Below are 72,089 nucleotides of genomic sequence, written 5' to 3' on the forward strand. Positions count from 1 at the left end.
CAACACATGTATAATGCTGGACCTTATGTGTATATCCTAATTCATGAAGAAGCTTTAAATAAAACCTATGAATCTAACACACTGTTTGATTATCTTTTAAGAAAGCTTTATTTGAATAAAACCTATGTTTCTGACCCCTTAATTAATAAATATTTTTAAGAAATCTTTATTTGAATAAAGCCTATGTTTCTGACAAACTGTTTGACCAACTTGTAAACTGGACACAATATATTTTATTACTTAAGCTAAGAATGAAATCTCTATTTCCCAACATCCTGTCAATTTAATACATCATTAAAGTTTAAGCTGATGTTTTACAATACAACATCCTGTATAATTTTACCAATGTTATGACTAAATATATTAAGGTGTCTGATGAGACAACTCATTTCAACCAACTTGTTATGTCCTACATATATTAAGGTGTCTGATGAGACAACTCATTTCAACCAACATGTTATGTCCTAAATATATTAAGGTGTCTGATGAGACAACTCATTTCAACCAACTTGTTATGTCCCACATATATTAAGGTATCTGATGAGACAACTCATTTCAACCAACATGTTAAGTCCTAAATATATTAAGGTGTCTGATGAGACAACTCATTTCAACCAACTTGTTATGTCCCACATATATTAAGGTGTCTGATGAGACAACTCATTTCAACCAACATGTTATGTCCTAAATATATTAAGGTGTCTGATGAGACAACTCATTTCAACCAACATGTTATGTCCTAAATATATTAAGGTGTCTGATGAGACAACTCATTTCAACCTATATAATATTGGGTTCCACATTGAGAAGTTGGATTATACAAGTTAGCAACCAATGTATTGTGTTCCGAATTACATGTCAAAATAGACATGTTTACCAGTCTAACATATTTGTTGTTTCAGTGTAGTGATTTGTCATTCTTATTTTCACCAGGTTTTACTAGTGACAACTTCACACAATTGATGCGGAGATGCAACTGAATAGGAAAGTCTGAGCAAGTATTGTGTTGTTGTAAGTTATATTTACATTTTTTTTAAATTGGATGTGAAAATAAGACCATTTGATATTGAATAGCACAGTGTGAAATTGTCTGCCAATTTAAGCTTGACATTAACTCTCACATTTAGTTCCAATGACATAAAATGTCAGTTCCCACCATCCAGTGATTAGGAAACAGACATGTCAGATTCACCTAAAAATTCAGATTTAATTGACCACAAGAAATGAAAATAAAGTAAATCTACATATAAATCTATAATGTACATGTATACTGTATTTCAAATGACCAGAAGGTGGAGCATCAACATCTGGATTTCATGGTTTTATTATTAGTTCACATATATCTGATAGCTAGGCTAGCCATCATCAGAATGAACAACTATAGAGTTATTTACATAGCAAAGGTTAAAATTACGCCTCAGTTGTGACCTAATTACAATAACATTAACTGTATAGATGCTTCTAATATGTTATAAAATCTTACTTTACACTCATGATCATAAAATATGACAGCTCATTTTATACCACATACTATAACATGACAATGATATGATTTACAACCAGATGTATACAGCCAAACACAATTTTTATAAGTGTTTTTTGTTTTCGTTTTGTTTTTATTGTTTAATAACTAATTATTGAAATCTTAAAAAATGGCATCTTGTTTCTATGTTTTTGTCTATACATCGTCAAATTGATCCATGTATCAAGAATTTTATTAAATCATCTTGTCTATATATTCTGAAGCTTGCTTTAAAATTGGGCTAATATTTCACTGTTTATTCCACATCTTAGTTTAACACATTTAAGATATTTTACAGTCAGACAGTAAAATCTTGATCAGCTTTACACAGCGTAAACAATCATGTACTAGTAAACTTGTATACAATTAAGACTTCAATTACCTCCTTTTTAAGTCATTAGACAATTCAATACAAGTATATGTTCAACCGGAACAAAGCACATGTAGGTTTACATGTCTATAACATATACATTGGTGCATTAATTATGATATGTGTCAAGCAACTGCCAACAAACATTTGACCTTGTCATGAAAATGACCCTCATGGAGTGTTTCATGATAAAAACATCTATGTGTCATGCATTAAAATGTTGACAGTGAATTATCTGATTTTGACATTCTGGTCAACACCTTGATTCAATATAAACAAAAGAAATTCCTTTCACATGCTGATCAAAATTAATCCTGTAACTGGCACTACCATTATTAGAATACAGTATATAGATTGTCACTTTGTTAACTCCCTTGACTACAGTCAATTACTTATCAAAAATGGGCACAAACACCAGTGAGCTGCCACATCAGATTTGTATAATTATATAATTTCAATTATATACTTACAAGTCACACTGTTCAAACCATTCAGGGTTCAGAGCATTTTTGATGGTTGATGTCTGAAACTTTTCCTTGCCCAGTAAGATTGACACAAAGACATCTGTCAACTTCATCCCTAAAATCAATGAATCAATGGTATGTGTTAAGTCAGATTATGTCTGACTGATGACTTTATAGGTCCATGAACAGCCAGAGTCATATTCAGGCAGAGTAAGATGGTGACTACCTCACTAAACAAGATATAGGTAGCCTAATGAATGCCATCAAGGGCATTACAATTAGTGTCAAGGTTCAGTGACAAAGACCATTCCATCTGATAGCTTCCTATAAGATACAAACCACTATGGGTAGGCAGCATCATACTATACATCTCAAGATCTTCACCCCAGGTTACTAGGCAAATGTTCGAACTGACTAACTTTTTTACAATCCCTTTACGTCACCAGCTATTTCGTCCTAAATACTCGAGGATTTACACTCATAGTCGCTCTCTGTACCTTTGGCACATTTCCTGGCAAAATTGAAGACAAAAGCAAAGTAATATGATTGGTCTAGAGCAGCATCCAAATGAAAAAACTTACCAATCATGGACAGATAATCTTTCATGAAGATTACAATGGAGTGACATCCAGCTTCAAAGCCAGTACAACATACCATTCTGCTACCTTAAGATTTGTTTGTGTACATAAGTGGATCAGACTAGCCTTCTCGTCATCTCCACAAGGTGTCGCAACTGGAACCTCCAATTTTACCATGATATGTATACATTCCAGGGGTGCAGAGAGCAAATATTATCTTAAAACCTGGACTGCTGGAGTATTAATGATGCAATAATCTACCAATATAACAGACCTTTTTGATGTATCAGTTTACTAAAAAATTCATAGCACCAATTATCTTTGACGACAAAGCCCATGCAAGTTGAAAACCACTAGTCTAATTTAATCGTTCCTTTTAATTTTTTGCGTTTTTCTATCCATGAAAGTCTAGATAACAGCTTTAAGCAACATACATGTATGCTACGCTGGACAAGTGGACTTGTAATAAATTGCCATTATATTACAGGTTCTGCTGACCAAGTACAAGAATAACAGTCCTCTAGACAATGACAAAGCATTTTCAGGAATGATGAATTTGATTTATTTTTTTCAATTTATAAATATAATCCATTGTAAATCATTCTACAAACTTTGTACTGAACAGCAAAACAGCCTGCCATAATGATATGTTTTAATCAAATATGACAAGTTATCAAAGAATTCAAAATTGTACTAAATGTAGATTTTCAAATCTGTTTTTTTTTTTGTCTTTCTCTCCTGAAATATTGTGCTTACCTCCCTTGCCTTTTGTTAACAAATTCCGTCCGCGCAAAACTATAACAAATAAAATAATTGAACAAAAAACATTAATATAATAAACATACAAATGAATGATGTAGATAGTTACAGTACATCTCCCCCAGTCTTTATCATGCTATATATTCATCACACACACATAAATACTTCGTACATGTACATGTCTAATGCTACAGGTGGTTACCATCTGTTTCTATTGCAAGAGTCAAGGTGACTATATAAACACGGGATGTTCTTTATGATTTCTCTCTTTGCTAAAGAATTTTCTCTTGCTTATGTCTCCTTTTTCATTGCCTTGCATTTGAGTTCCAAACAATCACAAGGAGGGTTTCAGGAACATATCACAGTCTCCCATAAAAAGCATTTCATCCCACATACTCTGGGAGGTCATTCTTAAATTACACCAGCTGTTGATAATATGTTTAACAAAATACCAAATTTAAACCTTAAACATACAATATTGTGCATTTGATTATATTTAATACATTTTTTTCTTAAAACGTTATATTAAACAGAATTAAAAGGAGCAACTTTAAGCTGTAACAAATAATCCTTAACCATTGATCTTATTCTTTCCAAAATTGATCAAATAAAAAACAGTCTGCAAACACAAGAAACTCTTTTTTTTTCTATGTATGAAATATCACGTTGTGAAAAAATTATGAGAATTTTCTTTAAATTTTGGTGACATATGACATTTTACAAAAATCTTGTATAGATGCATAACCATTACATGTATAAATTAGTATCAGTGAACATACACTAACACCAGCTACTCATCAGAATTCATTCCTAAAACCTGTAAAGGTTACACATTGTGAACATACACTAACACCAGCTACTCATCAGAATTCATTCCTAAAACCTGTAAAGGTTACACATTGTGAACATACACTAACACCAGTTACTCATCAGAATTCATTCCTAAAACCTGTAAAGGTTACACATTGTATATAGTTACTGTCATTATTATTCTGCTTTAATTCAATTAAATCATCACAGTCCTTCAAGCCATAAGTTTCAATACTAGCATTAATTAATATCTAATGTAATTATAAGCAAGATTATGACTCTAGACCCATTAATCATCAATGTAACCTTACACTCTCGGCCGTGATAACCTCATTCCGCGCAACTCATTCGGACACACCCCCTTCATCTGCTCAATGTTATGTGTACATGACATTGTACAGTTATACACAATGCATATGTCAAAGAGTACTTACACTGTTTCATAAAACCTTATTAGAGTATAATGATGTGTCTCTTTATACCAGATAAATACTTCTACACACAGTCATGTCAATATCAGACATTCGAGGTGTGAAAGACGGATAAGGTCATTCATCAACAAATAACCTAACACGCACACAATACACAGCTACACACACGTAAATTTACCTGTAAATTGAACATGTGTCGGATTCCAAGACATCTTGTAAATATTTCCGAAGAAACTCCCTCAAACAAGTGCCACTGACACAGGACTTGTACTGCGACAGTAAGAAATTCTAACTTTGTGCAATGGTCTTAAACAAAACAGCTGATCACAAAATCTCCCCTGGCCATTCTCGGGCAGGAGCGAAATGATATCATTTCAGAAATATTTCATCCGCTTCGAAGGTCTTCTGTCGGGCGATCAACTATATTGAAGACAAAACTTAATTCCGATATGTTTATCTGTTGGTCACGGTGTCCACCAAGCAGAAGAATATATCTTAACACACCTGTGATTACTACGTTTGGTTGTTGATTTGCACCTGTCCAATATGAAAACAAACAGCATGCGACTTCCTGCTTTCACTGTGCGACATCTATCGGTGACAGTCATGAGAAAATATCATAGTTATCGCCCGTGGCGAAATGACTTCATGATCTGGCCGGTTAACAGGTGTCAGTATAATCATAGAAACAGGGTCAAAAAAGCATTCTAACATAAAAAAAAAACACAAATCGTACAGAAAATTTATCCAGGATTGATTCATTTTGAAGCAGTGATTTAAAGGTCAAATATTCTGCAAAATATTTAGACATATGTGAATATTGCTCTGGAATTAATAAAAAAAAATGTCGTAAACCAAGACGTATATAATATATTGCGTTCTAAACTAATTGTTATGTAACGCATTTCTTCATTGGGTATTTTTTATGATCAATTAGGGGAGGGTATGCTTGTTTTTATGCATACACTAGAGATTAGAGGTTGAATTTTGGTTTTAACAGGAAGTTTTGTGTTGAAACTAAAAGTCATTATCTAATTATTTACAGTAACCGACAGATTATATAATACATGTACATCGTATTCGAAACAATGTTAAGCTGGCAATATTGAAAAATATACCCTCCATTATTATTATTTCTTTTATTTCCTCCAAATGTGAAGAGTTATACAAAAAGAACATATATACATTGACATTGCAGAAAATGATTGTGCGTTTGTACACACGTATACACATAAGAAACATTTAAATTACTACAATGTAAACAATAGACACAGAGTTTACGTATGCAAAATATATATATACAACAACTCCTAAAGTTAAGAAAATAAAATTATTTAAGCTAATCCTTACAGTTAAATCCAATACTTATTACAACCATAGGATTTAAGACACGAATATTTCATTTTGAAGTCGAAATGACCAAACATTACAATTAAATAGCATGATAATGTTGTAGGATTCTGATGATGAAAATTATTGAGTTTATTCTAAAATCCTCTAGTTCAAATGGGGATATATCGCAGTTGATAATACCCCCGAGAAGAACATGTATTAATTGATAGTTAGACAATTCATTAAGGTAACCTACCAAATTTATGTCTTTCACTGTGCTGAGTAAGCACCAGAGCTGGTCTCGTAAACTCTCAGTGTGAGCACATTCGAGCACGCTATGAATAATGACATCTTTATACATGAAGCCACAGTAGTGACACAGGTAAGTATTTTCATTTTCGCACATTTCAATGTTTAGTTTAACAATTCGTTTGATATAAACACCATGTTGTGGAAAACGTAGAGCAAGTTTCCAAACCGGGGAAGGATGTATAGTGTAACGTAAGAGAATAAATCGAGAAAAATCACGATCTACGTACATTCTTCCACATAATCTAGTTTCTTCATATTTTCTAACATGACCATTAATTAAAATCTTCCGTTGTGATTTGTTAGGAAATAAACCAGTTTTCATTAATTCACTAAGAACATCGTACAAATTGTATTTTTTTAGAATATAAACAATATCAGGCACAATTTCCTCTACTAAAATGGATCAGACTGAATTCAAATAACCGTTTAATAAAAAATCTCGCGTGTTAAATAACCTACATTCATTAAACAAATTCTACCAAGAAATTGCATTTTCTTTATACTGATATATACTTCAATCGAAAACCACCCAAGCAAAGATGTACACATGTCCGTTCTAGTTCTTAAATTGAAACCTTGAATTGATTTAACAATGAAATTCTGTGCCTTTTCTAACATATAAATTTCTCTTTGCTTTAATTGCCACAATTCACAACCATACAATGCTGAAGGGTAAACTTTAGACTTTACTATTTTTGCAGTAGTAAGAGGATTGAGCGTATATGGATGTGCCCCAGAACGAATCAAAGACATTACTCCACACTTCAACTTAGAACAAGCGCGTTCTGTGCGTTCGATATTATTATTTTTGCTGTTCAACAAAACACCAACATGTGTAATACTGTCAACAATTGATAATTTCGAACCATACAGAGTCACATCACACGATGCACTTGACTGATTTTTTTAAGTGAAAACAAGGATCTTAGATTTAGCGGAAGAAAAAGTAAGTCTCCACTTTCGGCTCTATGACTCACAAACTGAGAGTAAATGCTGAAAATTGTAAACGTTGTTACTAAAAAGACATATATCATCGGCTTGTGTGGGTATATTGACACGTGAGGAAAACACTACTGACCCTTTTCCGCTAGATTCGACATTATTTAGCAGATCATTTATAAAAACCAAAATACAATATCGCAGATAACGACCCACCTTGTAAAATCCCTCGCTTCATAGTTATATAATTAAAACCGTTGAAAACGCCTCGACTGGTAAAATGAAAGTACATCTGGTACATAATATTCCACGTTCTCCTTTTAATACCCAAGTTGTAAAGCTTATAGAATAGCCCGTCTTGCCAGACACAATCGAAGGCTTTATTACTATCTTAAAAGGCAACGAACACTTCGGCTGCATAGTCTAGATTATAATTGATGCTTTCCTATAAATTAAAGGACGTACACAAACAACATAATTTTTTGCGATAGGCTGACTGGTGCCGGTTTGGAAATGAGTTTGACTATAGGACTGCACCTAAACGGGTAGACAACAATGACTCAAATATTTTGAAAAATGCAGGAATTAATGTTATGCCCCTGTAGCTGTTTGGATCGTCCTTCGGTTTCCGATTACCTTTGTACAGTGTAATTATCGTGCCCAATTTTTTGGAATATATTCATACTTAACAATAAGATTAAAAAGATATGTTATATGTGTGACAAGTGAACTGTTACAGTATTTAACATGCTCCTACACAAGACCGTCTGGACCACCTGACATTTTTGTTTTAAGACCTTTACATATCGAATAAACCTCTTCAAATGTAAACTCATTTTCTAGAAGGGTATCTTAGTCAGTTTTGATGTTTTCCTTAATTGTCAATATATCATTTTGAACATGATTGAAAGTATTATCATCAAACATTTCGTTACTTTCACTTTCAAAAAGCTTGCCAAAATGTTTATCCCATGCATTTACGATTTACTTTTATATCACTGCCAGAATAGCGTTTGATCAACTTCACCGGACTGATCAATTTCATCAAATTGCCGACTCATATACTCGTTGAAAGCACTCCTAAGTTTAGTTCTAAAAATACTTTTGCATACTTTTCAATCTAGAAAGTAAACGTCATTACCCCTACATTAACCGTTATCTTTCCACAATTTCCTTTAAAACAATATTTTGCTGTGAATCTGTTTGTTCCAATATTAATAAAACATTTTTCAAACTTTCATATTTGGGTCAATCTCGTCATTCGATTTGATTTTTTTGGAACAGTAATTTAACTGAGCTCAGACTCTACAATAAACTTGTAATTGTTAATTTGACCATAATTCAATGCTTTCCGCCAGTTATATTTGGCATTACTGTGGGAATGTCGATAATACAATAGACTGGGAGGTGATCTGATGAGTTTCCACCATCATCTAAGACTTCAGATTTTCTTACCAAATCTAACATACCACCTTCAACAACAATATGGTCTATCTTTGTACAGTTGCCAGAGACAGGACAGAAAGTGTATTCAGGCCCACAGCAATCATCTTGTCAGGCCCACAGCAATCATCTTGTCAGGCCCACAGCAATCATCTTGGACATTAACAGATACTAAATTATTTCTACTAAGAAAAGTTTCAAAATCACCTGATCTCGCGTTACTGGGAAAATGATAACGTGGGCCATTAATTTTCACGTTAAAGTCTCCAATAATAATAACCCTCCTTTTCCTGAATATACGGATACAAGAGATTCTAATCTATCTATAGTCTCCTTGAAAACATCTAAGTGTCTTAATGATGCAGGCATGTATACCGAAAAAAACATGGATGTAATTACGTTCAGATTCCTGAATCTCCATGCCAACCATTCAAGGGCAATCTATAGTAATTTCCTGAACCCTTAAACTAGATTTGTACAGGATGCAAACGCCAGCTCTAATATTGCATTTATACCGAAACGGGTGTACCTCTTGGACTGGTTTTTATAATGCATAAATAACCGGATTGGATGAAGGTATAAAAAAGGACAAATGATATTCCCTTATCCAATGTTCTGAGAGACTGCAAACATCAATTTTACGGTCTTCCAAACACTTTAACAAATATGGTGTACCTGACATTATCCCTTTAATGTTCCAGCACATTATGGTGAGGTTATTACACATTTTGTTCATGATCGTTTGTAAAGACATTTCTGGGTAGCCATGGACGAACACTAACACCGTCAGGCCAGAAGGATTGATCGTGCAGCTTGTTGTGTTCATCGTCAAAAACGTTCACTTGTGCTGATGCAGTTCTTTTCCAGCTTCTCTCGAAGTATTGCAAGAATGTCACAGTGACGTTTTTTTCATAAAGGTAATCGCGCATGCCACTTTCAGATGACTGTTGTTTGTTAATGTCATGTACGTGGTACCTACGTGTTCTTCTGTTGTAGTTCTTTTGCTGTTTTGGGTGCTGGTTGCACACCGACGACGGAAAGTGTACAGGCATAGATGACGTTCCCTGGCGTTTGGACGGCGTGTTGTCAATTTCCGCTTGCTCTTTAACAATTGTAGAATAGGTCCTTTGCTGAACAGGCGTTCTACGTGCCTCTGTATTACCGGCGGCTGCCGGTACATTGTTAGGAAGTTGCTGAACATCATTAGCAGCTGCTTTGGAAGAGTTCTCTCCTGTTTGAGGGTGCGGATCAGACAACGGACTCTATCTGTTGCTCACCTCGATTTGGTAAACGTCACGTGGAGGTTTTGTTATTTGTGCTGCCGTTCGTTCCTTGTTTTTCATGAGGCGTTTTACTTCGTTCAACTGTTTTGTGTGTATCTGATGTTTTCAGTAAGAATTTCATCACATGAATGTCGTCTTCACATTGCTTTGCCGTTTGTCCAACGTGTGACAGTCTGATGTATGTCTTTCATTGATGTTTTTATGTAATTGACACTTCCGTCAAGCTCTGAGATATGTTTCCCCATTCCTAACTTTTCTTCTCTCATATACTGGATTCCACACGACATGACATTGACGCTTTTTCTGAGTTTTTCATTTTCTGGTATGTTTTGCTGAAGTGTTTTATGAATGTCATTATTTTCTTCTGTTAAAGTGTCGATTTGTATTCTCATTGTTCTTAGTTCCTCGATGTAATGTTTGTTTTTATCTTTTGGCTTTTTTCTTTCACTTTTTAAATCAAAGATTTCTTTTCTCAGGTTGCCCATTTTTGTTGAAAAAGTAGTGTTTTTGGTTTGTATGTCTAACAAGTCCGATTAAGTGTCACAATAATCTCTTTCAGTAGTTTCGTGCCTCCTTCGTCGGTCACTTGTTGAGTTTTGGATGGTTGATCATGAGTTTTTCTTGTTTTAGGAACTATCGCACACAGATCTTCCGTGTACTCACCTATGATGGCAAGCCCTATGTAGGCTGAAACATATACCTTTATAACTACGACTGCACGGGTGTCCGAGTCCAAGCCTGACAAAATCACTCATCCATGACGACCCCATTCTACCTGTGCGCCCACGTGCTTACGACTAGACTAGCTTTAAGGGGACGGGTTTTTTTTGTTATTATAAGTATTTTTTTTTTATTTTGTTTAGAAAGGAAACATTTAAATACGAAATGAAGTGTAATTATCAAATTATCCAGCAATTAAAGAGGCGTGTATATATAAATATAAACTTTATTAATTTTACAACAATTGCGAAACAAGTTATGTCAACTTATACTAATCACTCTTGTTGGCCCGGATGTAAGCGCGCGAGGGGTCTTATTGTGGGAGGAAATCGGAGTACCCGGGGAAAACCCACGTGATCGGGTAGGTGACCCCTTACCTTTTCACGCCCGTTCCGGGAATCGACCCCCGGTCGGCTAGGTGAAAGACGAGTGCGTTACCACTGCGCCACCCGACCACCCTAAATAAGATAAGAGGTGTGTATAGTTCACACTTGTCCTGGTAAACTACAGGGGTTCTCAAATGGTGTTTTACTGGCGTGTCCTTTGAAATAAATGACCATATGCAATCATATAATAAAATTTGATGTTCTTATTCAATAGATATTGTTGAACTGAATCGTAACACTAATTTTTATAATAATAATTGATGATTGTTATTTTTTGTTTGTGATTATGAACATGGACATCTATGCTATGATGGATTTAAATTCAAAATGAGTCCGATGTGTACTGTACTATTACGGACTAGCAGATGTGTAACCTCGATGTAGGCTACGACAGATACCTATATAACCATGACTGTACGGCTCTCCCGAGTACCTACTTAGTCCGTATTAGGACAGAATGTAATTTGATAAAAAAAAATCACTCATCCATGACTGGCCCTATTCTACACGTGGGCTCTCGCGCCTACGACTCGAAAAGCGCTAAGGGGACGTAATCCATGGTATCCCGTATTAATAGCTGCAAATGAAAGAGAGGCAGACACGAGGAACTCTATGCTACTGATGTCAGTGAACAGTCCCTCAGGTCAACCATGTACTCAGTTCCTTGTAAGGACAGATTGGACTCTGATAAATCGCTGATCAAACAACATCCTATTGGTGGGAAAGCTATTGGGCTTTTGGTAGGAAATGGTAAGTTGTCGCCCTTGATGATGACCATTTTTGAAAACGGGAATTTATTTGATCCAAATATTTGATACTCGAACAAACCATATTTTCTGTGATTGGAATAATATGAAACGAAAAGAAAAAGTTACATTGGAGAATTAGAAAGACGCCATTTGAAATGATTAAGTGACGTAAAAGATCTCCATTTCCTCTGATGAAACACACGTATTCACCAGTTACAACAACAAAATCCCATCCCAAAATAATCCTGGCTGTTCACGGTAGAATAAGCACAGCAAACAAGCATACAAATCATGTGAAATATACAGAATTATTTTACTTTGATAGGAGAAATACCAACATGAAAAAAGTTGGTTTAGTTTAGTTCAAACATATCGTTTCCAAATCAACATAAGAAATTTTAGCTTTCCAACCACCTTTTATTTTTAGTTGTAAACGTATTTATAAAGGGTAAACGTTTGAAATAAAATAAAAGTATCTTTAAACTAAAATATTACCGTGTCAATACATTTATATATATATTATTGAAATATAATAGATAAAGTATGCGATGAGTCAAAATATCTGCGACTGTTTTGATCAATTTTGTTATATACTGCAGAAGGAAAAGTGACAGAAAAGAAATGCAAAGAAGTGAAAAACATTATAGAAGAATTTCAAACTCAATATTTCAACATGATGTAATTGATAAAATGTAAATGTCAAACACGTTGGTACACACACCGGTGGCACTATCTGCTCATTCTATTAATGTATTCTGAACTACCAGAGTGACTTCCCTTCGTTCACACATCATATTTAGATCGTTTATCTGAACGAATAAAAGTTTAAACAACTTTTTTGTTGTTTGCTTTTTTTTGTCCACCATCATCAGATGGTGAGCTATTCAAATCGCTTTGTGTCCATGGTTCGTCCGTCCGTCCGTAAACAAGTTTTGTTATTGCTATCCCTTGAGAAGCACTGGATGGATCTTTCTCAAATTGCATATGTAGGTTCCCCTGGACTCCAAGTTGTGCCTGTTTGATTTTGGGACTGATAAAAAAAGCAGTTATCTTGGATTTTGATATCGCTAAATCGTGAAAAGTATGGGATAGATCACTCTCAAATTTCATATGTAGGTTCCCCTTGGACTCTAGTTGTGCCCATGCCATGTATTTTTGGACTGATCAGAAAAATAACATGGCCGAAGGGCGGCCATCTTGGAATTGGACTTTGAAAGTTTGTTATCGTTATTTTTGAGAAGTACGGGATGGATCTTCCGTAAATTTCATATGTATGTTCCCCATGGTCCTTAGTTGTGTCTGTTTGATTTTGGGTATGGTTGAAAAAACAAAATGGCTGGCAGGCGGCCATCTTGTATTTTAACCTTTATAAGTTTGTTATCGCTATTTCTTAAGAAGCACTGGATGGATCTCTTTCAAATTTCACATGTAAGTTCTATTTTGTCCCTAGTTGTGCTCATTTAATTGTGGGACTGATCAGAAAAACAAAATGGACGGCAGACGGTCATTTTGGATTTTGACATTGCAAGTTTGTTATTGCTGTTTCTTGAGAACTACTGTATAGATCTTTCTCAAATTTCACATTTAGGTTACTTTTGGTCCCTAGTTGTTTCTATCTAATTTTGGGTCTGATGAGTAAACAAAATGACCGCAAGGCTGCCATCTTGGATTTTGGACCTTGCAAGTTTGTTATATCTATTTCTTGAAATACTCTATAGACCTTTCTCACATTTCATGTATATGTTCCTTTAGGTCCCTCGTTTTGCTTGTGTGTGTTAGGGACGGAGCAAAACTAAAAACAAAATGGCCGACAGGCAGCCATCTTGGATTTTGCCTGATAAAGATTGTTATTGTTATTTATTAAGAAGTTCTGAATAGATGTCTCTCAAATTTTCATACGTATGATCCCTTTGGTCTCTCCTTGTACTCGTTTGATTTTGGGACTGATCAGAAGAAATAAAATGGCTTCCAGGCGGCCATTTTGAATTTGGCAGGTAAAGATGTTCGAATGTATCATCATTAAGAGTAAAAACAGAGAAGGGAAAAGATCGAACTTTCAAAGAGCGTACAAAGATCAAAGAAAGGTGGGTACTAAGATCTCTCTGGGATCTCTTGTTAAGCTATAGAACGATCTGTTAAGAAAACACTTAACCTAAATTTTTCGCTAAAAATCTACTTCATGTTTCTGTTGTTTCTCATTTAGATCCCATTATTTCGTTTTGTCACTGCGGAAAAGATTATGTAACCGGAAAAAGGGAGAATTATCGCTGTATGGCAGCGATCTGACGAAATGACATACATCCCCCGATTTCATCTGATATACTTCCTTAGTACTTAATATCACTATCAACGATGTCCACAAAAGGGATCATGTTAAGTTGTTGAAATCAAATAAGACTTCCGTTTAGATTTAACCAGTTTAGTATTTCAAGTCAGCGAGTTTAGGAAGGTATACGTGAGTAAATTGTATTTAGGAGGGAAGCTGTTATAACTCTCCCCACAGATACTGTAGCTAACAAACACTGTCAATGTATATATAACACCATCCGCGATATTGCTGAGCTGATATGACAGCTGCTGACGTCATAATGTCTATATCTGTCAATCAAACAGCAGTCTCAGGATACCGGTAACAAGAGAGAAAAGGAAAAGACACGGACACAAGATAGCCTCGCCTTTGCACATAAATGAATAAATGAATAGACACCGGCTATTTTCTGTTCTAGTAAAACAAACCATACTTTATAGACAGAATGTATCTGGATTTTGAAACATTGAATATATTGCCATGTTTAAAGATTGCTGTTAATAAAACTATTTTTATAAACCTAGAGACTATATATCTTATATAACTAGCTCGTTTCTTCTTACAGACATACATGTAATACTTCGTGGACGGAGTTATATGATAGTACTGGTCTACCATATAGAATAGTAAATGTGCTGATCTAGCAAATCCATTGAAATACAGAAAATCTATTAAAAGAATCAATAAGCGATCCCCAGATAACTAGCTTGGATCCTAAAGTATACTTAAGTCAATAAAGAGGGTCACAATATCATGTGGTTCGAAATTTCGAACGATCGATATCTTACTTGCCATTGCGACCCCGTTAAATAAATATTTGCAAAATGACCCACTTGCCAGATATCATATAGGGATAGTGTCCATTTTTACAGTGAAACACGAACACGGGGCTTATACCACACAAAGATTGACGAGTTTTCTTTGTAAAACTGATGGTAAGTGAATGTTTTGCCAAAGTATATACTTGCACGTGTGTACAGTATCAGTTCTATAGTATAGTTAGCTTAATAATGAATACCATCACGTGGGCACTTTTCATTGGTTGATTCGTTGATATCAATTAATAAGTGTACATGAACTAGCAGTGGTGATCGTATCCGTTCTATAACACGGAATGCTGATGTCAGTTTAGTTAAATTAGTATTTATATATATATATTGCATGCAGATCGACAAGATCGAATATTTAGTGTCATCAGGTGTCATATCGTAAGCAAACAGTAAAATTGTATTTATTGTTGCGAAAGTCATAGGGATGTGATGATAAGTTGTAGGAACCACACCTGTTCACCTGTATTACATAATTCAAAGACACAGATTTCGAATAACATCATTTATTTTTAGGGGTAAAGATCGTTAACATGAGTTTATTCAGAAATTTCCCTGACCCACCCCTCGTCCCAAAAAGGTGGCATATCATTAACACAAGTTTAGATATCACATTTCAATAACAACATGTCTCTCAGTAATTACAAACTTGTCTGCATTCCGGCGCTACTTAGGGTGACAGACCGAGTTTATCATCATATGATGGTTATTTTGTAAAACTACATAACATGAATATGAAGTATAATCCAAAACATGATATTCGAATTTAGTTGAACTTTTTTTTGCTGATCTGATAACAGCAGATAATCATCGAACCACTTTGCACCTTACTGATAGTTGACCCCTGGGATTTACTTCCGGTACACATGTAAACTAACAACACCACTTTAAATTTAACTCATGTCCGCGTTGTTATGTCAGGATCAAGAATTATTGAGGTAAGTCATGGATTAAATTTATCAGATATTCAAATTTAATATATCAACCTCTAACACATTGTTTCAATACTTTAAGTAAGATTTCGTCATTGTCAACTTCCTATCACACGCAATCGACACATGCGGGCTATTATCGACTGTGAGCTAGTGTATATATACAGTCCCCTGCCATTAATATCATGCTACATTATATGCACAGTTAATGGCATGAGAGAAAACATACGTGTACATCGACACGCACATTCAGGTAAGGTACACTTAATATATCTACTGTTTAAAACAGTCCTTAAAGACTATTTTTTACACGAGTTTGAAGTATTGAACTTTGGATTGTCTCATGATCAGGACCACGTGCAGTTAACTGTCATGTTGTGGTATTGTTTTAATCATAAAATGCCATATCTTCTATGTTACAAAGTAGTTTTTTCTCCTTTTTTTAATACTTATTGCTTAATTGAATTTATTACACATTGATTAACGGTGATTTTTTTTAATAAATCGCAGTTATTTTGATAATAATAAAAATCCTTGTTTCTAAATATGTAAAATATTTTTAAATGAAAAAAAAAATCATTTCAAAGGGATACTGTTTGATAGAAAGTGTTCTGTATTACAACGTGTACATTAAACTCATACACTGTTCAGACAATTTTGAAAATATGAGTCATTTGTCGTATATTTTTTGACAAATTGTCTTGAATGTACAAGTAAACATTTTGTGATGAGTCATTGACATATTTGGGTTGCCATTTCAATGTTTCCTGTATGAAGTTACGACACATTTTTGTGAAAGACTTCCATTTAAGCTAAAATAGGAGTGTATTGATTATTTTTACGCAATATGATTATGTTTATAGTTTGCAGCATTTGTGGTGATGATAAATCTCAATTTTGTAAAACGGTAGCTTGAATACTTCAACTATATTCTGCATCCTCGAGACTCCTGGGGTTACGATCACTTTCGCTCTCTGCACTCCTGGAATATGTCATGGCACAATTGAAGGCACAAGCGAAGTAATTTGATTGGTTTGTGGAGAAAACACTGACCAATCACAGGCTGATACGCTCCTTTTGAAGATTACAAAGGAGCGACACCCAAATTAAGGCCATAACAATATATCTTTATTTCACCTCGAGATTAGTTTGATGTACATCAAAGGATCAAACTAATCTTTTCGTCTTGTCCACAAGGTGTCGCACATGGAACTTTCAAAGGTTGTGTCCACATTTCTATTTCTATTATTTTTTCTATATATATTATTTATGTAGATATATGAAAATAACCTACAACCGCATGAATGATTAGTCATTATAACTACTTATAGTCATACTGGACCTCCTTGTATAACACCAGGCGGAGTCATTATAACTACTTATAGTCATACTGGACCTCCTTGTATAACACCAGGTGGAGTCATTATAGCTACTTATAGTCATACTGGACCTCCTTGTATAACACCAGGTGAAGTCATTATAACTACTTATAGTCATACTGGACCTTCTTGTATAACAACAGGTTGAGTGACAAAGGTACCCTAACACAATGACAAATACTTGCTACATGAGAATTTTAAATGAAAATATGTATATACCAGCCTAAAGTACATAAAATATCCGTTATTGTGATACCACATATGTCATATTAGCTTAAAAATATAAGCATATTGATAACGTTGATTTTTTAAAAAGAAATGCAAAATTTTCACAGAATAAAGAATATATCAAAGTTTGTCGAGTTCATTTGTATAGTTGCAATCTCTGTCTATATTCCATACTTCTTTAAAAACTTCATACGTATATATGCTGTCTATTTCTGCTGGTACTCTAACCAACACAGGTATAGAGGTAGACCATCTCAGAAATGAAGAATTCCAAGCGTGGACTGGTTACACACCTAAACAAATGCTTTGTTTCTTTTCTGGGTTAAACTGGAGACCAATATTGCATGGTCTTAACTTGGTGTCTTGTTCGGTCAGACAAAAAACAATGTGTCTCACATATTTCATAGTGTCTTAAAAACCTCAAGCCAGACCATTGTGCCCCGTTTCCTTGGTCCAAGACATTACCCGCGAGGACGCTAAGTGCCACAGCATTGCCTTTACAAGATGTTTCTTTGGGGACAAAGTAACTGTAATCCTTGATGGTACCTATATTTATGTCCAAAAAAGTGTTGATCATCCCCTTTAAAGATCCTCATACTGTGGGCAAAAGAAGCTTAACTATGTTAAATTTATGGGCATTGTCTTTCCAGATGGTTATGTATTAGACATTATTGGACCCTTTTTATGGCAATGAAAATGATGCAAATATCATGACAAAAATTCTTGTAACAGTTGAGAACCTGACCTTGTGGTTCATTGAAGATGACAATGTGATTGTTGACCGGGGGTTTAGGGATGTGTTGGAGCTGCTGCGAGGTTCAGGGTTTTCTGTGTACATGCCTTCCTATCTTCTGTCAGGTCAGACACAGAATGATACACTTACTTCCAACAAGGACTGTCAGTGTACTAAGTCAAGATGGGTTGTGGAGAGCTACCATGGTCGACTGGAAACACTGGAAACTGTTCAGAGAACAACTCAGCTCAAACTACTTCCTTAGTGTCATAGAGGAACTGGTTAAAGTAGCTACTGCTTTCTTGAATGTGTCCACGCCAGAGAGGGACTTGAGGGACCGTCGCCTTGTTGAGCGAATGCAATCCCGTTTGGCTCTGCCCAACACCTTGGCCTCAAGGGTTGCAGATGGACCTGACCGTTCCAGGCGCAACAAGACCTACTGGGTGAAACTTGATGCCTGTTCAATAGAGTTTCCAGTACTGGATGTGGAATATTTAGAAACAGTAACCTGCGGATCATACCAGTTGAAAGTAGCACCCAGAAATATTGCTGAGCATCTGATTCCTGCTGGAGACTTTTGAAGTTTGGGTCTATCAGCATGATGAAAATCTTCTCCGAGGCCAAATCCATTCAAGGCACAAATCACAGTCAAAATACAATGTTTGGATTGCGTTTGACAGAAATGATCAAAATGACCCTGTCAAAGATTACTACTGTGTCTGTCCAGCGGGCAAGCGAACCATTGGAATGTATGCACATGTTGCGTGCATTTTGTATTTCTTGAGCCATGTTCTGCATCAACATCAAACTAACCCAGTTCATGCAACTCAGTTCAAACAAGCAATCACTTGAGCAGTTCTGCTATACTAAAACGCAATGTAATGTGCTGCAGACTGCAAATGTTCTATCTCTTATTAGCTTCTCAAAGTACCACAAATTATGGATCGGAACTGACAAAGGCAAAATCCGTCACTATTACTGTACATAATCTCTCTAATAAGGTCACTTTATTGACCTTCATAAGATTTGTATAAAGCTGCTAACTGAATATTCGAATTGTTAAACTTGCACAAACATGTCTTTATTTTAACAAATTTCATTTGTATGACCTTGAACAGAGGTCAAGTTCAGCAATGTTAACCAAACTGATACAAATTGACATGAACAACCACTTTGTCAAATAGCAAGACCTACATACTTTTGGTTATTAAGCGGTCATTATTTAACGAAAATGAAAAAAACAGTGTTTCTTGTTTTTTTGAGCAAATATGTAAAATGATAAATTTACCGGCTTTCATTTTTTCCAAGAATCCTCCTTTCGAAAGATATCTGTGGCCAACTTTTAAACAAGTATGAAAAATCGACTGGTTTTGGAAGTATGAAAATTGAAGTGTCTAAAACAGTACTTTTCTCAAAAGTAATGGCTTTTCATATGGATGTTGGCTGCATTTTTCAAGATGAAAGAAACGTTTCTCCTGAAATAGTATGATATGTGTGGTATCAAAATAATGTGCACACATCAATGGCATAATTTTATTGGAATTGCCTCATAATAATGCACCAGAAGTGGGGACGGTGTTAATGTTACATTCCCATATATGTTGATCCCCACCTTTGTCATCACATATTGTAGGGGTGCTGAGAGCGAAAGTGATCGTTACCCCTGGAGTCTCGAGGATGCAGTGTTCGTAACCACTGGATTCTCGAGGATGTAGTGATCGTTACCCCTGGAGTATCGAGGATGTAGTGATCGTTACCCCTGGAGTATCGAGGATGTAGTGACCGTTACCCCTGGAGTATCGAGGATGTAGTGATCGTAACCCCTGTAGTACCGAGGATGTAGTGATCATAACCCCTGTAGTACCGAGGATGTAGTGATCGTAACCCCTGGAGTATCGAGGATGTAGTGATCGTTACCCCTGGAGTATCGAGGATGTAGTGATCGTTACCCCTGGAGTATCGAGGATGTAGTGATCGTTACCCCTTGAATCTCGATGATGAAGTGATCGTTACCCCAGGAGTATCGATGATGAAGTGATCGTTATCCCCGGAGTCTCGAGGATGTAGTGATCGTTACCACTGGAATCTAGAGGATGTAGTGATCGTTACCGCTGGAGTCTCGAGGATGTAGTGATCGTTTTATCTTGAGTCTGGAGGATGTAGTGACCGTTACCCCTGGAATATCGGAGATGTAGTGATCATAACCCCTTGAGTCTCGAGGATGTAGTGATCGTAGCCCCTGGAGTATTGAGGATGTAGTGATCGTTACCCCTGGAGTCTCGAGGATGCAGTGTTCGTAACCACTGGATTCTCGAGGATGTAGTGATCGTTACCCCTGGAATATCGAGGATTTAGTGATCATAACCCCTTGAGTCTCGAGGATGTAGTGATCGTAGCCCCTGGAGTCTCGAGGATGTAATTATCGTTACCGCTGGAGTCTCGAGGATGTAGTGATCGTAGCCCCTGGAGTATTGAGGATGTAGTGATCGTTACCGCTGGAATATCAAGGATGTAATGTTCGTTACCGCTTGAGTCTCGAGGATGTAGTGATCATAACCCCTGGAGGAAGGGCATGTCATTATTGTAGGGGTGTTAATTACCGTGCGTACATTGTACTTGTCGTCAATTGTATCAGCACTAGCGGCTACATTTCTTTATGTTCACACATACACTAAAGATCATATGTTCGCGGCAGACCTTGAGTTTCGGGGTAGCGGGGTCTAGGTTAAGGTAACCGTCCGTTACTATTCTTGAGAAAATAATTGTCAGCACTCTAACGGCTTCACAGCTTTAATTCTTTCTCCCGAACTTCACACTCGTATACAAGATTTACTATCTCAGCAGAGCTTCAGTTTTTCGTGGTTGCAAGGTCAAGGTCTTCAACCTCTACGAGTTTTTATTTTAGGAAAACATTGTCAGAATTCTGGCGACTTCATTCAAAGGGATATTTTAAGTTAAAATAACATCTGGCTGTTCTGTATCATTCAAGCATCAAAACACTTCTGATATGGACATTTTGGTTGGGAGAAATTAGTGCGAATACTCCCAGCCAAACCGTCTAAATATAGCACTCCGGGAAATCCGGAACTGAAAAGTATTGCAGAGTATTGGGTAAATACACAGGTGTGTATGTTGTGCGCTAAATTTTTATTGCTGTGGTTAAAGTTTCATTACTTCATTAGTCTTACTTTGTGTTGAATTTGTAATTTACACAAAAAAATCATTCTGTTCGGCTTGTAATAACGCAAATCTGCTATGACGCAACCAAGGCCGCGCGATCGTTGTGAATTAAATGTTTGATTTGATAGTAAATTGAGGTGTACGATGAACACAAGAACATAATTTTATAAAATTTTCTTCAAAGCATCCCTTGAAATCGTAGCTTGCCTTTAAGATATTTTGATCAGGCATCACACACTTATAAAGGACCATTATTTCTCAGCAACGGTGAGTTTCAGCTTTATAGAGTCAGTACTAAAGTCAAGGTCACCGTCATTATATTTAGCCCATCCATGTTAGCACTCTACTGACTTGAATAAGGAAATTTGATCAAACTTTACAAGCTCATAAACGCTCATAACAACTACAACATAAACTTTATTTAACAACTTTTCTGATACAATTTATTGAAACTTAAACTAATCGATTTTACTGGCAATGTTGTAAGGGCGCGTGGGGTCTTACTTGGGAGGAAACCGGAGTGAAGGAGAGTGCGTTACCACTGCGCCACAAGAACTACCCATAACTACTTGTTTAATTATAGGATTATAGGGTCAGGTCAAGGTCACTCTACTATTTTAAGACAATCTTTGTCACCTGTTTAATGGCTTCATTACTTGAAGAATCTGTATCAATAATCGTGCGCTAGGTGATATTTCATTGTGCACCAGTTTAGGTTGAATCACAAACGGGGTTGTATCGTTTGCTATGTCTTGTTTGATATCCGACAATACTTGAAGTAATTAAATGTTTTGTATTGATGACAATACTGTTATTCAATCTTAAAAAATTGTAGAAGGTACACATAAAGTATAACTTAGATGTAGATATTAATGTTTTACTAGTTATAGTGGTAGGTAATAATTATTTATCATAATGTACTACAACCATGCTGGTACTGTATATAGACACAGTAATGCTGTTACATCGACATCAACCTATAGAGTATCCAAAAATAGTAACAGCATCAACATGAAGTATGAAGGTGATTCATGAAATTATCAAGGCACAAAAAAAACTTTATACGTTTGGATCAATCATTAAAAACTGCACCATGTCAACTTGATTGTTCTGTGTAATTCATTCATAAATGGTTTTTATAAGTATTTTAAAAATATAAATAAGGTTTCCACATTAAAAGTTTTATACTCAATATTTATGGATGTGTATGTGACCATAGTGAATTTTAAACGTTAAATCGTTTTAATGGACATTGTGTAACTCATAATGGAGGTGAATGAATGGATTTATTGGAGAATGGACAGAAATTTCTACCGAATCCACAATTTCTTAACTAAACAATGCATATACGGTAAACTCAATGTTGCTTGGAAAAGCAACATGCAGAATGTTACATACTTGCTAATGGATTCCCAATGTTGATCATGAAAAAATATTGATACATTTCAAGACTCAGATATTTTGTTTGTTTTATGAAAGAAAAAATAGCTGAAGATTGCGGGTTTTTATGCAAAGATTCGTTCAAACATAAAGTCAGATGATTTCCTTAAAACTGCACGTGTAAGATAAAAGAAGAACGACACAGTATACTTGTGCTTGATGTAACAAAAAGCATGTGGCCTAACGTACATTGTACACTGGCTGCAGTGAATATATCTAAGGTACCTGTATGATCAGAAGTTGATAAAATATTTACATGAAAAACTCTCGGAATAAACATGAACTCCGATATAAAGCCTAAGGAGAGATGGGCTTATTACAGGACACTTAACGTTTGGCTAACATAATATGTCGTATCTGTGGGTGGGCTTATTACAGGACAATCATCGTTTGACTAGCGTAATATGTAGTATCTGTGGGTAGGCTTATAATCAGATATCGGTTTATTGTCAGGTAAACACAGATACATTGCAATTAAATTATATATAAACCAATCATTCTTGTTGCAACGATTTGTTTTTTCTTTCTAGGCACATCAGACGACCTTGAATGAAACCTGTTATTACAGGTCGGTTGAAAGTTGAAAAGTCACCCAAAGTCGCGCGTGTTCCTAAAGGTCATAGCTATGGCATCGGCCCAGAATGAGGCCAAGACTGATGTGTTGAAGTTACACATGGCCACCGCACATGACTGGGAAACTGACAAAAACAGAAAGAAGGATATCTTTGATGATGGAACAATGTCCTTTTTCTGGTATGATTTACGCTGCAAACGAGAATAAGGTTACAATTACCATGAAGCAGAAAGTTCAAAATCCTACATTCTTTCCGAAATCTTAGGTTTCAGATGTTTATTACCTTACTAATTCTAGGTGATTTGCTGTTATTGTTGTCAGACATTTATTTTCCAAATTCTAAGTATAATGAAATATGATTATTATGCCTCGTGTAGTAACGTGTCAACATGCGTATGGCTACTGCACCTGCAACACACCTGTGCCACAAGTGTAGAATTCTCCTTATGTATAAACTCAACCCGATTTTCTAAGTGTATTGGAAAAGATATGTGTGTACACGTAATGATTACACAGACTATACGCCACGTAAATTTCATGATATATTATCCAAATAACAAATAAAAAATGGGGAAACAGGCCTATGTTTTCAAAGTAAATATTCCAATGTTTACTAAACTTGACGTATAATTTATTTACCCTGGGTGTATTTCAATGAAACTATACACCTCTAACTGGTATCATAATAACAAGACGTTCTCGATTTGCACTGTGTATGATGAAAAACACTAACCTTGAAATTTTGAGAGCGGGTAGAGTGTTAACCTTGTGTCTCGTAAACCGTCCTTTGCGTTGTCTGTAATTTTCTTTATGCAGCGATACTTTAAGATATTTAGACCGTAGCATGCACCAGCAAACGCCAAAATTGTTTTTATAGATAAACTAAAGTTATTTCTAATGCGACAAAACAGCTAGGCGTCAGTGAAAAAGGCATATTGAAGCATAGTTTGAGAAAATATCCCATAGCTTATCGACCTTATTTAAAGGTTGAGTATACAGGTACATATTGGTCACTAATAAAAGTATTAGAGTTATGAAACAGTGATCACTGTTTGAACTTTGACTTTCACCGCATTATTGAACTTTAGTGAAATACAGATTTTCTGAGAATATTGGACCCAACTTAAATTGGTGTTGCCAATATGTCATCTGTACGACACTTATATAAATACTATGTACCGAATTAATAAAAATTGACATATCATGACCTTTAACTCAGTGAATGAAATTAATGCTTGTTTTTTTTATAAGGACGACATCAATTAAAAACTGAAGTACAAATTTTCAGAACATGTCAAATTTACACTATTGGATATGAAGATATTATTGTGCCAAATAACACCAGAATTGGACTGCTCTATTGTGACCTCTATTTGACCTTTTGATATTATATTAGTATGACCAAATGCACGTTTCAGACCGCCTGTATATTAGTAATCATGCAATATGTATTACGAAGAGTTGGTATGTACATGAAATAAAGTTCATGTACTTAATTGAAAATACAGGTATGTGTATCTGTATGTGTTGAGCATACTATTACAATATTCATTACAAATACATCGACCTATATTGGACATTTGACCTTGACCTGGATTGTAGAAATGCATGTTTACGCTTGATATCACAACCATTTTAATGTGTTTGATCATTTTATGCATTTTACATATATATGCACCAAAAGACTTTGGCATTTACCGCCAATACCAAACATTCCTTTAGGAAAATTGTGCAAGTGATATATGCTATCATAGTATCATATATTCTCTAACTGATAATGGCGGTATGTAATACGCTGATGAACTCTGGGATAACTGCTGACTATATTATCTTCCCTTTCTTCTTCAGGCGTGCCCATACTGTGACGGTGCTGGTGTTGTTTGCTTGCTGTCTTCTATACATTGCACTGTTTGAGGAACAAGTGAACGACTCGGATTACAATAGTAAAAGGTAAGTGTTTATAACCTTTGTCTTTAGAAACTCGAAATACTTCAACATTAAGTTAGGAATATTTCTTTATTAAGTAAAAACAGAACTTTAGAAGAAATACACTGAGGATTATGGTATCCCTTCTTTCTGAATGAGGGATGCATGTAGTCATTTTCAGTTACATACAGTGACACATTCATGGGAAGATCTTCCCCTCAACACTAAGAAAGGACATTGTTCTAAAAGTGGTTAGTGTTTGACGAAATTTTCTTTTGGAACAAATATTCGCTCTGCTTTCTGCAAGATTTCTGGTATTTTGGGCATCCTCTAAATAAAGAAAGCAAAGCACCACGCAGCTGGTACTTTTGATGTAGGTGTAGACTTGTACGTAGTGCCATATGAATGGAGGACAAAATGAGTTTGTCTCCAGTAATGTCTTCGTCTCCAGTTATCTAAGGATATTTAGACACGTCCTGTAGACCTTTCATGAGATGTTGCTGGGTTCTGGAGCTGAGTATCTTTCCCTTGCATTTTCGTCACGTCTGTAATCTCCATATCTTTTCCTCTGTATCTGATGGATAGGTCCTGATACTGATAGTATCCTAGTGCACTTTCCATGTGGTGTGTTTCTTGCTACAGCAAAATGCGTCCCCTTCCGGTAGTTCAATATAGGTGTTTTCGTTGCCTCCATGTTTTCTTATTTTTCTACTCCAGGAAGATGTGATGACGAACAAGAGTTGTCTATTACAGCCGTCTTTGTCCTTGAATGTCGCCCGTGGTCTTGTAGTTTCTCGTTTTTCCTTCTTGCTTTCAAAGGCGCCTTAGGTGCTCCTTGAGATCACCTCACTGTTAAACTGTTCTCTGGTACGATAGTCACCATGCGTTTGTTGTCTCTGTTTTGGCAACGTTTACTTTCCTCCTTCATTTTGCTGTAGGTCCCTCTCCTAGTCTGTCTTGCTTTGTCTCATTGCGATGGCAGAACAGCCGAGACATTCCTAGTACTGTATATCCTGACTGGGAACCTCATCCTCATACGCTGCTCTGATATTCTTCTAAAGTTGGCACTTTGCTTTCGTTTACTGGATACGCAAATCTTGACATGTATTTCCTGGATATTTTAAGAATTTCTGCTTCTGGATCTTCTTCTTTGGATCAGGTACTTTAAAGATATAGGAGAAGAAAGCTTTTCTTAGATAGAACCAGGGAAACAAAGTATAATCCCTAACCCAAAATGGGTCAGTGGTCTCATTGAATAAAATAATATTATTAATAAAGTATTTGTTGTAATAATAGTAAAACTGAAATGGGTGATATAGGCCTACCTATGTATAAACCGGATTATGTAAAAATACTATACTCATCATCATTTTGCAAATAAGCGCAATGATGAATGTGTACATACACAATAATTCCAAAACATATATTTTAATAATCACTGCAAAAATATAAAAAAAAAATTATATTATCATACTTATATTAGATTATAATTTAGGTTGATCCAGTATTTTATTGGTTTGTTGCTACAGAGGAGTGGTTGCTATGGTGTTGGCATTCCTCCTTTTTGGGGTAACACAGACACCAGACGGACCATTCAGGAGGCCACATCCAGGTATGCTTTTATTTACACACATACAAAGCCTTATATGATCATCAAATGAAAGTTTTTCACTTCAAAGAATATATTGTACAATTTTAATATTTTTTTGTCTGCATTTAATAGTTAATATGAAATACGATTAATCTGAAACAGATATTCACTGTTGAGTAAAGTAATACGCTTGAAGCGTGTTTTCGTGTAGAAATATGAAACTGTTTCTTTTTTAAATTAAGGACGATTTTCATACAAAAGTACAAATAGCCGTCAGTAAATTGTAAAATTCCGTCTGTTTTGTCACGAAAATATCTTTCATAATCCAAGCAAAGGAATATGAAATATTTCATACACGCCTTTGATATTTTTTAAATCTGTATTGTTCTAGAAATGTGGCTTTAATTTTGTCAAGATATGTGATATGAGTTGTCATTTTTACAACAGCTGTTGTTGTAACCAACATAATAAATCCCTTTAAACATATATAAGTATGAATTTTTAATTGAAAATTCTTTCTAGCTCACTGGTAATAGATAACCATGAGTTAGGTTTATTTCTCCAGTGTCGGCGTCTCATCTGCAAAACTTTTAAAGGTTTTCGTGTAAGTTTTATAAAACACATCCTACTTCATTGCTTGTATGTCCCTAACTCACTTCCTGTTTGGTAAATGCATCCATTTGATGTTTAAATTTTGAAGGTGTTTGTATTTGTTTGCAATTCAACATTTTATAACAAAATTTGGTTTGTCATTCTTAATGGTCAGGTTTGGTGTGTTTATTTACAGTTCTTCGAAAAACCTCAACATTTCTGTTCCATCAATTCTTATAATGTGCAGGTCTAATTTAATATCCTCTCACAAAGTTGGAACTGCAAAATAATACCTTTTCGCGGCGCTGAAATTTCAAATATATTTTTCCGATGACTTGATTTGAAAGCCAGTCAATAGTTAGAAAATCCACCAGTACTAAACATTCATATAAATGTTAATCTGTTTATCATTTCGTGGAAACATGGATTTGTATATTTGTTTTCGTATCACTTGTTTCATCCGGGTTCCGTGTCGGATGTTTATTTCCGCCCTATCAAGTAGAACGAAATTTTTGCGCCTTTGTATGTTGATGGCGTGATAACACTACTCATTGTCATTGTCCTTTCAAGTCGGAAGATAATCTCAATCTTTATACCTCATCAGATACCTTCATATTGTAAAGCAGTGTGACATCTAATTTTGTGTCGATGTGGAAAATTAACTGAAATTTATCGTTCTGACATACAAGAAACAAATTTTTTCTCATGCTATTATTACGTGCTAGTAAACCATACAGACACAGATATATCTAGAACGTATTGAATAACAGCTGCAACTTTTTTAATAAAATATACACCTGACCCCAATTGCTCGAAGCTTGGTTAGGTTTAGCCAATGGCTAGTGAAAAACTTAATCGTTGCCACTGAAAAAACAATAACTTTAAAAATAAATAATCTCATTTGTCTCAACAAATTTGCAGCTGTGAAGATATAAAAAATATTCACAATTTACTAAAATTCATATTTGCATTTGTTTCACTACTACGATATACTCCTATATAAAATGCCTACATATGAAATATGCAACAACTACCGAGGAAGGGCTTTAATGTGCAAGGGAAACTGTCATTCTGTCAAATGTGGTCGGCGATTGAAAGGTTACGTACATGTATGTGAGCGTTTATCAAAGTACTGTCAATGGTAGTGCTACGCCGTACACACTGCAGAGGATGAATACCAGAAAGGAAAATGAGGGGAAACAGGATTTAGCAATATATGGAGATTGGAAGCTTGTAATCGATCGAGAAAGCATCAAAAGAGGAACAACGAACTTAAATGAGGAAACATCCACCACGGCTAGTCAAACTTGGTTGTAAAATTCAAAAGGAAGAACTTCAAAATACTAGATCCTTTTTTAACTTGTACTACTGAAAGACCTGACGAAGGACCAAAGGATAGGAGTGCAAGGGAAGAGTAAAACACGAATCAAAACTAAACCTTAAACTCTGTAAACGTACAGTACTTCAGCAGGTCACCAAATTCCGAAACTTAAACATAGATGTCTTATTTTACCAACAAATATTTACATTTTTTAGCTGCCACCTATTTTAATTACTTTAACAAAAGCTACTTTAGTTAGGCTATGAAATCGACATATGGTACGCTACTTTATGTGTATTAATTCAAACAAAGGAGAGGAACCCTGAAAGAGGAATTGCCGTCAACACTTAAAACAATATTGAGTGTGTCGTTTTCCCTATTATTAGTCAAAAAGCAACATATGGGCTTTAAAACTATAAATAAAATCCAGTTACGACATTTCCTGGTATTTTTGGAATTTTGGCTATTTTTCTCTTATATCGGAGATGTCAAGATCAGTACTAGTTAAATGTAAATTATTCACAATCGCGATATATTCAACGCCATCATTTACATTACACGTTTTCTAGGGCTATCGTTGTTCTCAAAAATGGAATTAGTCCATGGAAACCTTTTCAAAGTAGCAGCTTAATGGAGATTCTGCTGTCTTGTAGAAGAGGGTCAACAGGAAGGAGAACACTGCTGATAAAAATACAGTCTCTAGAAAATTAATGATTGAAACTGTACGATACTTCCTACTAGCCTCATGAGGTAGTGCTCCGTGGGTTATTTTTAGTTCTGTCAATTATTTTATACCACCTACAAAAACCCCTGTCATAACATCACCATATTTCAGCACATCCTTTTTCCGACTAATATAAAACACGAATTTTACTTTGTGGGACTTCATTTAATCAAACCTCTGTTTTATTACTCTTTGACGTGAGGTCATAAATTCATACTAGATCAACTGAAATACCTCAATTGTACAAAAAACGGCGAGTAATTTTGCATCTTTTTTAAAAGTGATTTAGAATTTAGAATTGTGTTATAGTGATATGTGAAAATATTACCACTTTGTTGCAGAATAGCAATCATGCATGTATGTTTGAGCTAATTGATTGCACAATATCTGTCGACCAATTTGTAATGTGTACACGTTAAAATAAATCACTGACACTCAAGGTTACCCTTTTGTGGCTGATGATGGTTACTAGTTTCTGTAGAATAAATATTCTATGGGTCCATTTTTTCAAAATCTTAATGGATTATCCAGATTGGTAACTTGAATATTTCATCTTCTGAGTTTAATTACTATATCTAAAAAGAAGTGAAAAGGATATGTTTATATATACAGGGATTCAAAATTATCGTTTAAAATGGAAAGAAATCTGATTGCTAGTGTTTTCTGTATAGCACTTTTAAAGTGGCGGTATTGCATTTGTATGCTAACCATTCTTTTAACAAATGGACTCTGGTGTTGGTTTTGACAAGGAGGAAAGGTGATCAATTAGTTTCTGTCTGTTAAACTTCGACAATGAACATATGTGATAATAAATAAATGAATATATTTAAATAGTGTTGTTAACACAGTGTTATTTGTTTACGTTGACACTCAAGCATGTATTTTATGTCATGTAAATATTGTTGTATTGGTAAAGATATCTTATATCAAAACTCGCGATGTTTATTTAAGAATTGTGAGTGGAACTCTTGTGTAAGAAAAACAAAGATAAATGAAATATTTTTAGCATTTAACAAGGGTGCCTACAAAGATTATATTACGTGTGCAGTAGTTTGTATGTACAAGAAAAGAATAGGTAGAGCTGGTTTAAAACAATATATGTTTAATTCGTAGAAATATCTGTAGCTTTTTCTGAGTGGTATTAATTTTCGCATTTTTAACGAAAGTTTGATGCAAAATAGGTATATTACTTTGAGAAAATCACGCAATTTCTAATTTTCCATGTTAATTCTATTTTCAGATGTTCAGATATTTATTTATTAATTTACATAGTATTTTTTGTTGTTGTTTGATTCCATCGATGAACAAAGTAAAACAAAACAACCTGTCCAGTGTATTGATGGTTTTATTGATGAGTAATGATTTATGTGTTCGCTTTGACAGCGTTTTGGAGATTGGTGCTCTGTGTCAGCATTGTTTACGAACTATTTCTAGTCTACCTTCTATTTCAGGTAAGTTATCAACTCTTAGACGATCATAAGGTCATCCATACGGTAGGTCAGTTTTCAGGGTGGCTTTATATTGTTTGTGAGGTCTTGGTTCACTTATTTTTAAAGTTATCATTTGTGCTTAAGTTTATTTGCTGTTGAATTACTCTTGGTGGCAGTTATACGGTTGTATGGTGATATCTGCTTCATACACAATTAATTTTCTACAGATTGCTTTAAGGCTATGGAATGTATTATCGGACGGATTAATTACCATGAATATTTACCTAGATATTCAAAACGCCAGTTGTAATATCTTTCATTTTCCTTTATTTGAAGCCAGCTTCTCATTCAACTACTTGTGATTCTAAACGCATTTCATGCCAAGTGTAAATAATTATGCGTTTAAAAACAATTTAAACTGTTGAAATATCCGTGAATAATTAGAGTCGACTGCGTCGGCTAGTTCGGTATCATTCTCTTTGCAGATTAAAGTTACACGCCTCTAATATTTAAACATGTAAAATTTTTGCGATTACATAAATGCGCAGCGAAATAGAGAACATATTGTCAACTGTCAGTGTGTCCCAGTCTTTGGGATCATATGCCCCTAGGGTAATGTAGTCATCGGGACGGTTAAACTTTATTTTTTTTCTACCTCTGGAGATATTGCAAGGTCATGAATTTGGCATTGCGGTTCACATACAACAGTGTTCCTGTTCAGTCACTAATGGAGTATGTTAATGGTTTCATACTGTTGATTAGAATATAATTATATTGTGATGAAGCGGAACCTAAATAACTATAATGCTTGGAAATGTTTTTTTTTTAATTTATAATATTTGTATTACATGGTGTGCATGGGGATATAGACCAATACATCTTTGTTAATGAAATTCATGTCAAGATGATTTTGAAGCCTCAATTTTTGTTTGTTTTAGTCAACTTATGAAGCTCGGCAATTGCTTACTCACTTTGATGACAGACTCGGAAGACAGATGCCTGAAAAAGCTTATGGAGGAAATTGTTACATTTATGATCCGGATCATTCTGATCCCTTTCATAATTTATGGGTAATTAAGTATGGACCTATCATAATAAAAGACAATACGTTGTAACCTTAACATTATTTTGGATCTAAAACTGAGTCGGATCTTTGACCCCCAAAAAATTATAATATATTTAATATTCATTACTCTGAGAAATTAATCCTTCCTATGTACAATCCTGAAATTGTGGTCACATTTGAGTAGATTAAACACTCCTGTTGTTTTAGCTCTGCAACACACTGCTTACTGATTTATATATAATATATATATAACCAGATGTCTTATATGACTGCTGGATGTGTAATGTTCTTTACGTTCTTCAATGAACGAGAAAAAAAATCACAAAGACTAATGAGACTTATACAAATAACAACAGATACGGACTAGGAAAGTTTGGATTCGCTAGAAATTTTCGCCTTGTTTAACTATCGCCCTTTCCATCCATGAACAGAGGTGAAGGGTGACGAATCTATGATGAAGGTGAAAAGTTGTTTCACTTATATAACCCTTTTATGTAATCATCAGCGGGTGAAAGTAAGTATTTCTCACAAATGATATTAATGGTTGTCATTAATTATATGACACTGTTGATTACTATCATAAAACATGTTTTTATCGTACATTTTCAGGACAAATTAGATGGATTTGTTCCTACTCACTTCTTTGGTTGGTGGGCAAAGGTAAGGTTTCTACTGTCTTCTCGAATTAAGTTGGTTTTCACAACTTCGCTTTATAATAGATGACTTTAATTTTGGTAATTTTCTGTAGATTCATGTTCAATAGAAATCAGGACACTCAGACTAGATAGAATTTGTATCAAACACTGAAATATATTTTGTCTGTCAATAAACTGTAAGCAAATATACTTTTACGAGCGAATTACTTTCACGAATTTCGCGAGTGAAGAAAAAACCTGAAAAATAATTGCTGCAAATTTTAAACATGGACAGTAAAAGGCATTTTTTTTCATAGTTGAATTTTTTCGATCAGTGATATATGTATTATACCTTACATACAGTTAATTCTGAATCCACATTGTGTACAATAAATCTATAGTCATAGCGTGTTTTGTGAATTTTATTAATTTCAGCTTTAGTGCGTTTCATAAACCTGTCGTTAATTTCTGCTATGGTGTGTTTCACAAATAATCTGTAATTTCATTGTTGAGTACAGGGCAATTATTAGTTTAAGTGTTTAGATTCAGTTGGAGGTCACTAAAGTGTTTGATGTATATATTAATTTCAGCTTTAGTGCGTTTCATAAACCTGTCGTTAATTTCTGCTATGGTGTGTTTCACAAATAATCTGTAATTTCATTGTTGAGTACAGGGCAATTATTAGTTTAAGTGTTTAGATTCAGTTGGAGGTCACTAAAGTGTTTGATGTATATATTGATTTGGTCATCTACAAATAAGTTTTTAAAAGTGACCGACCTCCACATTGCTATCAAAATAAAAACACGGTTTAATTTGGAAGATAATTGGACGGATTTATGTGTTGCGGTGTTTAAACAGAGATTCACTGTTAATGAAGCGTCAAACGTTTATGACATTTCACTGGGGATTTCTCAATGCCGCGAGTTATCAATATGATGTAGATAAAACATTATTAAAACTGATTCTAAAAGAACGTAAACTCCCAAGGGATAAAGCTGAATTTGGTGTGTCTATTAACAGAACATATCATTACTGTGCGTACATGTTAGAGGCAAGTCATTGCCTAATTTCCTTTCGAATCTCTACAAAGTTTCATCTACTTGCAACACATGACCGAAACAAAAAACACATTTTGTTCCATTAATCCGTTTATCTATCTGAAACGAATAAATCGATGACGTCATAATCATAGTAACGTCATACAATGAACATTAGCGCCTTATGGAAAATGCGACTCACAAAACGTTAATAAGTATTTACAGCAGTTTGCAGTAGTTCCTTTTATATGAAGGTCGAATATTGAATCTTCCAAATGTTTACTACGCTGTCAATATTTACTTGAATGCCAAGTCTGAACAGAAATGAAAACGCTTTGATCTGCACATCAAACTTCTTTTTTTCCTTTTAATGCTTTTGTCGATTATATTTTTAATATCTGTAACGTAATATAGAAGTATTCATTTTTTCAACCATTCAAAAGAATGAATAGGTAATGCATTGAATTTACCTCTCATTAAGTTACCTGCTTTAGTTCTGGGGTGTGTCTTCCGAGTTCTTAAATGCCCTCTAATGTAATTGTATGTCTATAAAACCAGCGAAGTTTAAAACGAATTATGTAAAGAACAAACAGACGTGATTATGTTTTCCTTCACTTCAGCTGATATGCTATCCACGGGCATTTAATCTTATCTATTAATACACAAATTGTAAAATCAAGGTTGAATACTTAATCGGCCTTGTGATGTTTAGGGAAATTATGTAATACTTATTTGTTATATCACTGTTACGGAAATGACTCGTTGAACCTGCCCCGATTCAATTATTTTAAACAATTAGAATGGGACTGATTAGGTAAGCATGCATAAGCATAATTATTTTAGTCGGTTTGATAAGTTTCAACATCGTCAAACAGACAACACTTGATTTTTTTTCCATAGACTCTGATACTGAGGGATTGGTGGCTTTGTACTGTATTGAGTATCATGTTTGAGATACTCGAGTATACCCTGGAACACCAGCTGCCAAACTTTAGTGAGTGCTGGTGGGATCACGTAAGTCAAAGCATCTATTTTGTAATGTGGATGTGCATCATACAATGAATCAATGACCTGTAGTAAGCACATTTATGATGATTGACATTCAAATAGAAACAAAAAATGCATTACCTGTAATAAGACTGGTCTATTTTTAAGTCAAATATAGTGCCTTTTTGGCTTATTGCAGGAAGCAAGAATAAGTCTAGATATTTAGGGCTTTGTATACTTGCTTAGTAAGAGCTATTATGATGTTAGAATTCAGAGATAATTGCTGATGTTGTCAAAAAACTGAAATATATATACTGTATTTTCGATTCAAAATCTAGTTTGGTTTTATATAACGAAAGATATATCGTTGATGGTTTGTTGTAGAGTTCGGGTTAATCAATTCTCACCCATTTGCCCGCTTTCAATGTACTCACCATTGACCACTTATATCAAATGTAATATGGTAAGAGTTTGTATGTTACAAGTATGTTATTATATACCAAAATTACTATTATACTTTTCTCTTGTAGTGGATCATGGATGCTTTAGTATGTAATGGTCTAGGGATCTATCTTGGTATGAAAACACTCAACTACCTATCTATGAAACCATATCATTGGAGAGGCATGTGGAATATACCTACATACAGGTAATTAACAAACAGTAATTAGGGCCCCGCACGGAGTACGAGTGCCCTATATTAATCACGGTGTCTGTCCATTTGTCCGTCCTTCCGTCCTTCAACACTCTTGTTTCCGTGAATGAATTGAGTTTCCTTGGGACGATCAATCTTAAACATCCTACAGTGCTTCCTTTTCGAAAGTGCTTGCATGGAATCGTTTTTTATCTTCAAGGATCAAAGGTTAAGTTTACTATTACTATGAATAGAAAAATCAGTTTCCCTGCTTTGGCCAATCAAAGTCAAACCTCATACAATGCTTTCTTACAAAATGACTTGCTTTGGACTGCTTTTCAGGTCCGAGAGTCATTAGTCCAGAATATGTCACTCTACGTAGAAAAATTGTTTTCGTGATATAACTTGAATTCCCTTGAACCCACAAAACTGAAACTTCATACCTTATTTCGTACTGAAAGTGTTTTCTGTAGATTACTTTTTATACCCAGAAGTCAAAGATTGAGGTTATTTTTACTTATAATGGAAAATTGATTTTGTGGAATAATTCGTTTGCTGTCGCCAATCTAATTCAACCTTGATGCAATGCTTCTTAACCGAACGTGTAACTGTAAGTTAAAGTAAGTTTCTGTGTGATAACTTTAGTTATATATCCAAAGTTCTAAGGTCAAGGTCACAATTATAAATAAGAAACTAGATTGTTGAATGTATTTGTCAGCACGGTTTCTTTTCGTAACAACCTTTCTTGACTTTTGTGGCAGTGTAGTAAAGGTCTTGCTAGTAATCTGTCAGTGTGTGTCTAAGGATGGGGTGTTGGGTTTGTCGGTAGGAGAGAGGGATTTTCAGCCACACAACGGGGTCCTTGCTGTCAGTGCTCTAGTTATGACACAAAGTACCTGTACATGCTTGTAATTACATATACGTTATCATGGTACATTATGATGTATATGGTAGAGTTTTAACATATATACCTACTTGTAATTAAAATTCACATACGGCTTATTTCTTCTCACATATAAAAATTGTGTTGCGTTGGGGCTGATTGATAAGTTGTGAACTTCATATTTAAGGATTTGGCAGAAATATTACATCATTTTACATCCCTTCAGTATATACACACATTTGCCAGCGATGTTTACGGGTTTCAATGTCACTTTTAAAAAAGTCCCTTTCTTGACCGTTCAGAAAGTCCTCCACTGCAGGTATGACGTCATCATATTACCAAACGTGGGTACAGGAAATGGCCTTTTTCAATTTTGGAAATAGATGAAAGTCTGATGGAGAAAGATTAGGAGAATAAGACGAATGCTCAAACAATTCAATGCCATGGCAATTACAGACTTGTGAACAGGGACATTGTCCTGGTGGAACAACACATTTTATTGTGTTTTCCGCGGTGCTTGAGATTTACATTTTCTCTTAATTGCCTAATAAGTGACGCATGATATGTGCCATTGATTGTTTGTCCATATTCTACCATCAGAATACCATCAGCATCTAAGAAAACCGAGGATGTAAACTTTCCAGCTGATGGAACAGTCTTTGCCGTTTTTGACAAGGTTAAACCAGGGTGTTGCCACTCTGTAGACTGTTCTTTAGCCTCTAATTTGAAATGATGGACCCACGTTTGTATGATTGGCCTATGTAGGGTTACGATTACCACACGCAAAAGTCCGCCTGGTGTGCTTCTGATCTTTTTTCTGTGCAAGATCTTCCGTGAGATCGAAATTGTAACTGTAACTCGCCTGTAAGCCATAACAGTATGATAGGCTGTATTGAACATTTCTGAGGTTGTAACGGTGACAGGCCTTCCACGACGGGCGTCATACCACAGGCTCTGCCTGCAACGGTTAAATTCCACCACCCAAAGTGAAGATTATGAAGGGATTTCATTCCCTTGTGTTGCTACCATATGACTATGGATATTCTTAGGTGCTAGATCTTTCTTATGCAAATAATGAATCATGCTCTTTCAGCGATTTTGCCTATTTTAGAAAAGTAATTGCCTCGTTTAGAGTCCTACCTCTTCGACATGAATTGTCCAAATGACACCAGTCTGCGGGTACACAGCCTTAAATAGTCAATGAATGGTAGAGCTAAAAAAGAACTCCCCTGCTTACCTTCTTCAATACAAGGCTCACAACTTATCAATCAGCCCTCGTGGTTATTTATTTCTATTGTATAATACAGGTGAATACTATGTACCTGAGACTATTCAAGTATTGTAGGTAAATTAAGTACCCGTACACTGACAATTAGTTAGACTGCCTATGTCAGCTATGGGGGTACCACGGCGTCCGTCGTCCACCAATCAAAAGTTTCTGCAGATCGCTACTAGTCAGGAACTGAGCGGAATTTCCTCAAATTTGGTTTGAAGTATTTTTTCTGTAGGAATGGTTGAGGTTTGCCCAAATTCTGCTGAAGCATTCGTTAGTGAAGGGAAATCAGTTTTGTATAAACTTTGAGTTACAACCCACTAGGAATGGTGAGTTCCAATTCTTTAAAATCCTATTCGTTCTGTAGAAATGATTTAATTGTGCCCAATTTGGTCTAACGCATCCATGAGAAAATTGAAATCAGTTTTGTATAAATATCGACTCTAAGGCCCGTGGGGATGGGTGAGGCAGGACCCATTTGAGGAGCAAAAGTTTTAAATCTGTCCAAACTTTGTATAAAAGATTACATTTTTGGCTGCCCTTTAGGACTAACTGGTGGACCCAATAGATAAATAGTTGCGTGCTTTGAAATTTCAAATTCCTTTTCCTTTAGTTTGAAGCAATTTCGGACAACAAAAAGGCAGGTGAGCGATACAATCTCTATCGGTCTCTTGTTCATAGACACAGATTAATTACCGTTCTGTCAGTGGTATATACTCTTCATATGCAGGCACATCTTAATGCATACATATAGAAGTAATTTCCCTACATGTACACGTGCGAAAACAATATAATCAGATCCAAGAAGATCAAATTTAATGTGATTGTAAGAGTAATATACGGTCTCATTTGTTCTGTTTAGTGGAAAGATCAAGCGATTTGCTCTCCAATTTACACCATACAGTTGGACAGATTTCGACTGGAAACCACTGTCCAGTCTCAAACGCTGGTTTGCCATGCTAGGTGTGATAGCTTTTGTAAGTATGAAGGATTGTACATTTGAACAAAAAGCAAACAAATAAAAAATCCCATTTTGATACAATTTTGGTCATAGATACTATGTAGCTATAATTAACTCTATCATATAACTGTTTCGTCAATTGGCATAGGGCTTAAGGATGCATGCATTGGACAATTTTCTAGAATAACCAGAGATACGACAATTACTAAATGTATTGGATGATAGGCTTGGGCACCTTCCCATTGATTTTTCACAGTCGCCTCTTAGTCTTCAATATATATTCCCGTAGCATCACTGGCGAGTCTTTAAAGAACGAAATATCTAGATCAGACGTTTTAATCACCGGATACTACATGCCTGTGGTAATGTTTAGGTTGTCTAAACAGACGCTTCTTGTTAACAATTTAACACTAAAGTGTCATGATTTTTTTTAAATTCTATATTTGTAAAGATAAAGATAACAAATGTGTTCATGCTTATAAACATATTTGCTTGTTTGTTTACAGTTCCTACTGGCAGAACTAAACACTTTCTACCTCAAGTTTGTATTATGGATTCCTCCAGAACATTACCTCAATCTTACTCGCCTTGTCCTCTTTTTGTTCATGGGTGCAGCTGCACTGCGGGAAACCTTCCAGTATCTTGATGACCCGTAAGTATGATAAAACGATGACAGTATAGAAATCAAACCAAAATGAAAATATATGAAAGAAAAACAGAAACGATTTTAACAAAAGTAATATTTTATTTCATCAATCAATAGAGAGGAAAGAAATTAGTTTTTCGCAATTTCATCACGCTCGTACTCAATGGAAAGGTTTTGCCCTCTGTAAGACTACTACATCACTGAATTTAAAACCAAGATCTTCTACACTCGTATCCTCACATTGGCAGCAAAGTCTATATAGGAGGAGTCAGCATTTAATAACTTTGGCAACAAAGTCTGCGTAAGACGAGCCAGCATTTAATCACTTTGGCCACAAAGTCTATGTAAGACAAGTCGGTATTTCCCAGGAATTACATTATAATTATATTTCTGCAAGATTTCAAACAATTCAATGTAACATATGATGCATGAAACTAGTTCTATGCTCCAGATAAGAAATTTGTCTCCTTGCTGAGTCACGGTAACAAATAGCTTGATAGTTGACTAATAAAAGAATTTTTAAAAGAGCAAAAATAATTAGGGAAACAATATAGAATTGTCACCATGCTTTGCTAAATATTTCTAAAATAATAGAAACTTTAAAAGTGAAGAATTAACTAATTCTTATAAAATGATGAAAATTAGATAAAAAAAATATTTTTCATTATATAGAATACATATCCATTTTTAAATAGACTGATGACCGAGAATCGTGGATAACTTTTTTGTGTTTGGTTTAGGACCTGCAAAACGTTTGGTCGCCAGTCTTGGCTAATATCAGCCATTATTATCACAGAAGTACTGATCAGTCTCAAGTTTGGTTGGCAGACGATCAGTAAGCCCCTTCCTACCCATGTGACTCTCTTCTGGATACTTGGTCTGCTAGGCCTGGTCCTTCTGACAGTGTGGAAGTTTTACATCTACCGTGATGTTAAAAGTGATGTACCGTTATCAGACCACCCATTGGATGGACTAAATAACGGTCATAAAGGTGGCTATACTAGGATGTCAAAAGAACAAAATGGTCACTCAAAAGTGAGACAGCGTTTTCAATATTCCTGATATTTGAATGTTTAACATTGCCATTGATTGGGATTGCAGAGACATGACATCTCATTGGTTTGTTATGGAGGACACATCAAGTGGATATTTGACAATAAGATATGGTTACAACAGTTTCATTTTCAACATTGACTCATTGTACAATATACTTAGTTGACTTTGTAGTTCATTTCGTTAACATCCAATCTTAAAATAAATCCTATTCAGTCCAATTACAATCATAATCATATTTCTTTTCAGTTATATTTTGTTTTTTATTATGTTATTAACATTTTAAAATAAATATCAATATGACAATCCTGAGAACGCTGTTTACATAACCAATATCCAAAATGACAATGTCTATATTTAAGCTATACTTTTACAAGCTCAATACGTATTTGAATGGTTCATTGTGCGAGATGTTTGTCCTGGTATCCGCATGAAGCAAGTCTAGAATTGTGTCTTGTTCAATTTATTTTGATAACTGTGTATATCTACGAAAAGTATTAACATATTTAAACTTTCGTTTTATCACACTTCGTACCTGTATTTTATTTTTCCCGTTGTTAGTTAAGGAGAAGAATGGCCAACATCTTATCACAAAATGGGTCTGGTAGAATAGTCAATGTATAAGTCCATTTTATAACTTTATGTATGAGTCAAATGCTATCTAAATGTCTTGTCGTGAACTTCGCCAGCCTCAAATATTGTAACTAATATTTCACACGCACATCCACATCTGCACATATATAAACCCCGTTCATCTCTCTCACACACCGATCCACTCACCCTCATAGACATATATACACTCTCCTCACCTCTCTCTCACACCGATCCACCCACTCTCATAGACATATATACACCCTCCTCACCTCTCTCTCACACCCATCAACCCGCCCTCATAGACATACATACACCTCCTCACCTCTTCTCTCACACCGATCCATCCACCCTCATAGACAAATATACACCCTCTTCCCCTCTCTCTCACATCGATCCACCCACCCTCATAGACATATATACATTTCTCCATCTCTCTCTCACACCGATCCACCCACTCTCATAGACATATATACCCTCTTCACCTGTTTCACACACCGATCCACCCACCCTCATAGACATATATACACTCTTCACCTGTCTCACACACCGATCCACCCACCCTCATAGACATATATACCCTCTTCACCTGTTTCACACACCGATCCACCCACCCTCATAGACATATATACACTCTTCACCTGTCTCACACACCGATCCAACAAACCCACATAGACATATATACACCTCTCCATCTCTCTCTCACACCGATCCACCCACCCTCATAGACATATATACATTTCTCCATCTCTCTCTCACACCGATCCACCCACTCTCATAGACATATATACCCTCTTCACCTGTTTCACACACCGATCCACCCACCCTCATAGACATATATACACTCTTCACCTGTCTCACACACCGATCCACCCACCCTCATAGACATATATACCCTCTTCACCTGTTTCACACACCGATCCACCCACCCTCATAGACATATATACACTCTTCACCTGTCTCACACACCGATCCACCCACCCTCATAGACATATATACACTCTTCACCTGTCTCACACACCGATCCAACAAACCCACATAGACATATATACACCTCTCCATCTCTCTCTCACACCGATCCACCCACCCTCATAGACAAATATACACCCTCTTCTTCTCTCTCACACCGATACATCAACACTCATATACACATACCACAGTCACTTATCATATTTTCTGCTGGTGCTAATATAATGAACATGTTTTACAGATTTATGTCCGACATATCTTTTATATTTTACTTCTCTTGTAAAAAAGATTGATATATCTATTTTACCGAGTCCAATGATACTGATGCCTAATATGGATACATGTTAAATTGTCGTCACTTTTCCAGGTGCTATTAAGAATACATTTTAAAGACCTGATGGTTTATTTTAAATGAAACAAGTCGACTTTTTATACAATCATATTTTTATTAACATTAAGTAAGTATATGATTAATTTATAAATTGTTAGTTGTAAAATTAAACAGATTTTTTCATATTTATTTTCCTCGTTAGTTAAAGTATGACAACGAAATCCTATTTCTATGTAATTCTTTAACACATGTGTATGTTGATACATATTTCCAGGCATGACCTTATTGCTGAATAAATACGAAATGATTGGAATACACATTATTTTAAAAAAAGAAGATCGCTTAACTATTATTTAAAACATGAGAAATGTTACTGGTTGAATGTATTTGCCTATTGTCAGTGTTTTTCGGTATCCTGAAATCCTGATTTTACTACAAAGTGTTTGGATTTGATTTTGTGTTCTAGCCTCCCGGTCTGATGCTATTTCAAACCTGTATCGCCAAATAAGTGACAAAACGGTCGCTTAAGAAGAGAATTCACGAAATATACACAGAGAATTTCAGATTAGCCTTCTATTTGTATTCAAAACTTTTATCAACGCTATTGTTAGTTGATATGTTGGTGTATTGTTGTCTTCCAATAAAAGAAGTTGATATTTTTAAGGCATAAATCGCTTGATATACTGAAGGTAGTTTAGTAAATGGATTTTTTTACGACAAATATATACAATTTTAAATAGAATAAGTAGTGAAAACCAGTTTCCGTTTGATATCTTCCGTGATGTATACATGCATTTTATTTTCTATTATCTTTTATCAAAACCACGAAAATTTGCACCATCGAAAATAAGAAATTTTACAGTATCATTTTACATCACTTTTTTTCTTTTCCCGGTGAAAGACATAATGATGTAAGATCTGTCAATGCTTTCTTTTTTAATTGTGAAAACGTTGTAAAAATACTGTAATCACTGCTGGATTAGCTCAATGATTTTCATTCATTTATTTCTACATCATTTTAAGTATAGGAGTGAAATTTTTCATTTTTTGTAGCTATTAAAGAAATTTCATTCGTAATTTTGAAAACAAAATGCAGCTTTTTAATTCATCTGACCCGAAGGGACATGATGATCTACAGCCATTGTGCGTCGTCGTCCGCCGTGCGCTGTCCGCCGTGCGCCATCCGTCGTGGGCAAACTTTTAATAGTTTAACTTCATCTAAAGTTTCACCAGTGGTAGTGAGATCCAACTTGTCTGAAACGATCCTGAGATGGTCCTGACCACGTGTTGTTATTTTTAAGGTCGGTCTGAAATCGAAGATGGCTGCCATGGCCGCCATTTTGAAAAACATATTTTAAACTTTCTCTACAGTTTCACTGGTGCGATTGACCTAAAAATTGGTGGGAATGTTAAGGAAAGGTAACCACAAAGTGTTGTCAACTTTGAAACTTTGACATGGCAGCCAGGGAGGGAGAGAGTCAAACTTCGTTTCAAGTTTCACCAGTTGGATTGAGCTCTAACTTTACTGTTAAAAATAGGTAACACTTGGTCATCACCTACTGCTCACCAAAACTACCACCTGCATCATGGAAAACAGCTTCTTAGTAAGATTTCATTAAAAGTAGAAAAAATAACCTTTTTTTCTGCTTAAAGTTTTTGTAGTCTGATGACCGTTAAGGACCGGGGCCTCTTGTTTACTTTCATTGAATCGCGACTTATGACGAAACTGATAGTGTTCCATTTTATTTCAGATCAATATATCAAAAGATAACACCCATTTTTGTATAAACCATTCGTTGTGGAGTGTATATGAAAAATGTGATAAGATTAAAACCATCCATGACCTACTTTTACATTTATATACCCTTATAAACCACATTTTATATTTTGCATGACATGTAAGACAGCTCCACGTCTGTTTAAGAAATGCGCTCATTAAAACATTTATGTACCATATAATCATTACTATCACATCCGTCTATGTCTTTTCCTCCAGTTCATCATCTGTTTCAGGAATTTAATATCGGTTATGAAATTGACATAAAACCGTCAAACAAAATGTTCTATAGTACATTTGAACTGTTTATATATTTGTATTTGTATTGGACTAAACAAACGTTTAAAAAGAATATGTTGATATTATTAATGACGCTCAATTTTGTTTCATGCTTCGTTGGTTGAATCATCGCCATTGTTATTGATAACTGTGGTATACATATAATAAATTAGAATGTTAACAAAGTACATTTAATTATCTTATCTAGTTAGTCTGTATGTCACCGAGACGATGACAAACATACTTATAGGGTTTTGTAATTTTTACTTTTTGTTTGAATTAGATTACATGTGTTGATATCTGTAATGCTTCTCCTTATATCACAGGGTTGTACTGTATTCACCTTGGGCAACACCGTCCAGATATGTACGTACTGGCCATCTATAAGACATTTGTATGTCTACGATAATACACATACACTTAACGTTATTCTAAATTAGCAGATATTTGAAAATCACGAAATTTACTGAGTTATTGGACAAGTGCACCTCCCCATCTAGATTTTGACTTTTCTTTCAATCACTTGGGGTTTTCATCAGTCACCTCAAAGGCTTCAGAATCTAGGCCCTCAGAATCACTGACGAGTCTTAGAAGGACGAAACAGCTGTATGATATAGCATCATGACGAGTCCTAGAAGGACGATACAGCTGTATGATGTAGCATCACTGACGAGTCCTAGAAGGACGATACAGCTGTATGATGTAGCATCACTGACGAGTCCTAGAAGGACGAAACAGCTGTATGATATAGCATCACTGACGAGTCCTAGAAGGACGATACAGCTGTATGATGTAGCATCACTGACGAGTCCTAAAATGACGAAACAGCTGTATGATGCAGGTTAATTACTCGTTTTGCTCTATTGTATCTAAATTACTTTCTAAAGTTGCTATTCACTGGTGTGTCGTTTGAACAATAGTAGATAAACCTGGGTGATAAATCAGATATAATTGTCATCACATATCTTCAGTGAGATTACAGGTCCTGTCGTTTATACGTGTAGAGAAAATGCAGAATTGTTTTTGTTTTGGGATTATTTGTTTTTTTTTTTTTTTTTTTTATTTATTTTTAAATGTTTATATATTCTAAAATAGATAACCCGTTCGCAACATACCTTGCTGATATGAATGAATTAGTAAATAGGATGTCTTCTCGGCATCTTCTGTAGGGTTCAATAAATATACACTGACAACACTTATTTTATTACTCTGAATCAAAGTCATAGTTGTTTAATTTGATTTTGACATCCTGTGATTTGCTCACGGTACTTAAATCGGATATGTCGTTAAGGAACATATTTTTTTCTTCTTTGACTTTTCTCTTTACTTCTGGTTTCTTCAGTCGGTGTAGGCGTTACTCAATTCGAGAGCATGCATGATTCCAGAAGGTAGGACTAGTGCTTTTTCTTCTTTTTTTTTGATAGGTTACCATGGAAACGTAATGGTGCTATTTGATTGGTTAAAAGTCAAATAATGTGCGATTTCAATTTAAATTGGTATCTCCGCCTGTACAATGTTAGTGTCTCGTGATGCGATAACAGTAATGGATCCCACGGCGATTAGTGGTTCCTTAACGTGATGACAGTGAGAAGACGCATTATATTGTTTGGTGAAGTATATAACATACACTGATACTGTAGGATAATAACTTTAGTGTACGGTTTGTTTCCATTGGTTTTGTGGATGGTGTTCATCTTCTTGAATTCATATGTCCACGGAATGCAAAATAATGATGTACAATTATACACACCATCGCCAAAATTTTCCATTAACAAGAAATTGGCAAAAATCGAGCAAATTTTCAATTTAATATGATAATAGGATTAATTACGAAGATAACATGTAAAAATCAAGACCTCACTTTTACGTAGTTTATTTGTAAAAGAATTAGCTTTTTAGCATAATAACCTAATGACGTGTATTTATCCATTAGATATATTAAGAAAACTCAGACACGATTGCGATAATTTGTATGCGTGGAACGTTCAAAATCTGGAAGCGGTGAGTATCATAATGATGTCACATTGCCGTCTATGGTGTCCACAGCCTAATGTTGATGGTTACAATGTGCCTTAAACTAGACTACTGGAGGTAAAGATTTTTTTATTCGGCAAAAAAATCATTTATATCAAAAATATGATATCTTATAATGTTTTTAATTTATCAACGAGATAATATTCAATAAAATCCTATTTGATAGTAGTAATAGGGGATGCCATAATATCAATATGTAGCAGGATATGTCCGTAATGTAAGTGTGATATCTTTTATGGTACAGAACTTATATTAAAGTATGCTCGTTGTCTGTGTTTATGCAAAACACTACTGTATATATGTCAAGTATTTATATAAATAACCAAAGAGATATTTTCTGCGTTGAGGATTTTACACAACAAATACAACTAATGTAACAAATCTTATAGAGATTGCCTTAATATCAATAGTCGTGTATTGTATGCATGTTATTTATGCAAAAACATTTAAGAACTTAATTTTGACAATGTGTTGAATCTATATGGCACTTGAAGTGACAATGTAACAAGGTAAAGTTTTAGTTACCCAGGATAACATTATACCAAGGAAAAGTGCAGTATAACAGATGTTATTGATTTAGGGAAAGGGGGTTAGGATGGCAGGCGAGGGTGCGAAGGTAGGGATGGAGAGGGTGAACATTCGGCTGAGATAGCAAAGGTAGGGATGGAGAGGGTGAACATTCGGCTGAGATAGCAAAGGTAGGGGTGGAGAGGGTGAACATTCGGCTGAGATAGCAAAGGTAGGGGTGGAGAGGGTGAACATTCGGGCGAGGTAGCGAAGGTAGGGGTAGAGAGGGGGAACATTCGGGCGAGGTAGCGAAGGTAGGGGTGGAGAGGGGGAACATTCGGGTGAGATAGCAAGGTAGCGAAGGTAGGGGTGGAGAGGGGGAACATTCGGGCGAGGTAGCGAAGGTAGGGGTAGAGAGGGGGAACATTCGGGCGAGGTAGCGAAGGTAGGGGTGGAGAGGGGGAACATTCGGGCTAGGTAGCGAAGGTAGGGGTGGATATGGGGGGAACATTCGGGCAAGGTAGCGAAGGTAGGGGTGGAGAGGGGGAACATTCGGGCGAGGTAGCGAAGGTAGGGGTGGAGAGGGGGAACATTCGGGCGAGGTAGCGAAGGTAGGGATGGAGAGGGTGAACATTCGGGCGAGTAGCGAAGGTAAGTGTGGAGAGGGGGAACATTCGGACGAGGTAGCGAAGGTAGGGGTGGAGAGGGGGAACATTCGGGCTAGGTAGCGAAGGTAGGGGTGGATATGGGGGGAACATTCGGGCAAGGTAGCGAAGGTAGGGGTGGAGAGGGGGAACATTCGGGCGAGGTAGCGAAGGTAGGGGTGGAGAGGGGGAACATTCGGGCGAGGTAGCGAAGGTAGGGATGGAGAGGGTGAACATTCGGGCGAGTAGCGAAGGTAAGTGTGGAGAGGGGGAACATTCGGGCGAGGTAGCGAAGGTAGGGATGGAGAGGGTGAACATTCGGGCGAGTAGCGAAGGTAAGTGTGGAGAGGGGGAACATTCGGGCGAGGTAGCGAAGGTAGGGGTGGAGAGGGGGAACATTTGGAAAGAGTATGTAGGTATTTGTTGTTTAAATAGGATCGTTTCAAATTAAAATCCGCGAATGTCAACATAAAATAATCTGAAATTATTTTTTCAAGATGATTTTCCATAAAAAATTCTGCGAATAATTTCATCATGTGAATATTTTTTGTTTTATGTTCAGAAATGGTTAAATTAAAAATCTCGTGTGATAAACATACACAAAGATAGATCTTTAAACAAATATCTTGATTATAGTGTATATATCACACACCGTTTAAAGGTGATTTGTACAACAGTTTTAAAACACTACCTTTGTGATGACACGTTTCAAACATGTCCTTTTAACATGGCATTTATCGCAATATGTTCGAAATTTTAGTACATTGTACTAGTAAACAACATTATCACGGAAAATAGACATAGTTATGTTCGAACTCGGAGCTGAAGACTTTTTATGTCCTAGTGTTGAATAGACGTAAACTTAAACTAGAATGCAGTGATACTTTTTTACATTTTACTGAATTTTAATATTGTTGACAAACATTTCTATATTAAGTGTATCTTATTAATTGTTGCCAAGTCAATACCAATTTGTGGCTATTAATTTTTCGATTTTTCATGACGTTTATCAAAGTGTTAAATCCAGACGGTAAAAATATGTATTTGTTTTGCCTAACACAGTGCTATTTATTGCACTGGATAACCGTTGTTTCTTTTTTCAGATTTTTTTTCTGTAATTTATCTAAATAGACAATCAACTTGAACACTTGTAGGTTCCGATATTTTGTTGCATTTTGTATATGGTTATGATGGTTGTACCGAGTTCATCATTGTTTTCAGTGGCAATATTGTTGTCTTATCAAGTATTGTTATGATTTAGAGAACACTGTTAAGGATGTTAAATCTAGTTCTAAAATCGTTGCCATTTTCATCATTGAATAGGGTACATTTGTTGCTAACAAATTAATAGCTTTTTTTTCAAATAAAAAAATATCGTGTTTTTAAATATGTTTGTTTTCGAAATCTATATATGGAAATTTGTTTCCAAATGAAATACATTTGGAATATTGTATCTATAAAGGTATACTTTGTTTTCCTCTTCACAGTGCATGAAGGACACTGCCCACTTCAACATACCATTAATATTACCTGACCACAAACCCACTTGTGTATCTCTAAACAGGTCGATAGAGTACATGTACGTACATAAACCATTAGCTCTTTGGCTTGAATGGTACTATATGTACCGGCAGCTTTCCCTAAATCTTATGGATCTGCCTTTTGAATTAGTTTCTTGTATGTTTCATATAGGTGTTCAAAGATGCTTCCCTGGTCTGCATGATGATAATGTTAGCATTTTAACAAATTAATTTTAACACTACCTTCCCTTACTCTTGGGTAGAATTAGACTGGCCCTTGTCACTAGATTATCAAAACTATAAATAAAAATGAGCTTCATAATTTTTGTCTCTCAGATATATCTAATCCTAGCCAAAGATTCAAACTAAGGGGAGATAAGCTAAGGTAATAATTTAGAAGAACAATTCTTTACAAGAAAATAACTTGGGCTGGTAGTCTGTCGAGAGAAGAGCCTACCATTGATACTGCAATTTCCACCATTTCTAGTTTCTACTAACAAAGTTTGACTGTGGTTTTAGTTGTTGTATCGACGTCAGCAGTTGCACGAGACTTATAAAATGTCCTCAGCTGATCAGTTATAAAACATACCATAGTTTGTCGTCTATTTCTCTTGTGTACTGAAATAACGTTACCCGACTGTTCTTAAGTGTGAACACACGCACATTATCCTGGACACCTGTGGAATCAAACACAAGTGATTTTTGTCACAAATATGGAGGAAGAAACGATGTCCTGATGTTTTATCAGATCCAGTTTGATGGTCCATTACATCGTGGTACCATGCGTCCGCAATCCGCCATTGTTATTATGGTATGCTAAAAGCATATATCATATGCTGAATTCCTTGCCTTGACTCTCTACAGTTTTTTACTGTCTTTCACTCAGTTACTTTCCTACTAGATTGATTATAGTCCTGGTAAACTCTTTTTGTCTTGTATCCCTTAATTACAGGGATTTTTTGTTTTGTTTTATTTGGGGTTTTTTCTCTCTCTAAAGTATCACATTCCTTGAAAGACATTTGTCGAAAAGTAAACGTCAGTATAGGAGTACTTTATTCAGTATTAACGAAAAATTCGTCAGACAGGACAGCTTTGTAATTGGTATCAAGTGCTTTTGACGGATGAACTCGCCAAGCCAAGTTCACGTCCAAACGCCTCATCAGTCACATGATAAATAAAAAACAAGAAAATATTTACTATATCATAGTGTCTCTGTCTCTGTCTGTGAACACGACGTCGTTAGACAAATTTTCGATTTACAATTAAATTATGCGATTGAACTATTTTCACACTCGTATACATAATGCATAACTTATAGAGAGACTCATAGGCTGGTCCATGGCTTTCCTGAAAAATAACACCTATTTATATCATCCTTTTGGTAAAACCGCAAAGATGTGAGCCTTTAGATTAACTGATCCCCGTTAGAACTCCTGAAAACTCTAGTACCATGTGATTGACCTGTTCTTGGGTGGAGTATCACTTTATTGTGGCTATTTTGATAGATCTTGGCACACGAGCGTGCTATAATAGGCCTATATACACTTACCGGTCACAATTGATTTCCTATAGGTTAGACCATGTTACTCTTAAAGCCACCGATCTATAGGAAGATCCCGGCTCTTCCCAACCAGTTTTATCATGTTGTGGCAGAACTGGGATTTTATTCAATATTATTGAATGCAACAAAGACATTCCCAGTTCGTTTTCCCAAACATCGCAACTGACCACAAGAACCTCCCGCATGTTATTATGTGATTGACCACCAACCAGATAAAACAATTAACCAAATACCACTCTGTCACATTTACAAGAAGCATGATTTATGATAAATCGGTCCGGAACGAACACCAAATTAGATTTTAGTTTGTTAGGCCCCGTATTTCTTGTATCGGTTAATCGATTAAAACAGGAGTTGTCATAAATGTCAAGAATGTTTAGGTTAAACAATAGAATACACTTGAGTGTTAACACACGTGATCGAGACTTCAGACTACATGGAGGTAAAATAACTCACCAAGAACATAAATCGATAAAACTAATTATTTCATAAACCGCAAGGTAAACATTAATAACAGCCGTCTAATACTTTAAAATCATATATTTTTCGTGGGTAGCAAATTCCGTGGCTTTCCAAAAATATACATTTCTTAAGCGCTTGATTACGTGGGAAAATCTCTATCATAGAATTCATTTATGATGTATTTCAAACTTTATCTGTTAAACATTACTTGGACATATAAATAATAAGTAGATGTGGTTTTTTGGAATCGATTTATAGTAAACAACAAGGAAATGCCTACATGTCAACATAATCATAATCCAAACTCAAATTCTATACAACAAGGGCAAAATATGACCAAAGGAAAGATTTACACGGAGACTCCTGAAAAAGTACAAGGATAATAAGACCGGGTATTCCGGAAGAGTATGTGTCATCTGCTTCATCGACAACAACCGCCACGTAAACCTTGGTCAATCCAAGTAAGTAATGTCATGTTCCCAAATGAGAACAAAGTAAACAACGACGGACTAACGGGAAAATTAATGAGCATCAAACATGTCGCACAAAGAAATAGGATCACTCTCTATGACGACCGTAAAACTAATCATTTTCATCAAACTGCATCTTTTGAAACGCTGTGTTACGAGTAACGAGCATCAAAGACGTCCACCTTCCTATCGCACAATAGAATATATCTCAATGAGATCCCTATGACGACTGTATAACTTCTCCTTAGTTTTCCCGTCAGTTGACATCTTGCACGAAAATCGTGAACAGGGAACATGCCCTTGGATATCGAACCAACAACGACATGTAAACACCGTATAACTAGTTTGATGCTAATCTAATATGTTATGTAAAGTGGGTGTAATTTGTCAATACGGAGTGTCTACTGTCATCAATGTATATAGATTTTTTGTGTGTTATGTTTACCTATATTTCTAAATACTAAACAATGATATATACATCACATTTATAAACAAAACGTTAGTTCTTCCTAACAATGAATGGTTGTCATAAGCGGTTTCACCATTATGTAAATACATTTTCTCGAAGAAAGGGAGGATATGTGCAATTTAAGTAAAGCCTCAAGTTTTCACGTGAAAAAAACAATCAGAAACAACATGATTAATTTATAATTTAATTACATAAATGAATATTCTTTCATAAGGCAAGAAACCCATACATTGTATGATAATCAACATTTTAATACATGTTTTTAAAGTTCCTACGTTTATACGTTAGATATGAAATAATCTCAGGTTTGAGGATCATTAAAAAATTACGTCTAAGGAGTTCAGACGCCAACAATGCATTGGCGTCTCGTTCGAACTCTGAACAGTGACGAAGTTCCGCTGTGACCTTTACATTAGAGTATTTAGTTATTGACATGGGATGTTCTGTTGTTATCCGCCATTAAAATGTCACGTGATCCTGCCAAATAGCTCGGTGACATCATCTACTGAACATTATTACACTTGCCAATACAGTTTTTATCGTAAAATAAATAAAGCTGCACGTATTTAACCTAATAAATGTCTATAAACACAAAATGTAACTATCAGCTTAAAGGACAATGACGGAGCGCAACGATAAAACAAATTTAGCGCAGTGCGTTGTTTCCAATTTTGCTGTAACCTTAAACGTATATGTCAGAGTGTAAACAACAGCTTATACTCCACAGTTTAAACTAGTGTCTTATCCAAGGCGAGACTCCACGGTCCCATAACATGTGCTACAGCGCAGAGTCACTTATCGCCCCGTCATTGGGGATCCCTCACGTCCTTGAGAGTAATGTCCCACTACCAAGGGTTTTAGATAAGGCGCTTCAATGAGCAGTTTGCCACTGTCTGAGAAGAAAGCCTTCACAGCTGTTGGTTCGACTGTGTCAGGTAGACTGATTTCTCGATTTAGTTCTTTTGTAGATGTCCTTGACCCGATTCTTTCTTCCCGTCGGGCGCTGATGATCAATTTCTGGTCAACTGTTTTAATTGTTAATTCTTCAGGGCTAAAATCTTCAATATCAATTTCTACTCTGTATTTGCGTTCCCCGTCCGTATTGGCGGGGGAACCGGAGCTGCTTCGCGTATCAAATTTGGAGGAGGATGACGACACGTTACTCGTTGAGAATGTTTGTGGGGAAAATGGCATTGAATGAGCGGGATTTACTGTTCCCATCGGTGGCGTGCCTGTGTTGAATGACTGTACAGCTCCTTTTGGGGACATGAATGTCTTGAAGGTAGATGTATGTGTTGTTGGATTTGTGCCACTAGAGGGCGCTGGTGGCGGAGCAGGCGCAGCAGCCGCAACGGAAGGTGTTGCTGTAGGAATGATCCTCTGAGCAGAGCCTCGGTTGTCAGTTATGGGAGCATATTGAGGGGTCGGAAGGGGAGCTTCCACCGTCAAGATACCGTCGGACGATATGGTACAACCAAGGGACATAGGATCTACTTCCCGAGGAATATTCACTTCTCGGCTGAACTCGCGACATACTGATTTTCCTTCATTCTTTTCCTCGTGTTTGGCGTTCACAATTAATTTATCGGCGTCCATTTTCACATTGACTTCGTCAGGTTTGTAATCCTTCACGTTAAACACAGCACGATACACTGGTTGGCCGTTCTGATCCTTGTCTATGGTTGTCCGCGCGTCCGACGAAGTCCGGCTGTCTGCTATCCCAAGGCGATCGGTCATCGACTCCAGTTTATTATCGTCTGGCTTCATATGGAAGAAATCCGTTCGCATGCTGTCTATTTCGCTCTCCCATTCCTTTCGGCGACGTTCCATGTCTTTCTCCATATCCTCCCATATCTTGCTCTGTCTTTCCTCGAAACTGAGATTGTCTTGGTGTATAGGAATTCTGTGAGCCATACCCCGACGTCTTAAGTTACCCAGCAAATCTGAAAGTATAAAACATAAACTATGATTATACAATGTAGAACAGAATCTATGTCTATTCTGTCGAGTAACAGGAACTATAATGACACAGAGGTCTGTGAGTCCATTTAGTATGGTTTTTAAATTACCACAAACCACGTGAACAGTGATATATTGTTCTTTTGTACCAAACAAGTCAACAGTCCATCGGCTGTGAATCAGATTACAATATTTATTGAGCCACCATCCCAAAATTACTTTCGGAGGATTTTCTAGTTTTCATACAATATTTCGGGAGTTTGTTCGACTCGAACACAAAGTGCATATTTGACAGGTAGACCAAAATCTATCCATTAAAAGCGGAAATTCTGGATGTACTTTCATATATGGACCATGCACTCTGGTCAGACATTGGCTATCAAACTGTCTAACTGCAGTACATTTAGTATATATATGAAATGTATGACTATGTAACATTTACGACAACGCCGCGCGCCATGTTATCTTTTCATGAGACTTTCAGGACCCGCGTGCTTGTATTCTGATTACCAAACTCGTCACTTCAAGGTTAAGACCGCAGTTTACCATAATCTCGATGGACAGGTACGCGTACGATACTTGCATATTCCATGTACAAATGTAACCCCCTCCTACGACCAAGACAACCTGCCAACCATATGTCATGTCACATCGTCACTCGAGCAAATGATAGCAGTGAAACTACCTAGGGGGTGGGCGGTAATCTTTACCACAAACACAGACCAATATAACCAGACATTAGTTCCCGCATGGTCAACTTTACGTTGATAAAACAAGGTGAACAGAATACACTTTAACACTTCCTTCTCTAATTCTTTAAAAACGATTCTGTGTAACATGTCCTTATGTGAAACCATTACTGCTGTGTTGATGAACTATCTGTTAAGTTACCACAATATATACACCTGCTATCGTCTTGTAAAGCTGCTAAGCTTTACACTGTGCACGTTGCTATTATTAAAGGTATGTTTTTAACATAGACGGAACGATAAACCATATTTACTTTGAGGTATTTTAGTGATCAACTTGATGGGATCCTTCTGTGTAAATAGCAAACTTTCTGAAGTAGAAAATCGCACCAATAAAACTCTATAGGATTCTGGTTTACGTATATTACAGTCTTCAGAGCTAACAAGAGGAGGCTTATACACAGCGTATATAGAAAGATCAGTAAATACACACAAGAACTAGGGTGTTGTTTACTTGTTTGAATACTAGTTATCCTTACCCTCGAAGTGTTAAGTGAATACTGCCCCATTCAATACACCCCTCAACACCCACACACACACACACACACACACACACACACACACATCCCCCACCCCCTAACCCCCACCCCACCCCCTACACACCTACACGCGCTAAAGCCACCCACCTACAACTGGACCTACACCATAATACCGCCCCGCCCTCTATTCAACCAACTTTTTATTTTGGTTAGAATATACTAACCTAAGTTTAGTCTTTTCATTCGTCAATCTTCCAACTTTCATTCACAAAATTCCTCACTACTCATACCGCACAAACATTCTATTCTAACCGTCCTTACTCCCCTCTTTTCCTCCCCCTCCACCTCCCTTGCCCGAACACACGGATCGATTTTTGGCTTCGTCAGTTTCACGGTAATTATGACAATATCGTTCATTCGTCAGTACATTTGTCGTATATGGGATTTGATGTCCATCATAACCCCAAAGGTACTTGATGCCGCTACATGTTCACTTTCTATAATCCTTTATCAGTGAGTTATCACTGCAGACTTACATCGACCTTGAACTTTAAGTTATATCCTTAAGGTACTCGTGAATACACACTTAATTACAGTTACTTTTAGGTTTACAAAGATAGTACATATTATAAAGAATTTACACATAACATACACACTACATTTTCACAGTTATGTATATAGTACTATACAACTTACGTGTTTACAGCTTTCACCAGAAATATATATACTGCCTCAAGCTCGTGTAAAATCGGACCTCGGAATGTTGTGAACAGATGTAGCTAGACAGGTCTACATACAAGTACCCAATAATCTTTCTTGAAAGGTGGACCGATCATCACCTGTGTAACTGTGTAAAAACCATCCCGTTATAACTGTATCAAATTCACTCAGTCATGACCTTTACAGCAGCACAAGGCTAACACATACCATACACACAAATCAACAACTCACCTGTATGTATAGGTTTGAAGTGACTTTTCATCCCAAACTCCTTCTCCCGAGGCCAGTTTCGTGTCGACATTGAGAAATGGTTGCGCCGATATATGAATCAGCAGTACTATTTTTTAGCATGTATATTTTGTTGATACAATAACCTGTTGTTTCAACACCGATCCTAAACTTAAATAATGGGCACAGTCTATTGTGAACTTTAAAAAAAAGAAGCAAGTCTGAATTTGCAGTCTGAGTAACCTGGGTAGGTTTTCTCACACACAAGAGCCTGTGTTATGAAACAGCCGCCCAGTCTGAACAACTGTCCAGCATGGAGATCGATATCATGTTAATGTAATCCTGATCGATATAACAATACACACACATGTACATTTGTGCACCCGTGTGTTGTTGTTACCGTAACAGCTATAATGTATTTACAGTTCTATAGACATACTCTCTTACCTGAGGACTTTCATCATTACTTGTATAAATAATGATGTTCGGGGTTCGTATTTAAACAAATAGCTAGACATTTCATTCATCTGCCCTCCTCCATTAATGCCCCCAAGACCTCCAACTCAACCCTCTCACAAAGTAAAGCACACAGTTTATATATATACACTCACACGATAACACCCGCACACACTCCTGCATGTGCACACATCCGTATCATTCCAAAACTGCAACAAATACACGGACGTTCGTATCTAATCTAATTTCTCTCTGCCAGCTCTAATCACCTTTATCCAGCAAAAGCAAAAACAAAAAAACAACAACGTTCTGAACGTTATGTTCTATTTTCTAAACAACAATAATACACCTAATACATGTTTTCTACTCTCCCCCCTCCCCCCAACAAGATACATGTATGTGCATAGTCCCGACCCTCCGGTATGCAATGGTATGTATCATTATCTAACAATGTACGGTATTCTATATAGTTCTGCACGACCACATTAAAATTTTTGAAACATGTCCAGCACTTTTATACCAAACTGTAATTTCGTCCGTTGTTTACCAAAATTTCGACCCGGACTTGACAAGCTTCGCTAGCCTCCATGACAGTCAATTTTAGCACGAGATCAGAACATACATATGTAACATCCCGCCGATCAGAAAAATCAATACTTACATTATACGGTTGCCTTCTGCGCGTGTGATGGTCTGGAGGCTCTGTCCGATACAATCCCACTCAGTACACTAATATATATGCACCTTCCTTGAATTGCAGAATATTCTGGAAACCCCAAGAGCGTTATATCATCCGATAGGTATTCATGTACACAGAAGCCGTAGCGCACGCGCTCACTTGTACACAGACTCAGCCACTCTGTTGGTGCCGATCTAGCTAGCGGCAAATGTTGTGAAACGTTTCTGATAAATTTGTTGAGCAGGGAGATAAAGTGACGATCATATTTCAGAGGTAGAGGTATAGTGGCATACCGCGCGTGCTCAAGCCTCATCCCGGGTTGTCAGAGGCGATTCTGTCAGCCTTGGGGGATAAATGGTCCTGTCACTCGCACTGTTTGTTAAACAGTGGACATATTCGGACAACATAAGTCATCGTTAGGAACTGTACCAACATATTCAGATTAATAAGTGGAATGCAAAGATAACTTCAGGTGCGTTCCAAAACAGATACTTGCATTTCATTTTTAAGGGCATTGTCCAAACTAGAAACCCTAATTACTGTGCACCATAAACAGAAGATATCCTAGTAACTGTATAGTGTTCTCAATAAAACTAATACAGAAATAACTGTATACTAAACACTAGATATCCTACTTACTGCACAGTAAACACTAGATATCCTACTTACTGTACACTTAACACAAGATATCCTACTTACTGTACAGTAAACACTAGATATCCTACTTACTGTACACTTAACACTAGATATCCTACTTACTGTACAGTAAACACGAGATATCCTACCTACTGTACAGTAAACACTAGATATCCTACTTACTGCACAGTAAACACTAGATATCCTACTTACTGTACAGTAAACAATAGATATCCTACTTACTGTACACTTAACACTAGATATCCTACTTACTGTACACTTAACACTAGATATCCTACTTACTGCACAGTAAACACGAGATATCCTACTTACTGTACAGTAAACACTAGATATCCTACTTACTGTACAGTTAACACTAGATATCCTACTTACTGTACAGTTAACACTAGATATCCTACTTACTGTACAGTAAACACGAGATATCCTACTTACTGTACAGTAAACACGAGATATCCTACTTACTGTACAGTAAACACTAGATATCCTACTTACTGTACACTTAACACTAGATATCCTACTTACTGCACAGTAAACACTAGATATCCTACTTACTGTACACTTAGCACTAGATGTCCTACTTACTGTACACTTAGCACTAGATATCCTACTAAATGTACAGTAAATACTAGATATTCTACTCACTATATAGTAAATAAGAACTTCTCACTGTAGAGTCTACAGTCTACACTAGGTATTCTACTCATGAACATTATACGACATAGATATCCTGTTTATTGTACAGAATACCTGTTCTCAGTAGATATCCTACTGATCGAACAGCGTACAAATATATTCCACTCAAAGTACGGCGTTAACAATCGGTACAACACAATTTATTTCAACTGGCATTATTTTCTTACAATACAATACGCCAGAAAGAAAGAACGACATGTCTCTAACGTACGGCTGAAGTGATGAAAATAACAATGAGATTAGTCAGATTCTGTCTTGAATGACGCACATGACATTTTTGTTATCGTTTTTGTTTGGAAAGCCTGTGAAACGCCGATTATGATCAAAATATTTCTATCGAAACTTCCATAACATTCGGTCATACTCTACTATATGAAACTGTTTTTTATCGTTCAGTGAGTGCCAAAAAACATCGTTTGTTACAATGTATGAAAATATTCCGAGGGCGTATCTGATGATAAAACAGAGGTATTTCGGGGGCGAGTCTGATCATTCTGAAGGAACGACACGCGATATAAAACAAACATTTATTTAAAATGCTGGTATTTAGATCAGGTAGACATGGTTGAATCAAATTTGAGAATTTCTTTAGAGATGTACAGCTGCAGTCTAGGACCATTTAAAAAATATGTACATAGTAGTAAGTTGTAGAGTGTACAGGTACGTTTTACTTGCATGGTAGTTAACATATTGTACTACAAGACAGTAAGTTACAGGTACAAGTGTCAGTTGTAAGTACAAAATGCCAAGTAAGACGTACAAACAGGATGTAAAATTGATCTACATTTATTGGGAGTTTTAGTTTTTATGTTGCTTTTTAACTGTGATGACAATGGAGATTTTATTTTCACTATTTTTATTTTTATTTCTACGTCAGCCATTCCTGCTACCCCAACCCCATGAAGTTTACATGTCGCAGCTGATTCGATAGTCAAAAATTAAAATTTCGGAACGAGATTTTAAAAATCGCATATCAAATGAAAACTAATTGAAAAAATCGTAATCACATAAATCAGAAAGGTAACAATTTGACCAAATATGGAGAACAAATTAAATGTAGGCAGCCATTCTGTTGCTTTATTTTCAGTTCCTGACATAAAGTCATTGTTCATATTCTGACATCACAGTCGATTTTTTTTTTACTGAATTCTGAGTTACTGATACGCAAAAATATCACATGGCCGAATTCACTGGATAACAGATAAAGGGTATACTGGATTAATACATGTATATTTGAAATTGACCTTAATACACCACTATGGAAAATGTTTCTTTTGCCCTACAAATCCATTCACATGTAACGCATCCCCTTCATAATGATATATATTGCGGTAAATAAATTCGTTCGTTATCGTTCTATGCCCAATTCAAATATATAAACTCAGTACATGATGTTTATTTCGTAAATATTTCACATATAAAGTGATGGTTTTAGTTGAGTAGTAGATTTTTTTATCGGCCATTTAAAAACGAATTATTTTCAATCTTTTCATCTGAAGAGTGGATGATATCAAACTGAACCACGTTCAAATGACTTCACTAAACATTTTCTACTCGATTGATAAATCACAGCAGAGGCCTAGTAGACCATCATTTCACAATTAGATATATTACATCAGTGTTTCATATGACGTCACCAACGTTAGCAAAGAGTTTTGTCTCCTACATAAAATCAGTTTTAATAACGGACGTTAAACCATTCAAACTGATATACTGTTAACATTCTAATTACAAACATTTGAATCGTCATCTCTTTAATTTCGTTCCCGATTTGAACCTAGTCACCCGTCTATATATAGCCCTGGCTGTGTGACAAGGACGTTTAAATTAGAGTGTACAGATATATTAACCTATTATGAATGTCTATATTTTGAGGTCAGTGATTGCAAGTGAACGAACAATATAAGTAGTCATGTGTTTTTAAAGTACTGGCGATAACTGTTGTTGATAAAGAGCGGAAGTTTTGTATGTGATTAACGAGAATTATGTCCCCTACAAAGTATTCAGCTTTGAATAGAATATTTCTTTAACAGTAGAAACGTGTTTAGATGTGATCCACGAACTCGCCGTATACTGAGAAGTGTAATATCGTATATACAACACACGAAGAGTGACGACAGAATAATACAGTGTACACGTATTGAAAGCTTTGATATATGAATCAATTAAGCCGACCTTTTCTCTTCCATATATTTCTTGGTCTAAAAGAGAGCATCCGTTGTGCTTCTCTACGTGAACATCTCGGAAACAGGTGTCATGAAAAACTTCAAAATCACTTTCAAATAATAGCGAGCGCAGCGACGGCTTTATGATATTGTGTATGGTGATTCAACAACTTTATCAACAAGCATAAGGCGTAATGTTATAAACCTTTGGTTGGTCCCTACTTTCAGCGAGTGGGGTATTAACACCAACGGTACCTGCCTTCGGCGGGAAAGGGGTTAACACCTAGGGTACCTGCCTTCGGCGGGAAGGGGATTAACACCTAGAGTACCTGCCTTCGGCGGGAAGGGAATTAACTCCTAGGATACCTGCATTCGGCGGGAAGGTGATTAACACCTAGAGTACCTGCCTTCGGCGGGAAGGGTATTAACACCTAGGATACCTGCATTCGGCGGGAAGGTGATTAACACCTAGAGTACCTGCCTTCGGCGGGAAGGGAATTAACTCCTAGGATATCTACCTCCGGCCGGAAGGGGATTAACTCCTAGGGTACTTGCCTTCGGCGGGAAGGGGGTTAACTCCAAGTGGCGGGAAGGGGGTTAACTCCAAGGGTACCTACTTTCGGCGGGAAGGGAATTAACTCCTAGGGTACCTGCCTTCGACGGGAAGGGGATTAACTCCTAGGGTACCTGCCTTCGACGGAAAGGGGATTAACTCCTAGGGTACCTGCTTTCGACGGGAAGGGGATTAACTCCTAGGGTAACTAGTTTCGGCAATAAGGCGAATAACTCCAAAGGAACCTGCTTTCGGTGGGTAAGGAATTAACTTCTAGGGTACCTACATTCGGCAGGTATGGGATAAACTGCGATGGTACCTACATTCGGCGGGTAGGGGATTAACTCCTAGGGTACCTTCTTTCGGCGGGAAGCTGACAGGGAGATGAAGATAGATGGCGGACATACTCCACTATTGACGGATATATTAGTGGGGGGGTGAAAACAGTAAATTTATTTTTAAAATATCCGTTAAAATCCATTTCCGTGCTATTTATGATTTTTTTCGGGAGATATGATGAAGTTTTCCCAGACAATGACGTTAAGACTTTTGAGGAATTTGATTGGAATGTCCAGGGTCTGGACTGATGACTTACCAGTTCGGAAGCAGACTGTGTAAAAGGCTTGTGTAGTTTTGTATGTACTGTCTGATAAAACATAAAGCAAGCTGATCAGATTTGTGGATAAAAAATGCCCCGGATGTATTGTTGACGATCCAAGTCAGCATAAACATGACTGTCTTATGGACAGCGCGGAGGACAAACTACTGAAAACTATTGAGGAGTGTTTTGATTCACTGGATCACATGAATATGGTTATTAGATGGACCCTGTATATCGGCTATTTTGTCATTAGAAAGTCTATAGTCGCATCCTATATATACACTGAAGTATAACTGTATGAATTGGCTAAGAGCATCGTACGAAACGGAGGAATGAAAAGCAAAGACGTTTGACATTGTGTCAGGTAAGGTATTGGCCAATAGTGATTCTATCAAAGATCTATGGATAGTTATAAATAAAACTTCTACACTGTTTATTTGTTACTTATTTGCACGAGACCGGTAATAAATTGAATTTGAATTGCCATACTTATCAACTGTTGTATTATTCTATCAAGGGACAATTTGTCTTTAAGGAAGTATATCTTAGACGCCGAGAAGATGACTGACAACACAGACGAATATTTACAGACTGTTTAATATCATGTTGTTTATAAGGGTGGTGAAGCAGTGATTCGACAAGTAGTGATGGTAAAAAGTGTAAAATGTTTACTGAATCGGGATTCTTTCTGTCTACAGAGAAGTGTATGTACAAGGTTCAACGTAATATAATTATTGTGAAGTAGTAATTAATAGGACATTGATTTCATGTCTGCCGAAACTACACATAAGTATATCAACGGTATTAAATACGTCCTGGTAAACATCGACATTTTTGTATTTACGGGTTTTATTGCCATTAAAAAACAAACTTTGTAAAAATCTAGTCGGTGCATTGGATATTTTATGCAAAAGACAGAATATCTCATACGGTGAAACTCTGACATTATGGTGCACGTAAGCTCTTTAACTATTCGCAAATGTATCACTTCAACCCAAACGAGAACAAAGCAAAGTTTTCGGAAAAAGTCATACCACATTGAGAAATACAGAGATATTTCACAGAGCAAAAACAAGACACCAAATGTGAGAAAGCGTAAACAAGTCTTCTAAGCTTTTTCGTTTTAAAGTTGGGGCCCCTGTCGGAATTTCTCACGCGGAGATTGTTTTCCAAAGAAATCGTCTACAAAAGTGGAATGAAGAGGAGTTAATCAGAGTATACTTACATTATTAAGGTATAGTAGTGTGTAGGACTGCTGGCTTGGCGGGTGATGACGTGGTTGGTGCGTTTTATTAGTGTGAGCTGCAACAGGCTACTGACACGGAAATCAAACAAGAGATTGGAATACTTTGTACGCTGGCAAGATCATCTCAAAAAGTTTTATTCATCGGTCCTGAAAATTAAGATGAAAATACATAATGGATACATATATCATTTTGAAATCAGACAGTAAACAGGATATGTTTTTAAAAAAATACCATACAATGGTACAACTCAACCAGTGTTCCTGTTGGTCTTTAATGGCGAGTGGGATATAGGATTAATGAAAATAACAGTTGACAATACACTGATTTCTAGTCATTCGGAATACACAATCAAAGGTTGTGTCTGTCCAAATTCTACGATAATATGTTTGGAAAAGCTTTATACATAAACAATCCACAATTTTGGAAAAATTCTTATCAAAACGAGACGGTATGTAAGGAAACGGATAATCATAACGGTCAAACAGGGAAACGGGTATGGCTCTCATTCAAAATGGTTCTTCTCGCATCCATGTGATCACGGATGTACCAACAAGAGATTCACCTACTCAACACCACCAGGCTTCGTCCATGCTAAAATAGGAAATCAAAAATTATCTACCTTATGTGACCTTCAAGAAGAAAAAAGAAGAATACTAAATGCGCGGGAAAGAAAAACAATACCCTAATCCGGAAAAGACACGTGAGAATACATAAGGCACACTAGAGAAAAAATTGTCAGGAAACAAAAAGAAACGCTCTAAGAATGAAAAATCCATCAAGTAGCAATATCGACTACTCATTATTTACATCCGTGAACCCTTTGACAACAACTTACAAATTGATAGCAATGATGAATATGACACAGTATGAGCATTATTAAGATATATCCACATTCTAGAAATATTCCAATACTGATCATGTGCAAGGCCAGTTATATATATCATATAGTGACCACACCTTAAAGGAATTATTACAATGTACTCTCACCCTTGAACTACATAATACTGTAATACTGCCTACACTTTAACAGTTATTACATTGTGATAGCATCCTACTTCAAACTAAGGACATATATAAGGGAAACCATAGACCACACTATGGTTTTGATGCAAGTCAGAACTTTATGATATTGTGTCACTATATAGACAATGTTAAACTCCTACAAAATGTGTACAGGTAATTACTACTATAATGATAAAGTCTACTAACTATGATATGTATTGGTCCAGCCCTGTGTATAGAACTGACTATAACGATGTATTAACTGGGGTCATCCTGTGTAGCATTATCTGTGTCAGCAATTAAATGTAAATGATATAGCACAACGTTATGAACTTTCAGCGTTAGAAGATTTACCAAAACAAACAAGTTTCTACGACGACTATACACCTACATCACTAGTTTTTTAATAGACAAAGAGCGTTGTACAACGATCTGAAAAAGTCGCTGTTACGATGTAGAAGTATAAAGGTTAACGGCGAACCTTTAACTGTAACTATCCATACAGGGCTTATATAAAAACAGTGTTGTACCATTGATATTCAAACAACAGGGGTCAGCTGGAGACACAAATGTTTCACAAAGATGTCACTAAATTATATTCGTTAGATCCAGATTCATCCACAAGTCTTATATGTTAGACATTTTATCGTAAAAGAGCGAATACTGTTTGAAATGGAGGGCGTCCTGTTCGATGATATATTCTAGCTCGGTAAGTACATGTTGAATGATGTGGATTTATCTTTAAGTTTCACCGAAATTTATCTTCATTTGTTTCGTTGTCACCGGATAGTTCCTCATAAAACTATCGTTTACTTAAAGTAGAGGCTATACTAAAGATGTTGGTGGTCAAATTAGATCCTGGAGGGTACGATTTATCAACAAAGACCATACAAATAAGACGATATCATAACAGCTTACTGAAAGGCTGTTTCCGGTACTACGGGTCATTTTTATGTAAAACAGAGGAATTAATGCACGGATATGTATTGTACACATTTTAATGGACCCTCGTACGCACAACAGAAATCTAGTTGAACAAGGAAGCAAAAGACTGGAAATACGATTTGTTACACCATTACTGACCCAGTGACCTATATAGAATGAAAAATTCCCATCACTTATACAGATCGACAAAACATTCAGTATACTCAACCCTGCATACATCTGATGTGAGACTTTTTATCTGCTCTGACAAAACTTATTCAGAAAGAGTTCTGAATGTGTTCACGTTAGATGAGATGCCAGAGAATTTGCAGGCTTTTTCCTGCGGTATAATTGTAAATACAATTCCGTAAAATAATCCAGAAACGCATTGGGTAGCAGTTGGCTTTTATTCTGATATTTGTGGTGATTTTTTTCGCAGTTTTTTCGCCTACAGGGGACTGAGGAGCGGGGCCATGAGGTGTCAAATTGACTCAGATTTCTAAATTCGCAGCACCCAGATATGTTAGAATCAAATACTCTTCATGAATGGGAGGTGGTTTAACAAAACTGGGAATTTCATGGCCCTATAGTCTCACATTTCCTCGTTGAGAGTTTTACTATTGTTGATATTAGAAAAATAAATTTTGAGCATAATTTGTTTAATTTCTATTGGAAATATTTCAAACTTGGTTGGAATTATGAACGAAGGATGGCGGCTGTATGGTATGCCCATATTGATCGTGGCTGACCTCCAGGGGCCAATGGGTAGGACCAAAAGGGGTATAGTTGATTCTAAGTTCACAAAACTTCGTCTCAACACCCAGATATGTTAGAATCAAATACTCTTCATGAATGGGAGGTGGTTTAACAAAACTGGGAGTTTCATGGCCCAATAGTCTCACATTTCCTCGTTGAGAGTTTTACTATTGTTGATATTAGAAAAATAAATTTTGAGCATAATTTGTTTAATTTCTATTGGAAATATTTCAAACTTGGTTGGAATTATGAACGAAGGATGGCGGCTGTATGGTATGCCCATATTGATCGTGGCTGACCTCCAGGGGCCAATGGGTAGGACCAAAAGGGGTATAGTTGATTCTAAGTTCACAAAACTTCGTCTCAACACCCAGATATGATAGAATCAAACGATCTTCATGTATGGAAGTGTCTTAAGGTGCTTTACCAAAATTGTGAATTTCATGACCACAGGCTCTCACCTTTACCCGTTGGGAGGAAGAAAGGTTTACAATATTTGTTATAAACAAAATAACATTTAAAACATGATTTGTTTAACTTCCATTGGAGATATTTCAAACATGGTTAGAATTATGTGTAAGGGATGAGGGCTTGATGGTATATGGCATATTTAGATCCTGACTGACCCCCATGGGATTATGGGCGGGGCCAAAAGGGGTCAAATAAGTTTTTCTAAATGTTACTGTAATTTTCACAATTTTTATTGTATTTTTTAACATAACGTTGGTTATTTCACACTGGGAATAATTTTGTCAGAATTTTTAGTATAAGTTTGATGGTATGCATGTATTGATACTGGCTTACTATCATTTATGTCACAATTTCTATTCATGACGCTTGAAAGCTACTTACCCTTTAACCTTTAAAATCAATATTGCTTATCTCAAATGTCAAGGCAGATAGGACTCTTGGTATCTAATTAAATATTGTCTAGTCAACGTTATCTTTTGTGAATAGTATCTGTATTGTACGTGTCACCAGTTTTCATGTCGCACCGTCCTATCGATAATTGTATTCTACAATCTGTCAGCGATGTCTAGTCGATAATTGTATTCTACAGTCTGTCAGCAATGTCTAGTCGATAATTGTATTCTACAGTCTGTCAGCAATGTCTAGTCGATAATTCTATTCTACATTCTGTCAGCAATGTCTAGTCGATAATTCTATTCTACATTCTGTCAGCAATGTCCTGTCGATGTGTTACAGTCTGTCAGCAATGTCTAGTCGATAATTCTATTCTACATTCTGTCAGCAATGTCTAGTCGATAATTCTATTCTACAGTCTGTCAGCGATGTCTAGTCGATAATTGTATATTACAGTCTGTCAGCGATGTCCTATCTATAATTGTATTCTACAGTCTGTCAGCGATGTCCTGTCTATAATTGTATTCTACAGTCTGTCAGCAATGTCCTGTCTATAATTGTATTCTACAGTCTGTCAGCGATGTCCTGTCGATAATTGTATTCTACAGCCTGTCAGCAATGTCCTGTCGATAATTGTATTCTACAGCCTGTCAGCAATGTCCTGTCGATAATTATATTCTACAGTCTGTCAGCGATGTCCTGTCTATAATTGTATATTACAGTCTGTCAGCGATGTCCTGTCTATAATTGTATATTACAGTCTGTCAGCAATGTCCTGTCTATAATTGTATATTACAGTCTGTCAGCAATGTCCTGTCGATAATTGTATTCTACGGTCTATTAGCAATGTCTGGTCGATAATTGTATTCTACAGTGTCAGCGATGTCCTGTCTATAATTGTATATTACAGTCTGTCAGCGATGTCCTATCTATAATTGTATTCTACAGTCTGTCAGCAATGTCCTGTCTATAATTGTATATTACAGTCTGTCAGCAATGTCCTGTCGATAATTGTATTCTACATCAGCAATTGATATATTACAGTCTGTCAGCAATGTCCTGTCGATAATTGTATTCTACAGTCTGTTAGCAATGTTCTGTCGATTATTGTATTCTACAGTCTGTCAGCAATGTCCTGTCGATAATTGTATTCTACAGTCTGTTAGCGATGTTCTGTCTATAATTGTATTCTACAGTCTGTCAGCAATGTCCTATCGATAATTCTAATCTACATTCAGTCAGCAATGCCTAGTCGATAATTGTATATTACAGTCTGTCAGCGATGTCCTGTCTATAATTGTATATTACAGTCTGTCAGCGATGCCCTGTCTATAATTGTATATTACAGTCTGTCAGCGATGTCCTGTCTATAATTGTATATTACAGTCTGTCAGCGATGTCCTATCTATAATTGTATTCTACAGTCTGTCAGCAATGTCCTGTCTATAATTGTATATTACAGTCTGTCAGCAATGTCCTGTTGATAATTGTATTCTACAGTCTGTCAGCGATGTCCTGTCGATGTGTTACAGTATGTCAGCAATGTCCTGTCGATAATTGTATTCTACAGTCTGTCAGCGATGTCCTATCGATAATTGTATTCTACAGTCTGTCAGCAATGTCCTGTCTATAATTGTATATTACAGTCTGTCAGCAATGTCCTGTCGATAATTGTATTCTACGGTCTGTTAGCAATGTCTGGTCGATAATTGTATTCTACAGTCTGTCAGCAATGTTCTGTCGATATTTGTATTCTACAGTCTGTCAGCGATGTCCTGTCTATAATTGTATTCTACAGTCTGTCAGCAATGTCCTGTCTATAATTGTATATTACAGTCTGTCAGCAATGTCCTATCGATAATTGTATTCTACAGTCTGTCAGCAATGTCCTGTCTATAATTGTATATTACAGTCTCTCAGCAATGTCCTATCGATAATTGTATTCTACGGTCTGTTAGCAATGTCTGGTCGATAATTGTATTCTACAGTCTGTCAGCGATGTCCTGTCAATGTGTTACAGTATGTCAGCGATGTCCTGTCAATGTGTTACAGTCTGTCAGCGATGTCCTGTCGATAATTATATTCTACAGTCTATCAGCGATGTCCTGTCTATAATTGTATATTACAGTCTGTCAGTAATGTCCTGTCAATAATTGTATTCTACGGTCTGTTAGCAATGTCTGGTCGATAGTTGTATTCTACAGTCTGTCAGCAATGTCCTGTCTATAATTGTATATTACAGTCTGTCAGTGATGTCCTATCTATAATTGTATTCTACAGTCTGTCAGCAATGTCCTGTCTATAATAGTATATTACAGTCTGTCAGCGATGTCCTGTCGATAATTGTATTCTACGGTCTGTTAGCAATGTCTGGTCGATAGTTGTATTCTACAGTCTGTCAGCAATGTCCTGTCTATAATTGTATATTACAGTCTGTCAGCGATGTCCTATCTATAATTGTATTCTACAGTCTGTCAGCAATGTCCTGTCTATAATAGTATATTACAGTCTGTCAGCGATGTCCTGTCGATAATTGTATTCTACAATCTGTCAGCAATGTCCTGTCTATAATAGTATATTACAGTCTGTCAGCAATGTCCTGTCGATAATTGTATTCTACAATCTGTCAGCAATGTCCTGTCGATAATTGTATTCTACTGTCTGTCAGCAATGTCCTGTCTATAATTGTATTCTACAGTCTGTCAGATTCACTCCTAATGGTACTGTTCAGACTAGATTGATGTTGACATATGAGTAATAGATGCCAGACATTGGCAAGTTAGTATTGGAAACGAGGTTTCAAGTAGTTTAATTGATTATCTAAAGAATGAGCTAGATCATCAACGATAATGACCTCTCATAGCACTCTAATACACTGCATTGTCTGCGTATCCAACCGTTTAGAGTATTGGTCCTGCTTATTTATAAATAAGGCCTATTGGAATACGTTACGTAGAGGAACTGCTCTGTCAGGAAGAATTTTATCAAATTATTAAAGACGTTGTGAATCTACGCAAAGATCTTCCTTTTAAATACAAAAATTAAGTACAAACTTTATGTTAATTTTCTGAAAACACAAATCGGAAATTTTTGGGTAGATACATGGTTTTTAAAAAGCGTTTGCCTTAGTTCCATCTTTTCAACGATTATAAATGTTGATATACAAATCAAGTGACACTAAAAATTATGACGAGTGAAATACCTGCAAGAAATATTTCCAAAATTACAAGGCGCTGGAATATACAGGTCGTAGATATCAACACCATCGTATTAGACACAGCGAAACAAAACAAACAAAAGAATATAGTTGTAAGGAGGGCACAGCAAACCAAACACAAAGAAAACTCTTAAAACCTATGTTCAACATAACAGATTAACTTACGTCCTCTTTTCAAAATGTCTCATTCTCTACCCTGTCCCAATTTCTATTCAATTCAATTTCTTTATTTCCAAATGCAAATAGCATATAAGATACAATATGCATACAGTTTGATATGAGATGGCAGAGGACAAAGCGTAAGGGCTCCACAAAATGCAAATGAAGTGCAGGTCTGAATCCCCAAACTTCAAACTTTATAGTTAAGTAAACAAGCAGTAAAACTGACGAAATATGATATGGCTTAGTTTCACAATTTAACATAAAATTTCTTAATTTTCTATTCAATAAAAAATAGCTGGCCTTTCTAAACTTGGTAGCAATGTTATCCAATGCTAGGGTAAATCTTCATGAAAAAGAAGTCCAAAGTAACAAAATATCTTCACTATTTCAATAGGTCTACCGTTATATGTCTAAATGTCTCCACTCTTTCAATAGGTCTACCGTTATATGTCAAAATGTCTCCACTATTTCAAAAGTCCTACCGTTATATGTCTAAATGTATCCACTATTTCAATAGGTCTACCGTTTTCTGTCTAAATGTCTCCACTATTTCAATACGTCTACCGTTTTCTGTCAAAATGTCTCAACTATTTCAATATGTCTACCGTTATATGTATAAATGTCTCCACTATTTCAATACGTCTACCGTTATATGTCTAAATGTCTCCACTATTTCAATAGTCCTACCGTTATATGTCTAAATGTATCCACTATTTCAATAGGTCTACCGTTTTCTGTCTAAATGTCTCCACTATTTCAATAGGTCTACCGTCTCCACTATTTTTCTGTCAAAATGTCTCCTGTATTTCAATAGGCCAACCGTTATATGTCGTTATAATGTGTCTCCACTATTTCAATAGGTCTACCCTAAATGTCTCCATTATACTTTTCAATAGGCCTACCGTTATATGTCTAAATGTCTCCACTATTTCAATACGTCTACCGTTTTCTGTCAAAATGTCTCCTGTATTTCAATAGGCCAACCGTTATATGTCAGAATGTATCCACTATTTCAATAGGTCTACCGTTTTCCGTCAAAATGTCTCCACTATTTCAATAGGTCTACCGTTATATGTCAATATGTATCTACTATTTCAATAGGCCTACCGTTATATGTCAAAATGCATCCTGTATTTCAATAGGCCTACCGTTATATGTCAAAATGCATCCTGTATTTCAATAGGTCTACCGTTATATGTCTAAATGTATCCACTATTTCAATAGGCATACCGTTTTCTGTCTAAATGTCTCCACTATTTCAATACGTCAACCGTTTTCTGTCAAAATGTCTCCACTATTTCAATAGGCCTACCGTTATATGTCTAAATGTCTCCACTATTTCAATAGTCCTACCGTTATATGTATAAATGTTTCCACTATTTCAATAGGTCTACCGTTATATGTCTAAATGTCTCCACTCTTTCAATAGGTCTACAGTTATATGTCAAAATGTATCCACTATTTCAATAGGTCTACCGTTATATGTCTAAATGTCTACAATATTTCAATAGGTCTACAGTTATATGTCAAAACGTCTCCACTATTTCAATAGCCTTACCATCATATGTCTAAATGTCTCCACTATTTCAATAGGCCTACCGTTTTCTGTCTAAATGTCTCCACTATTTCAATACGTCTACCGTTTTCTGTCAAAATGTCTCCACAATTTCAATAGGTCTACCGTTATATGTCTAAATGTCTCCACTATTTCAATAGTCCTACCGTTATATGTCTAAATGTATCCACTATTTCAATAGGTCTACCGTTTTCTGTCTAAATGTCTCCACTATTTCAATACGTCTACCGTTTTCTGTCAAAATGTCTCCTGTATTTCAATAGGCCAACCGTTATATGTCAGAATGTATCCACTATTTCAATAGGTCTACCGTTATATGTCTAAATGTCTC

At 36.0% G+C, this 72,089-nt stretch overlaps 3 protein-coding genes across 5 annotated transcripts in view; 1 reads left to right on the forward strand and 2 right to left on the reverse strand.

Annotated features, from left to right (window-relative positions):
* The window catches only part of LOC132547022 (rab11 family-interacting protein 1-like), a 16,250-nt gene extending 11,104 nt beyond the window's left edge, over positions 1 to 5,146 (reverse strand). The window contains exons 1-3 of the mRNA XM_060210757.1: positions 5,113 to 5,146; positions 3,691 to 3,729; positions 2,363 to 2,471 (exon numbers count right to left, since the gene is read on the reverse strand). Coding sequence (XP_060066740.1) covers positions 2,363 to 2,471; positions 3,691 to 3,729; positions 5,113 to 5,146 — 182 coding nt within the window. The remainder of the gene's footprint in view (positions 1 to 2,362; positions 2,472 to 3,690; positions 3,730 to 5,112) is intronic.
* An 18,604-nt stretch (positions 5,147 to 23,750) lies between these two features.
* Positions 23,751 to 40,665, forward strand: LOC132547030 (phosphatidylserine synthase 2-like). The gene is made up of 11 exons (XM_060210778.1): positions 23,751 to 23,878; positions 25,548 to 25,649; positions 27,155 to 27,237; positions 31,236 to 31,303; positions 32,221 to 32,352; positions 32,958 to 33,008; positions 34,921 to 35,034; positions 35,538 to 35,656; positions 38,660 to 38,774; positions 39,265 to 39,410; positions 40,145 to 40,665. The coding sequence occupies exons 1-11, from the start codon at positions 23,751 to 23,753 to the stop codon at positions 40,464 to 40,466; spliced, it is 1,380 nt and encodes a 459-aa protein (XP_060066761.1). The 3' UTR covers positions 40,467 to 40,665.
* Positions 40,666 to 52,241: 11,576 nt separating this feature from the next.
* LOC132547018 (heat shock protein 67B1-like) lies at positions 52,242 to 57,478 on the reverse strand. 3 transcript variants are annotated; one of them, XM_060210750.1, is made up of 2 exons: positions 57,324 to 57,478; positions 52,242 to 54,014 (listed from the first exon to the last, which is right to left on the reverse strand). In XM_060210750.1, the coding sequence occupies exon 2, from the start codon at positions 53,983 to 53,985 to the stop codon at positions 52,867 to 52,869; it is 1,119 nt and encodes a 372-aa protein (XP_060066733.1). In that variant the 5' UTR covers positions 53,986 to 54,014; positions 57,324 to 57,478; the 3' UTR covers positions 52,242 to 52,866. The 3 variants fall into 3 exon arrangements, with proteins under 3 accessions (XP_060066733.1, XP_060066734.1, XP_060066735.1); XM_060210751.1 differs by lacking the exon at positions 57,324 to 57,478 and adding an exon at positions 56,654 to 56,755; XM_060210752.1 differs by lacking the exon at positions 57,324 to 57,478 and adding an exon at positions 55,955 to 55,973.
* Between the last annotated feature and the right edge of the window lie 14,611 nt (positions 57,479 to 72,089).

The sequence above is a fragment of the Ylistrum balloti genome, unplaced genomic scaffold (genome assembly GCF_031769215.1).
Source record: "Ylistrum balloti isolate Yb309-2 unplaced genomic scaffold, AGI_CSIRO_Ybal_v1 Utg369928, whole genome shotgun sequence".
NCBI classification, from domain to species: domain Eukaryota; kingdom Metazoa; phylum Mollusca; class Bivalvia; order Pectinida; family Pectinidae; genus Ylistrum; species Ylistrum balloti.

Coding starts and splice junctions, on each gene's coding strand:
- LOC132547018 (XM_060210750.1), bottom strand. CDS start 53,985: ATGGCTCACAGAATTCCTATACACCAAGACAATCTCAGTTTCGAGGAA.
- LOC132547030 (XM_060210778.1), top strand. CDS start 23,751: ATGGCATCGGCCCAGAATGAGGCCAAGACTGATGTGTTGAAGTTACAC. Junction 23,879..25,547: donor GGAACAATGTCCTTTTTCTG/GTATGATTTACG, acceptor TTTCTTCTTCAG/GCGTGCCCATACTGTGACGG. Junction 35,035..35,537: donor GTGAGTGCTGGTGGGATCAC/GTAAGTCAAAGC, acceptor TTTCTCTTGTAG/TGGATCATGGATGCTTTAGT.